Below are 72089 nucleotides of genomic sequence, written 5' to 3' on the forward strand. Positions count from 1 at the left end.
TTCTGTTGTTATGTCACGTGGTTATTATTGATTTTTTTTACGATCAAGTGAATGAGATAATTGTATGCGAAATTATACAAAATACCTCGAGCAAACTCTGTTTCAATGAAACTAGTTACTTCTTTATTTAAAAACGCGTAGTTTCTGTTTTGCATTACACCCTATTTATCGTTATCTTGGCTTTCATGGTTTATTCCCGTATCATAAATAATTATTTTTTCACAATAAATGTTAATGAGTCTGATTAATGAATCTTAAAATAAAAGGTCATTCAATCTCGATTAACAAATCATACTTAACACCTTAAAATTAGAGAGATATATATACTGGCACTAAACCACGACCATTATTATTAACAAAACAATATTTATACTTTTATAAATGATATGATCTTTTTATTCAAACGGAGAAATAATTTTCGCATGCCATTTAAAAAAAGCCTAATACTGACCATAGGTTATTGAGAAGCGTATCCCGCATTTTATAACAATTTATGAATGAGTAGAATCAGCTTTTAAAAGAGCTTTGCACAGACTTAGGCCTTTTTCATTTGCGTCATTTCATGTTTTATATTCCAAAATTCAGAAATATGTTAAGTTTTTTAACAAATGGCTTTCCTACTATTCCTCTCGCATTATATTACGACATGCAGTTTCAACTTTGCGATCAACGAGTTGTCACATAATTTAACAAACATAAACATCACCAACTTTCCAAATAATTAAATCATTTTGCGTTTGTAATGCGTGATCTTTTTATCGACATCAATCATAAAACAATATGGTTTTCCAGTATGTGTCTAATTTATTAGAGGTGTTATTTTGCTCTCTGATGTACAGTATTCTTTAACGTATTGAATCTGAAAAATTAAAACAAATTGTCATATCGCTAATATGTGTCCCTTTAATTTTCCTTCTTTAAAAGCGCTATAAGTGGGTCCAAACATTTCATTTTCTTTTACATATAACTTACAAACAAGCACAAAAAACTACATATGTTGTATCAACTGAATTAATAGGATATTGTTACAAAAAAATAGATAATAGTATTATTATTTACATTTTGAGATTTAACATCGAAGCAATGGCATTGCCGGTTGATCCCAGAAATGAGGACGAATTGGATATGTGTCTTGAAATATTCCGTTTTGTTTCTTTTTTAATATGCCGCTGAACGTGAGAGTGAGCGGATTAAAATTGGCCGGCAACGGATTCTATTTTACTGGACGAGCGGCGATAGTGAGATGTTTTAGCTGCCATAGCTACCACAGTGACTTGCAAACGGACGGCGTCCTATTTCAAATTGGTAATTTTAAGCACGCTGCGGGCTGCGCGTTCATGCTCGGAATGGACAGAAGTAACGTTCCTATTCATCGTCAACTAGATGCTTGACAACACGTTGCAAACACACATCTTCCGCTGGGTCCGATGGTACGTGGCTCACGATATATGGACCAGGAAGTCGCTGGTTTGTTATTTTGTTCGAAATGTTCAATAACCCTACTTCCGCCACTTGCACAGAGGCTTAAAAACACAAGCCGTCCTCAGTACTACTTCTTTATACGGGCACTGTTGCTTGTGATTAACCTTAAAAACACAAAGACCACTATCATAAACAACAATAACTACTGCTTCGTGTGCTTCTACTACCAGTACTTTTACTATTAATACTGCGACTAAGACTACTACAACTTTAACTTCTACTACTTATACTACTACTTGAATATCTGCTTCTACTACAACCACCACTTACATCGCTACTAATGCCACCACCACCATCATCACCATCACCACCACCACAAAAAACACAACCACCACCACCCAACAATAACACAAGATCTAAAGCCGCAACCGCCACTGCCACCGCCATCGCCTCCGCATCCTCCTCCTCTGCTGCGTACTCGCTGCCGCACCGCCGCCTACGCATATATCTTACGCACCGCCTCGTATGCACCGCCTCGTACGCGACGCCTCGCACGGGTTACCTTGTGAGCGCCGTCTTGTGCGCGCCGCCTTGTGCGCGCCGTTTTGTGCGCGCCGCCTTAAGCGCACCGCCGTGTGTCGTCTCCGACACGCCTCCGCGCCGCTTCCGCGCCTCCTCCGCGCCGCCTCAGTGCCGCCTTCACGCAGCCTCCGCACAACCTCTTCGCAACATCTACGCAACATCCGCGAAACCTCCGCGCCACATCCTCTTCCTATTTTCACTACGACTACTACTTCTACTACTACTACTACTACTACTACTACTACTACTACTTCTATTACAACAACTACTAGTTCAACTATTGCTACATCTAACGTTACCACTACAATCATTGGTCTAATAAGATTGACAAATCGACCATTTGCATCACGAGTTACTTTATAAGAACTACAATTGTCTTAAACTAATAATAACAGTTTCTCAATCATTATATTTTTATCGTCAACCATGTATTTATAATATTTGTTTTAACAAAAATCTTAGCTACTATGGAGCCGGGAACGATTACAGTTAGCGAACTGCATTACACTAATATTCATATATTAAAGATGAAATCCACTCTTCCGCTTCCGGAGCTGTGTAATATGACGTCACATTTAATTTGGCGTCGTATCGTCATAGACACCCTTCTGATAGACCATATCACCTACTGTCCGCAAGTCAGGACGAAAGGCTGGCCTCGTTTACATACAGTCCATCCCACATGCAGGCTCGTGCGCAGACACTAACTGAGGCTGGCTTCTTATGCCTAGGTAGGCAATAAGTATATAAATTAAATGTATTATTTATACGCTGTTTAACCATAATCAACCCCAAATATTAAGTTCTGAATCTACCAGGATAGTCGATGTGATATTTTGTTCTATGTAAGGTTTTACTCGTAATGAAAACAAAATAAAAGTACATATATAGTATTTGTTTTCATGGCGTTTTTTAAACACATTAGTTGTATATGTGGAAGCAGTGGTCTAATGGTAGGACGCTGGCTTAGGAATCGAGAGGTCCCGGGTTCGAAATCCGCCCCGACCACCGAAATTTCCTTGAGCAAGAAATTTATCCCACATCTGCTCCTCTCCACCCAGGTGTATAAATAGGTACCTGTGAGGGAAATAAGCCGTGCCGTGGCTGCATTACTGCGCCAAGATAACGGACGACTTATGACCCAGTGATCAGGGCAAACATGTTAAAGTGCCTTTGAACTCAAATCTCGAGTGTGAAAAGGGCGCTTTATAAATGTGGCATATATAAAAACAAATCTTTACTATTCATAAATATGTGTTACAGGTAATCAAGACCGCGTGAGATGCTTTCACTGTAGCTTTGAAGTGACAGTCTGTGAAGAAGACTTTGACCCATGGAATGCGCATGCCATACAGTGCCCCCAATGTCCTTTCGTACTACGCCATTCACACTGAATGGAACATATTTGTACCATAAACGTGTACTTCCAAATTCTTATGTGCTTAATTCCATTCGTCTTTTGCAAATAACTATATGTGTCTGTGTTGGTAGATTAATTGTTCATTCTGTAATTTAATCACGTGTGTATTATTTCTGTATTGTTGCGATCAAGTCAATGAGGCCATTTAATGCGATATAATACAAAATACGCCGCACAAACACTGTTTTAACGATAAAACGTTACGTCTTTATTTAATAACGCGTAGTTTCTGTATTGCATTACACGCAAATAATAGTTATCTTAGCTGTCATGATTTGTCCCGAAATGTTGTATGATTATTTGTTTTCACAATACAAGGTTATACATGTTAATGAGTCTGATTAAGGATTGTTTTAATAAAGGGTAATTAATTGACTGTTTGAACTCGATGAACAAATCGAAAGATATTACTTCCTAAAAGAATAGCTTATCTGCGGGACCGTTTGAAGGGAGAGAAATCTTGTTTCCAGATCCTCAGTTGATTTGTAGTTATCTAAACACCTCGTATACGATTTGATACGTATAACACAAGTGATGGCAAAGTTTTGTCAAGCCATTCCTAAAACAGGAAGTATTGTGTGAAATGAATGCCAGCCGGTTGTATTCTCATATTCTAATTTCTGCATGTCAGTTATGTTGGCTTTATTTATAATGAGTTTATTTGTTAATTAAACTCAACGCCTTGGTTCAGCTATTCATGCTTTTTGTTCTAACTGATTATGTTTTTATATCTGTTATTGTATTATTTGTTTTAATTATTTAAAATGTTCACCCTATTTCAGTTAGCGTTATAATGGAATGACATGCTATACACATTCTCACATTAAAAAACAACAACATTTTATGAACATATATGCTATTATTTATTGTAAAGCAAGAAGAAGAAAACAATATAACGAAATCCAATCTAGAGTAATTTATTTTAATACAAATACGTTCAAAGTAAGATCAATAAATCTTGCTTAGATAAAACAGAGAATCATTTCTTTTTATCTTAATGGAAATAATCATACCTTTATTATGCATTTACATTTGTATCTACTGTCATATAACTATAAGGAATAAATATCATGTGAATATTTAAGACGTGAAATAGTGTCCATCTGATGAATCGACTTTGATATGGGTATTAAAACGTTATCATTTTTTTTTCTATAAAAACATGTTAAATATATTAACATATTACAGATTTATACGACTATATACAGATACAAAATACGGTTATTAAGTGACTTTAAAATGAATGCGAGTGAGCACGAAATGTGGCCTGCGTACTTATGGAATGTCCAAGTCCGTCAGTGTTCATAAAGGCCTAACAATACGTAAACGTCAAACGGACATCGAATTGGACAAATATAATTAATTTGTATCTGCATGTATATAATCATCTTTATGCATTCCAGAACAAGTTTATAATCATCTTCAACAATTAGTGATGAGTTATTTATATAACTTATGCATTTTGGAAATTGAATTATTGCTAATTATTCGTCAGAATCGCCACTAAACGTTATAACCAAAAAAATAGCACTACTATGAATATGACTTATGAAGCAATAATAGGTGTATTATGTGAAGAAGCCCCGAATGTTTTGCAACGAGATGTTTCATTTATATTTTTTCTATTATAGAAACAACCTCAAGCGACTTCGAAATTCATCGTTGTTCGTTTGCTGTAAACCTTTGTATATCACTTCGGCTTGTTTATCACTGGTTGCATGTACTGAATAATAACACTAACCTGTTTTTGCATAGCACTGGTCATGCGCGTCTGGGCCATTATATGAGTTCGACGTAATGTTGAGTTTAATAAATAGGGTACAATTTCCATGAATAAATCTAAACGAGATGCAGTCAGCATTAGTCTGGCAGCGCCATGCGCATTGCAACTTCCGGTCATTGGTCACCGTGAGGAGAAGACTACCACTCGGACAGGAGCCGATCTCCTGGAAGGCCTGGGCATACGTGACGTCACAGGTCACATATAATACTGTAAATGGATATTATATCGCCAGGGATATACATTTTGTTCATAATTCTTGTTTAAAACCAAAGATAAACAACGCAGTTTATATGTTTTAGATACACAGTAATTAAACAACAGAACTAAAACATAAACACTCGGATTCAGAATGGGCTTCAGCGCATAGTTATCTGTATACATGTAAATTATATGAACATTTGTCAAATTGCAAAAGTATACATATTAATGAAAATGTTTATAAGAATAAATATCTTCATAAATAACAGATTACATGTTAAATATTGACCATGAAATTCATACTCTTTAAACAAGTACTGAAATTATCAACCTGTGTTATCATCAGGTTAATATGACTTGAACGATTGCTGGTACAGGTAGAAATAAAGTTAATGCACACATACTACTTACCGATAGCTATAAATAAATTATATATTTCCATTTTTGCCAAACTTCGCTTTCTCTCAAATAGCAACCACATTGGAGTTTCACACTGGAAATTTATGCACAGCTGTTTTCACATCAGTCATTGCTTGTTATCAGAACTATAAAATGAATGTATGGCTTTGTACATACACCCGATAGATTTAACTTACAATATTCCTGTGTTTAAAAAAGACGTCTTGTTCTCCCTTTGGAAATAAACAGTAAACCTGAATACCTAATACAGCGTGACACTAGTTTTCACCAATGTTACATCATTAGCACGTGTGTTGATTCTTAAATCAATGAGTCGGCCTCCCAGAACTGCTAATAAGCCGATATCCTATTGAATAAGCGTCCACAAATATCCATACGAATTCAATAGACACAATAGACACAATAGGAATGCACTAGGAACGTACTAATGAATCGAAATAAAAGCAACACGGTACAAGCAACGTATAGTAAGGGATTACATCCAGCTTATTAAATCAAAATAAACAAATATAAAATAACAATGTCAAACCATATGTATTTGTACTTGACTTGTTTGAAGGACAGCTGCATAGATGATGGTAATTAAAGTGACGAAACTGTTGACAATGAGACAATCAAGATATTTTCAAGGTGTTAGTCAGTTTGGACGACGGAAAAACGATGACATGTGTGATATAACTCGAGTCCCAATAGTGTAAACAACAACCCAGATGACGACATTATACTACATACCGAGGTGTTTGGATCACGTGGACAACGAACTAACTCCGCCAATCCTCTACTCGTAAGTTATGAGGAAATATACATTGAAAATAACGAGGTCAGAAGTGATGAGGACGAAATTAAGATTGCCAATTACGAGGGAAGAATCCTACAGCCTACTACAAGATTAAAGTAAATCTGCAACCGATCAAAAGATGCAACGATGATGCCGACGGCCAAGAGTAACTCATTTTTGCTGGCTAAGTCGCCTTGTTTAAATGAAGTTAAAAGACGGAAAGATAGCTCCTTATGCATAAGAAAACGTTGGTATAATGAATGTCATATAATAATTATTATTATTGTTATTATTATTATTTTAAATATTATTATTATTATTATTATTATTATTATCATTATTATTATCATTATTATTATCATTATTATTTTTATTATTATTATTATTATTATTATTATTATTATTATTATTATTATTATTATTATCATTATTATCATTATTATTATTATTGTTATTATAACAAAATAAATATTAAGTGGTGCTGTTTTTGCTGATGTATTACCTTATAATATATATTTTTGGAAATGTGTCTACAAATTTATATATTATGTAAAAAAAATAATTTTTAAAAGTTTCACTGTCCTTGTTCTGATTTTTTTTTAAATTAGGCAACATGAAATATTGCAATAAAACTGCTCAATTCTAGATTTACTTGTGTCAAAACGAAATATATTAACTGGTTAAGGTTGAAACTAGCACATTTTCGGTAGTTTGTCAGCTTTAGTCCATTGTTTATATTGAATGAAAACAATCATTACACATAAAATGCATTACAATACAAAAATGCTAAGACCCGTTTTTTTAAATATCAGTACGACCGATTTACTATTTCAGCCACATAATTTGGCCAAACTTTCTAAATATTCTTCACGGTAGTTTTTCATAATAAACAATATTTAAAATAAAGGTCACCGTACTAAATTTTGGTATACAAATACAAATTAAACAATACCAACGAGTATTCTATTTTACCAACTATTATAATTTTTCCGCCTCATATGCTAAAATTCGGAAATTAAGTCAGTTTGAGTAAATGCAATTAGCTCGGACTGTATAACAACAGTTTACAGCAACAACTAAAAATAAACTAATATTAATAACAACTATATTTACAAATAAAAATCCTAACATTCTGTTTCGTTTTGCATTATCATAATTTTAGATTAAAAGACTACTATATACTCTTTCGATATAATTCGTCATAGACAATCATAAACCGGAATGCACCCGAAGAAATTTGTTGAAAACGCAAAATAACTTAGTACCGACAATCGGTTTGACACATTCTCGATAAATAATTGTTTCGCATCTGCCAACTCTACCCTTTGTGCAAACATTTGTATATGGGGTATATTTGGATTTAATAAATTCAACGATATTAAACGCATTCACTAACACGTTTGCAAAAGGTTGTTTAATGTTGAAAGCAACACATGCAGTGCAACTTTGTATGGTGAATTAGGTACACACCCACTATAGGTAAATATATATGTTCGTATTATAAAATATTGGCTTAAAGTTGTTATAAGTGAAAATATAATCATACAAACTGTGTATAACCAAGAGATAAGTGATTGTGAAAAAGGGTTTACAAATTGGGTATCGACTGTCAAAAAGTTGTTAAATGATTATGGAGTTTTATATATATTTGAAAATGCAAATTTGATTAATACAAAGTCGTTTATATGTGAATTAAAATGTAGAGTTATAGATTCATTTAAGCAAGAACGGTTTGGCAATATGAATACCAGTTCTTTTTAGATATGTATAGGATATTCAAAACAACTCTTAAATACTAAACGTACTTAGAATAAATGCCAAAAGGTTTGCGTACATACCTTGTTTAACTAAGGGCTTCTGCCCACCCTTTGATAATTCAACTGAAAGATTCACACGTAATCATATTTCTCGTAATGAACGATACTGTCAATGTTGTGATCAAATTGACGTAGATAACGAATTTCACTTTATATTTAAATGTCCGTGTTTCCGTCAAATAAGGAAAAAATACATTCAAATTGTTTTTATGTGAACCCATCATTTTTAAGTTCCATATTTCCTTTAAATCAAGTTGTAAAATTGAAATTGTAAATTTGTGTAAATATGTGAAGGAAGCTCTAGCCGTGGGATATTCTATTACAAATAATACTGTCAACGAATACTCAAGTAGTGCCTTACTAATAGTGAAACGATATTTATTTTATAACGCTGATATAAAGTCGTACTCCTTTGTTAAATATACTTTCTGTAAAATTGTTAGATAACATTTTTTTATAACCCATACGTTGTAATATATAGACACGTGGCAATATTTTGTAATATATTTTGTGTATATAGACGATGTACTTTTGTATAAGTCTAAATAAACTGTTTGTTCTGTTCTGTTCTATATAATTCAAGAAATATGTCTTGAGAATATGAACAAATAAGAAACATTCATTTGGTTATGAATTATTGAAACTGAATATTAAAACATAATCAATTAAAGAGCAGAGGGCAATATTAAGTGCACGCAATGAAAATATTGCAAGATAATGCGATATGTGGTGAAATGTTATTAAATCAAAACGTACACGAAAAAAAAAACAACAAGAAGAAACGAATTATATAAAGGCAAATTTGCATGAAGGTCAATTGGCGAGCGACCCATATACAACCATCATTTCCGACAAATAAACACTTCCGTCGTTAACTTGTATACACATTGTACCATAATTATCCATTAAAATGTTGATATAATCATCGTGAAACAGAATTTAAATCGTGTTACATTTCATTGACCGCTAAAGTAAATAAGTTGTTCCCCATTTGAACTTTATTGTTATTTGCATAATGGGTATCAAACCATTAACCTGCATGCATATAAAACCTTTAACGCATCTTCAATCTGTGACGAACGATCGGATACCAGCATGTTCACGTCCGTAAAACAATCGTTACTTCAAACATAGGTTTCCTTTTCGTTTTAATCAAAGGAGGAACTGTGGGTTCTATAGGGTTAGGTTATATTACATTACCTAAAAAAAGTTCATATTTTCAGTATATTCGGTAATAAAATTTCGCGATGTGAAATCAAAAGTACATCGCGAAAATAGGTGACATAACGATAAACACACTATAAATAACGCAAGTAGATTGATAATTTTATATATAAAATATATACAATCAGTACGCATGCACAATTTGCATTCCTGGGTTTACCACGTGACGATGATGATAAATCTACTTGCGTTATTTATAGTTAACTGGTAGTTACCTGGTATGCATACCCAGTAAAAATAAATAAATACAAAAATAAAGTAAAAATAAAAAATAAAGTAATGTTATATACCAGTCGTGATATTTTAATCAATATAAACTAATAATTGTAAAAAATACGGTATTTTAGAACTTTACTTTTTTCGTCATTCGTGGTTTACAGTCCCTTTAAAGTATGCTTGTACGCCTTTATCTTGCTTTCTATTCTTTAAAACACGTACATCTCGTTACAAGAATCCTACAACAAACTTATAATGTCAACTTCCTTGGAAGTTAAAAAGCAGTATAACCTTTTTTTAATCAATGCCAAATATATTGTTTGTTCGCGTGGACTTAATTTAAATACTTCCTATACGTGTTATCCGTACGTCGTGCGATTTATCTGCTTAGATAGTAACCCTCAAAGAATCAGAAAAGGTCAACCACTAGTAATTAAAAGTTCAATAGCAGCATGTTTAATAGCCATTTACATAATATACATAGTTGTTTGGGAATGTTCCCTTCCAAGTTTGAACTTGAAAGAATTGTTCTTTGCTAAACCCATTAATGCCGAGTGGACTCTCCCATCCTTTAAAATTGGATCAATTTATTACCAAAATTAGAGATGTCTGGTATATTTATTTCTATTTTTAGAATATTTCTCACATAAATTCCTTAATGCTGTTTGCCTGTGCCTTTTTATAGACGCTTTGCATAAATGGGTTAATATAAAATAATGTGGTGCAGGTACTAATATTTGTATATGATTACAAATTAAGGACAGGCAGTTCTATTGATAAGACTACAAGTGTCCTGATTACAATTTCCACATTGGCATTTCGACATCAAATTTGACACAACAGCTCATAGCCACAAGTATTATGTCTGTTGTGCTTATTAATTTGTTTATTGTAAATATTGTTAATATAATAAGTAGTAGCTGTAATATTAGTAACAGGTGTTGTGGACGGTGTTGTTGTATTTGTATAAGAAGTAGTAGTAGTGGTGGTGCTGGTAATGGTAGTGATAATGGTGGTGGTGTTGTTGGTGGAAGAAGTAGTAATAGTTATTGCTGTACATGTTGTTGTAAGTGCGGTTGTTGTTGTTTGTGTTGTATGAGTAATGGTGGTTTTTGTTAGTTTTGCCAACCACAAAATCACTATGACTCACAAAACAAACAGGAACTTGAATCACTGAATGTTAACTATTAAACAACAAAAACGATACCGTAATATTATATTCTGATCGTACGAAGAGGACTATAACTTATCAATTCCAATCTTCTTGTAAAACAGCTCAGTGATTCGCGAGTTGTGATAGAATTGACACGCAATTTAACAACATGGCGACATAATTATGATTATATTGTATTATATTACATTCCGAACTTATCTTATTGCATAAATAAGATGTGTTGCATATTTTAGATGTCTCGGGACTTGGGACTACTAGTGTTCCTCACGTGCTGTCTTGTCACACTGGTCACGTGCGACTTCGCGTGTTTGTGCACGTATGCTGTAGAAACCGAGGTTCACGCAGCGAAAGATTCAGCTTCAACATTACTTGGTATATAGCAAATTAGTTTAAACTTCCTGACCGCATGCGGCCATGTTTTGAAACAAAGCTCAAGTAAAGTATATAATGAATTATTATGACAATGATGTTATTATTGTGTGTTTTTTTAACTTCTGTTCCTTTAATAATGCTAGAAAATTATTCTTATAAAAAGGAACATTCTGTGTTTATAATTTTCTTTGTTACTATCCGCCAGCTTCTATTCATAAATACATTCAGGGCATCTTAACAAGACTTATGTAAAATAAAATGATTAGTTTATTTTTACGCATGTGTTTAATAAAACGAAATAAATGTATCGTTTATTATATTTCGATTTCTTTTTTAAAAAAACAACAACATGTGAATATTATGCCTACGTTGGTTTTCCTGACGAAACAGTCGGAACGATCTTACGAATATTTGTATCTGAGAACAATATTGAATGTTACATATGAGTATTGGATTGATTAAAATAATTATGATTTTCATGTCAAAAGACGTTATTTTGGAAAAATGCGTCGTTAAAACAAAAGGAAGCTACTTATGCAAACAATATGACGTATCAACGGATACTTTGGGAAAAAAGTTCTTTTTCAAACAATTCAACAATATGTGTCATTGCTTAATACATTGTTTATACCTCGTGCAGGACATTTGTAAATAAGAAAGCTAAGAACTCGCTGATGCCGCACATATATCACCTTTCTTGGAATACAAAGTGATGAAGTAGGCATACGCATCAAATTGAATGCGTAAAATGACTGCTATCGACCACTCAATTCTTCAAAATCCTAATAATTATTCAACCCAACCGATGTTATTTAGGTCTTTGGAATGTTAGATGTTAATTTGTGTGTTTGTTAATACAATTTCAGACGGAAGATGGACACTGTGGTCCCAATGGAGCATTTGTTCTGTGACATGCGGCGGGGGATTTTATCAGCGTAGCCGTGAGTGTTCAAATCCGACACCCTCCCCGTATGGACAACAATGCATAGGACAAAGTATGGACGTTAGTGTCTTCCAAACCCAGCTATGCCCACAAACAGGTAATATTATGCTTAGTGAATACAGATTATAAACTTGTTTCGAACAATGCGCATCAGTCATTCAAACGTTTATAATAAACATTATACAAAACAAGCATCTTGATCAATAAAATGGATTTACAAAATAGTTAATAATATGGTTACTTTGCATATGTGTTGATACATAACTCACTAATTAATAGTTTATACGTATTTTTCGTACAATCAATTGATAGTTCGAGGTCCACCATTAAATAAGCTGAAGTATGACACACTTAAACCATATTGCACGTTATGACACACTTACATTATACAAGTATAAAATGCAAAGAAATGTTATATATATAAAGAAAGTTTTGACAGTTTTATGTGTACATTCACGTGCATATGAACTTACATTCGTTATCTCATTATATAGAGAAAAAACGCTCACCAAATAAATGACATTTTATAATACAAACTATAATGCGAATTATTTCTAAACATAAACGACCACTTGTTCTTTGAAAAGATCCTTTGTTTAAATAATAAACGTTTAGACGGTGGCAGGACATATTGGACTGTATGGAGTACCTGCAGCGCCATGTGTGGGGGCGGAAGTCGTCAGCGGTACCGAGAATGCACCAACCTACCGGCAACAAATAACGGGGCGCCCTGTCATTGGTCAAGTGTGGATATTGGCGTGTGCAATGACAATACGTGCGCTTTACAAGGTTTTGTTTTCATCAATATGTGTCTAACTAAAAAATAAACAAGCAATACATTCACGGAAGTCAAAAAACTATATGTGGCAATAGGTTCATATATAGTTCCAACTAAATGCCAAAATAAAGCTTAGGTTATTGTAAACAGTAATTAATTAAGTTCATATGGATATCAACTACATTTGACCGTTGCTCAGTTAGTTGTTATTCTGTTGCTCTGATGCATATACAAATACTGAGTAATAGAATGGCAATTACATATAATTGAGTCTCTCTTTTTTAATTTGAATACCAATGCGTCATTAAACCGGTTTAAACCCAAATGTTTTGCATTGATCGCTCAAAGGCTGTGAGTACAGCTTCAATCAGTGATAGTTTTTATGTTGGCCTGTACAGACAACAGGTCACTGGCTTAAACAAAAATCCAGGTGTTGGTTACAACGAATTAAGCCCCTGCTTATATGTATGGAGTTTCATCATTGCTATATATATATTGTGTGGCAATCGTTATTTCATAGATAGCCACGTTTGATTTGACATCAAAACTGAAATCGATTAAGCAAACAAACACTTATTGTTTGCTGTTGTCATTACATAATCTTTATTTCACATCGGTAGCATCTTCATACATACATAAGTCCATTAATACATGCTTGCATATAGTAAAGGTATATTACAAATACTGTCGGACATTTGCTATCTTAGAATGGTTTTGAAATAAAATTGATTTCCTTTTATTTAGCTCGACTTGTATCTGGTCGCCTTGGGGAACTGTTTGTGATGACAGCTTCGACGTCAATGCAGCTCGTGTTGCCTGTCGGATGCTCGGGTATTCTGTGTAAGTGCAAGAATTGTTTCAATTGGTATAGTAGACCAATGACTGATTGGTGATACGAATGGTCAATCATGAAGCAAAATCGAAATCTCACATAAACACTACATACTGTTTGTTTTTTCCTAGAAAATAGATTTGAAATTATCAATTTCGAAACAAATTACACAATAACGTCTAACAGCCTATGCGTGGGTATATTTAACAAACAAATGGTAACTGTATTTAAACAGATACAACCTTTGAAAAGCCTGATTTTGATATGGATACTCCGATGAATTGTGTTTTTGTGAAGTGTTGTTTTTATAATGTCTACGGATCTATTTACATGGTGGGGAACGGCTTTAGTGTGTCACTGTTCAATGTAAACATTTGTTTGAGTGGAAGTACCGTTATATTATATTTTAGTTATTAGCAAAGCAATGTTTTGTATTGTTTAATGAATTATAATTCCAAATATAATGCCCAAGTGATCAACCCGCCAGATGGACTCAGTTCTATGCCTATTTTGTTAGACGACCTCGTATGCCAGGGGTATGAAAGAACCTTGCTTGAATGCCGCCATTCTGCAGTATCTCAACATACCTGTGGACATTCAGAGGACGTAGGTGTGTCTTGTTGAGACATCTCGCTATTTAAATAGCTTTCACTTTTGGTCTCATGATGTGTATCAATAAACATATTACGTAGCAATTCATTGTATATGTTATTGTCTCAGAAAATAGATATAAGCCAACTAAATAAACCTCATAAGCATTGGTCATGTTGAACAATTTACACTTGCATTTGTTTATTGACAATACATTTATTGCGATATATTAACAAACTGGCGGTACACATCCGTATTATAACCACAGGCTTAATGCCTCAATTAATCACATAAAGGATATTTGTTCATGTCAGTGTAATATCGTTTGTTATTTCACGAGTGATCATAGAAAATATTATTTTTATATGATCACGAGTGAAATAACAAACGATCTTACACTGACATGAACACATTTTCTGTTTCTTTTATGCCTCTTTTTCAAGAAAATAATTAATTATAATTTCCCTTTCGCTGAAAAGTGACCCTCGCTCCCGTGGCGTGCCTCAATACATTGAAATGACGTCATTTTTGACGTCATTTGTTAACGAAATGAAGTCATTATTCCAGGGAAATTATTCAGTAAAACTCTTTTACAATGTAAATAAACGGTAAAAAAAGCATAAAATAAAAAAAAAATGTTGGATTCGGTGGGTGGATAATCGATTTTAATTTACTCGTGGTCATACAAAAAATATAAACAAGGATATAAACAAGGGAAGTACATCTTGATATGATAATCTAAAAATAGAAAAAGAAAATCCGAAAATTTGTTCTTTTCACAGGTAAAAAGAACAATTTTGTCCTTTTCACTGCTGTTAATTCACTGCAGAAATGTCATATTTTATCATTAGGTATAAAATAAATAGCAATTGTGCTTATTGTCCACTACTGGTTTAACCGGAGGGGCCTTATGGTTTGCTCTGTCAGTCTGTCTGTCAGTCTGTCACACTTTTCTGGATCCTGCGAGAACTAAAAGTTCTTCATATTTTTCATGAAAGTTGTAACATGGATAGATAACAATATGGACAGTATGCACGTCATGTCATTTTTTTCCTTCATCAAAACTTCTAGTTTCTATGGCAACAAATATAAAAAATCTGACAATGGTGGAGCCGGAAGGGGACATAATTGCTTGGCAATAGTCTTGTTTATTAAATGTTATTGTTACTTTTAATATATAATTTTACAACCAAATGTTACTGTTCATATAATTTAACCTAAACGAGTTCAATATATGTATAAATGAAAGTCCTATTCTAAGGACAGAAAATATAATAAAGAATGTATCCATGTAAAAAGTGATAATTGTCTTAAGAGTACCGCCTACCTATCCGTTATCCGTTACAAATGCTACTTTGACCGCAGAAATTGCTCTAAATATAGCTCGTATCTGAGAACGTGATATTAAATTAATGTAACGTTCAGATAAGCGGTCAGTGAAAAGCATCATGGTAATGATGACGACCTTAAGTCTAACCTATAATTACATAAAGGACAAAAGCAACGAATACCAGACTTAGTATCACCCGATAAACGAACAATTTAGCAGTTTTATGAATATATTTACTTCTTCATTTATAAAAAAAACATATGCATATGTATACCCCAGGTGCAATACAGAGTTGTGTAAGAGCAAAAAAGGCGACGAATCCCCTTTTGATATCGAAAGTACATAATTGTGTGGTACATAAATATAGTAGACGTATAACTCCGACTCGAAACCCCTTCTAAGGACCACACTGAACTAATAAGCTGTACTTCACAAATTTCGGTACAACGTTTTAGTAGCTTTACAATCTGAGCGTTGTAAGAAGTCATAATACTCCATCCTTTATGCCGTTGTTTGCAGTTGAAAGTTATACATCTACTCACTTAACGTCATATGTTACACCTTACACGCACATGCACTGTTCTAACTTCTTGATTTAATTTAAAAAAAAGAGTGAAGGTCCAGACACAGCAGACACATCATGGTCTATTTTCTATTTTAAGGACAACGCCTTTTTGTCTACAGAAAACAAGCAAATAAGATTAAAGCTGAATCTGCCTTGGAGCGGTCTTTGCAAGGCAGTTGAGGGTTTCAAAAGGTTGAATTGATCCCAAAACTCGGGTTAAATGCTGTTACTAGTATGAGATATATACATGTACAGTTTAGGTTCGGTTTAAGCAAGCAACACACAATGCTGTAAAGTATGCTAGCGGTTGTGTGTATCGTCATACACATTGTTCATGGTCTGTGTTTTTTAAATGTTTGTTTCGTTCTTCACAATACACATACATAACACGTTTATACAAAGCGTCCACATTAAAGATCAATTGTGACCAAGTTCGCCTAACTAGGAACTGAGGACATTCGTGTGTATGACATGATTATTTTTTTAATTATATAGATGAACATGACCCATGCTTTTTAGACTTATGTCGTGTTGACAACTATGCGATTGAAAACAATGTCATTAGCCAACTGAATACCGACAGAAGTAGAATAAAAGTATCGGAGAGGAACTATTTCACTCGAATGTTTTACAATAAAGACGACCTTTGAAACAAAGTATGCATTATGATGATACCATATAGGTAAGGACTTATTTAATTGACAAAAACTTAACATTAATTTCACTGATAAGGTTTTGATGTTACTTTCCTCGAAGTACACACTTATGATTATTGGTGATTTTCGTAATACTGGTATTATAGGCGGTGATCACATTGTAAAAGCGCCAACATCAATTAACAATGACTATTCTTCACACAACCTAACTTGTTGTCAGTAATTTATGCAAATATAATAAACAAAAGAGATTGAATCCGATGGGGAATTCAATCTTGGGATCAGTAAATTTACTGAGACCTTTTTATGAGATTATTATGGCCTTTATTATCCTATTATATTAGTCAGTCACTAGTGCTTTTATTCATAGGAACTTCAATGAAAGTAAACGTAACATATAGTGTACTGATTCGAAACCACATTACTTTGAAGTTTGATATTGAAATATCGTACGAGTTTATAAGATTCATCGGCAAATGCCCATTAATTTGATAGGCATAAACGACTCATGTCTCTTCTAAAGATGGGCATTTTAACAGTTTTACGTCTCCTCAATATTCTTGAATTTAGAATGATAAATTTGCATAATTATGGGCCAGAAGATTTTTTACTGTAAATTTTTTATATCAATTTGAAAACAAATACTTAATTCTTTGTTTGTAAATACAGTTAATGTCCAACGCAATACCTCTGACTGCCGGTTACTTTTTGTCTTTTTTTGTAAATACTAAACAAAAAAAACCAAAACGTGCACGATCTTGCATTAGTCGTGACCAGCAAGATCAGTTGATAATACATATTACGTTCTATTCGTTTCAAAGACGAGCATTTAAAGTGTTTTGTTGTTGTTGCCCTTGGTGTGAGTATACAATATGAGCATCGCTCTGTGAAAATTGAGTATAAGTCATGTGCGTAAAGTGTCGCCCTCATATCACATTCCGTAACAGGAAAAGCATCTAATTCAAAATTAGATGCCAAACCACAGTTTGACCGAAGGCTGTATAACATTTTTCTGTCGGTCATCAAAAGCAAGTTTGGGTCAATAAAAGATGTGACGGCTAAAGTGCACGCCGTACAAAAATTTATACAAAAACATTATACAAAGTAAAACATTTTAGCAAAAGAAAATTGTGTTTGCACTCCTGTAATTGACATGCTTATCAGTGTGAGCGTTGCTAGTATCATCTTCAATCATCAACTTGTATCTTAAATGAAAATATTGCATGTTTTGTGATTAATTCAAACGCTCATATTTTATTATGTATCACCTTTAAATATCTGTTGCATTTTTTAATGATAACAAGCTCTTAAGCAGTTTTAGAACCTTTTTAATGAAGTACATTGTTGTAACTCACTTAACTTCAACAGAATTGAATAATATTAATTTTTATGTTTTTGTTAGCAGCACCTATATCCTTCACAATTTTTATAATGTTTACAAATTGTTGAAGAAGTTGTATTGGTGAAGTAGCCCCTGAAGGTGATCGCACTGTCAGTTTGTCTGAAATTCTGTCACACTTTGCGTTAAGGTTTCGAAAAATGGTCATAACTTTTGCAATATTGATCATAGCAACTTGATATTTGGCATGCATGTGTATCTCATGGAGCTGCACATTTTGAGTGGTTAAAGGTTAAGGTCATCCTTCAAGGTCAAATAAAAAACAAAGCGGCGCAGTATTTGTGTTTCTGTCACAAACACACCTCTTGTTCACATTGCATTTTCAGTTATTTGGTATTTCCAGTGTGTGCATCAAATTTTATTTGATATAACTTGTACTAGTGTGGAAATTATTTGGAATGGAATGTAAAAGAGTTAAGGGCATGTCATGTTTAACTTAAGGACCTAGAAGTAAAGACCTATTCAAGTTTAAAATAGCCTGTAAATGACTGCAACTGAGGAACTCTAAAAGCAAAAGCGAACATGTTACCACCATAACATGCAGCCTTTTGAATTAAGCATGATTTCATCCAATTATGGATGAAAAGTGTTTCAGTTACAAAGGCTATTTATTATTTTTGCTTATTCAAGTGATGATTATGATGAAAAAAAGTATAGTTTTAACATTTTTCCAAGTCAGGTGTGTTAATTTGCCAATTTGAACATGATGCACATTCCTATTTGATAATGTTCTTTTGTCGAACTATAAACAAATCGCTGTATTCAAGCCCTATTATAAATTTGTCTGGATGAAAAACTGTGCAGTGTCTAGTTTTGGTAGTGCAACTAATGTGTTTACTTACAAATGCTGAAGTTTGCTGCTTTTTAGAGGTACATTATAGAATGCATGAAATGTAGAGGTGAAATACCCCCCAAAAAAGAATAAGGTGCTCATGGTTGACTTGAAAACAAATTTCAATACAATAATGCGATTATTCACCCAAAATAATGATCAAAACAGTTTTCCCACTTGTAATAACTATTATTTGATAATAAATGTAAATGTCACTTTCTCATAAATGTTCAACAAAGAACTGCATTTTGTTGTGACAAAACTATTTCAGTGCATTTGTAACAATCATGCAGATTTGTATGGAGACAATTTCTGTAGATGACGATAAATATTTGATAGAGATGATAGCTGGAGCATTTTGAATAATTGTGGGACAAAATGACAATAATTTGGAGCTGTTGACGCTTAACGGCAAAACCAAACACAATTTTGATGGCTTTGTGAGAATGAAACTTGTTGTTTGTTTCTATATTTGATATCTTGTTTAGTCATGACTTGTATATTTTCTTTAAAGTTCAGTTATGTTAGGAGATTTCATTACATGTTTCTTTAACATGTTTACTACATTAAATTGCAATTGTTGTCAGTGGTGATAAATTTTGTATAATGTGTGTACTAGTGTTTTGTAAAGTAAACTGCTCTGTTTGACAGCACAATAAAGTTATTTGGATCAGTGAGGTGATGGGTACGCATTTATAATCTATGTATAGCATGCAATCTGAAACTTTTTTTTGCTGAGCCACTCTGAACCACTGGTTCTGCAGTTTATCTCACTTACTTAGCATGTTTTTATATTGAAAAACATTTATGAAAATGTTATACTGGGGCATTTTCAGATATGCTTGATTGACTTATTATGTACATATGTTATGGCTTCCCTCTTGATCATGAATATAACCTTATCTTAATAATAAACCCATTTATGCCTAGTGAACTCTCCCATCCTTCTTAATTGGATCAATTTATTTCCAAAATTAGGGATGATAAGTATATTTATTTCTATATTTAGAATATTTCTTACAGAAATTCCTTTAGGCAAACAGCGCAGACCCTGATGAGACGCCGCATCATACAGCGTCTCATCTGGGTCTACGCTGTTTGCCAAGGCCTTTTTTCCTAGACCCTAGGAATAAATGGGTTAAACCATCTATGTTTTAATTCAAATGATTGATAAACATAAGCTAATTTAATTAAAGTCTTTACAGAAAGACCTATCTAACTGACTTTTTTAATCTCTCAATCTTTTATGAATTTATTAGATTGATCGCAGGGTCATCCACCAATCCAGCGCATTCTACACAGCCCAATTCAGACAATTATTACTGCATGTGTTACCATATAATAGAACTGTACTATGTACGTTTGTCAACTTGTTTCACTCCCTTTTGATGTGGCTGGAGTTTTTGGATTTGATTTATCTTTGAGATATGGGAAAAAGCACTAGTTGGTTGTGCATAACATTATTTTACTTGCCCCACCTTCAACTTCAATCTAAAATTCAAGTGGAGGCGTGGTTATTTTAATGTGTGAATAAGTTGCAAATATTAACTTTGCACTGAACAATTTATGACTGTACATAAAGCATTGTTACGAAGAATAAATTAGTTTCAGAACCGGAGGCGATTTTTTTACCTTGCTAAATACACTGTTATAGTCAAATGAAACTTGTGATAAAATGTGCACAAACAAAAATGAAAGCAAATAAACAAAATATTGCAAACCTATAATTTATAGTAATGGAGTTCACAATTGCCAGTTAAAATTGTTGAGCTATTAGCAGAGTCTGGAATGCATTTACTGTGACTTCTGAAAATCATGATAAGTTATTGCGAAATGAAGGCCATATGACCATGGTATACCATGGTTGTCAACCATGGTAGACCATGGCCAACCACGTTTTGTTAAATGGCACCACGGTCTTTGACCATGGTCATCATGACCATGGTCGACCATGTTATTTGACCATGGTCAACCATGTTATTTGACCATGGTCAACCATGGTATTTGACCATGGTTGACCATGGTCATGATGACCATGGTCAAAGACCGTGGTGCCATTTTACAAAACGTGGTCTACCATGGTCGACCATGGTCATATGACCATGGTCGACCATGGTTTAACCATGGTCTACCATGGTAGACCATGGTCATATGGCCTTCATTTCGCCTGGGTAGGGCTTGGCTGCCGGGGCTCCGGGCTAGGGCTTGGCTGCCGGGACTCCGGGCTAGAGCTTGCCTGCCGGGGCTGGATGGAACTATCTGCCCTCCTCATCTTGGCCGGCTGGCCCTTCGCAGGCTGCTTTCCTCGAGGCGACCTTTCCTGATACACAATTATGCTCATTGTTATGCTGTTATTTAATAACAAAATATAATATAACAAATGTTATAGGATTAGGTGGACGGACAGACCGATCGACGGACCGACATATTCCAAACATTATACACCTTCTTTAAAGTTATGTTTAACAAGTACAAAATCGCTTAGATGCACTTTACATACTCTTGCAAGTATAATATGTAATACTCTAAATTAACTGGAACATCAACGTAATGTCAAGCATTGTCACAGGATAGCCTGTGCAGTCCGCATTGGCTGACTACACACGCTAATTACTCTAATACTTAACTGAACCTACTAAACAATGTAGCTAACCATAAAACCCTGAATGAGCCAATGAAATAAAAGGTTATATTTATTTACAATTAACCAGCCAGTGTATCCCGCAATGGCTGACTACACAGGCTAATTTCTTTAAATATTATTTAATATTAAACAAACACTTATATAAAAAAGCAACAATAACAAAACTGAAAGGGTAGATAGGGTACCGTGGCTACCCAGGGTACCCTGGTATTATAGGGTACTTTGAGTAGCCCTCACTGGTTAACTACACAGGCTAATTTCTTTATACATATATTTATTCAATAGTAAACAAACACTAATATAACACAAAAAACTGAAAGGGTATATAGGGTACCCTGGCTACCCATTGTACCCTGGTATTATAGGGTACTCTGGGAAGCCCGCACCCTCTGACTACACAGGCTAATTTTTGTATATATAATTTAATATAAAACAAACACTAATATAAATAAACATAAAAAAGAAACCCTGAAAGAGCCAATTAAATCAAATGTTAAATTTAGTTATAATAACAGATTTATCTCATAATTGCTAATAGCAGACGCATATTTTTAATTCTATTTCATTACTTTTTGCATATATCTTATTAAAAATGGCTTTGTTTGAACCTTTAGTCATGGTGCTAGCAATATTTAACCTCAATATGCATTCATCTATTATTTTATGGGCACATATATTGTTTCCATGTGAGCACCCTACATACAAATGCTGATATTTGTCTTATTTGATAGTATGCGACACACATTTTCAAGTCTATTTCTTTTTATATGGCATATATAACAATACAAATGGCTTTGTATGAACCTGTACTCATTGTGTTAGCAACATTTAAGCTTAATATGCATTCATCTATTATTAATTTGGCACAGAGATTTTGTTCATTTGAGTACCCTACATAAAAATGCAGATTTTTCACATATTTGGTAATAGCAGACACACATTTTAAGTCTATTTCTTTAAATTGTGCATATATCTTATTAAAAATGGCTTTGTTTGAACCTGTAGTCATTGTGTTAGCAACATCTAAACTTAATATGCATTCATCTATTATTTTATGGGCACAGACATTGTTTCCATGTGAGCACCATACATACAAATGCTGATATTTGTCCTATTTGGTAGTATGCGACACACATTTTCAAGTCTATTTCTTTATATACGGCATATATAATAATAATAAAGGCTTTGGATGAACCTGAACTCATTGTGTTAGCAACATTTAAGCTTAATATGCATTCATCTATTATTGTTTTGGCACAGAGATTTATTTCATGTGAGAACCCTACATAAAAATGCAGATTTTTCTCATATTTGGTAATAACAGACGCACATTTTTAAGTCTATTTCTTTAAATATTGCATATATCTTATTAAAAATGGCTTTGTTTGACCCTGTAGTCGTTGTGTTAGCAACATCTAACATTAACATTATTCATCTATTATTTTATGGGCACAGAGTTGGTTTCCATGTGAGCACCGTACATAAAAATGCTTATATTTGTCTTATTTGGTAGTATGCGACACACATTTTGAAGTCTATTTCTTTATATATGGCATTTATAATAATAAAAATGGCTTTGGATGAACCTGTACTATTTGTGTTAGTTTCATTTAAGCTTAATATGCATTCATCTATTATTGTTTTGGCACAGAGATTTTTTCATGTGAGGACCCTACAATTAAAAGTGCAGATTTTCTCATATTTGGTTATAGCAGACACACATTTTTAAATCTATTTCTTTAAATTTTGCATATATCTTATTTAAAATGGCTTTGTTTGAACCTGTAGTCATTGTGTAAGTAACATTTAACCTTAATATGCATTCATCTATTATTTTATTGGCACAGAGATTGTTTCCGTGTGAGCACCGTACATAAAAATGCTGATATTTGTCTTATTTGGTACTATTCGACAAACATTTTCAAGTCTATTTCTTTATATATGGCATATATAATAATAATTCAAATGTCTTTGAATGAACCTGTACTCATTGTTTTAGCAACATTTAAGCTTAATATATATTCATCTATTATTGTTTTGGCACAGAGATTTTTTTCATGTGAGTACCCCACATTTTTAAGTCTATTTATTTAAATTAAGCATATATCGTATTAAAAATAACTTTGCTTGAACATGTAGTCATTGTGTTAGCAACATTTAACCTTAGTATGCATTCATCTATTATTTTATGGGCACAGACATTGTTTCCATGTGAGCACCCTACATAAAAATGCTGATATTTGACATATTTGGTACTATGTGACAAACATTTTTAAGTCTATTTCTTTATATATGGCATATATAATAATAAAAATGGCTTTGAATGAACCTGTAATCATAGAATAAGCAACATTGAAGCATAATATGCATTTCATTATTTACAATTAATCTGGTAGCCAGGGTACCCTGGGCAGATAGGTAGATAGGTAGATAGACACTAATATTAATATTAAATGAAAACAAAATGAAACCCTGAATGAGCCAATTAAATCATATGATATATTTATTAACAATTAATCTGGGTAGCCAGGGTACCCTGGGTAGATAGGTTGATAGGTAGATAGACACGAATATTAAAAATAAATTAAAACAAATTGAAACCCAGAATCAGCCAATGAAATCAAATGATATATTTATTAACAATTAATCTGGGTAGCCAGGGTACCCTGGGTAGATAGGTAGATAGATAGATAGACACTTATATTTATATTTAATGAAAATGAAATTAAACCCTGAAACCCTGAATGAGCCAATGAAATCAAATGTTATATTTATTTACAATTAACCAGCCAGGATATCCCGCACTTGCTAACTACACAGACTTATTTTTTTATAAATATATTTAATAATAAACAAGTACTAATATATAAAAGACATGAACAATGCTGACACCCTGAAATTCTGAATGAGCCAATGATATCATATGTTATATTTATTTACAATTAACCAGCCAGGATATCCCCCACTGGCTAACTACACAGGCGAATTTCTTTATAAATATATTTAATAATAAACAAGCACTAATATTAAAAAGAAATGAACAATACTGACACCCTGAAACCTGAATGAGCCAATGATATCATATAATATATTTATTTACAATTAACCAGCCAGTATATCCCGCACTGGCTAACTACACAGGCTTATTTCTTTATAAATATATTTAATAATAAACAAGCACTAATATTAAAAAGAAATGAACAATGCTGACACCCTGAAATCCTGAATGAGCCAATGATATCATATGAGATATTTATTTACAATTAACCAGCCAGGATATCCCCACTGGCTAACTACACAGGCTAATTTCTTTATAAATATATTTAATAATAAACAAGCACTAATATTTAAGAGAAATGAACACTACTGACACCCTGAAACCCTGAATGTGCCAATTAAATCATGTTATATTTATTTACAATTAACCAGCCAATATATCCAGCACTGGCTAACTACACAGGCTAATTTTTTTATAAATATATTAAATAATAAGCAAGCACTAATATTTAAAAGAAATGAACACTACTGACACCCTGAAACCCTGAATGTGCCAATTAAATCATATGTTATATTTATTTACAATTAAAAAGCCAGGATATCTAGCACTGGCTAACTACACAGGCTAATTTCTTTATAAATATATTTAAAAATAAACAAGCACTAATATTAAAAAGAAATGAACACTACTGACACCCTGAATGTGCCAATTAAATCATATGTTATATTTATTTACAATTAACCAGCCAAGATATCCAGCACTGGCTAACTACACAGGCTTATTTTTTTTAACATTTAATAACAAACAAGCACTAATATTAAAAAGAAATGAACAATACTGACACCCTGAAACCTTGAATGAGCCAATGAAATCAGATGTTATATTTATTTACAATTAACCAGCCAAGATATCCCGCACTGATTAGCTACACAGGCTAATTTCTTTATAAATATATTTAATAATAAACAAGCACTAATATTAAAAAGAAATGAACACTACTGACACCCTGAAACCACGAATGTGCCAATTAAATCATCTGTTATATTTATTTACAATTAACCAGCCAGGATATCCAGCACTGGCTAACTACACAGGCTAGTTTCTTTATAAATGTATTTAATAATAAACAAGCACTAATATTAAAAAGAAATGAACAATAGTGACACCCTGAAACCACGAATAAGCAAATGAAATCATATGATATATTTATTTACAATTAACCGGCCAGTGTATCCCGCCATGGCTGACTAAAAGTTAAATAAAATTATTGTTTAATCTTAAATTAACGGATTGAATGGCTCAAGATATTAAAAAAATTCTAACGGATTCTGGATCAGGGTGTTCAGTTCTATTGGAAAATATTTTTTAATTGAAGATATGTCCATGTTTAAACAATTTATAACACAAAAGTAATTAACCAGTGACCACGCAATATCGTCTTTTCTGTAACTTGTGAACGGCTCAAGATAATTTATTTGAAAAATTCAAACGGATTCTGGACCAGCGTGTTGAGTTCCATTGGACAATATGTTTTACTTTCAAATTATGTCCATGTTTAAACAATTTATATTAGAAAGAAATTAATTTACCATTGACAAGGCAATCTCGTCTTTTCTGTAATTTGTGAACGGCTAAGATATTTGAAAAATTCAAACGGATTCTGGACCAGCGTGTTGAGTTTGATACACTTTTGATAGATACACTTTTCGCATAATTATAAAAAAGATAGCAAAATAGCATCGGATACATTAAGCCCTTAAGTAATATTGTTTGTTGGTTCGCTTTTTTGTGTTTGACAAACCTGTTCGCATAGCTCAAGGAACTTTTGTGCTTGAAAAATCTGTAAAATATTAGATTTTTTATATATTTTTTTTATTTTGTATCTATTTATATGAAAATCTATATGCTGTCGTGTGGCTGACCACGAATGCGTTTACATGTTTGAATGAAAAAAAATTAAGAAATAAAAAAGTTATAATCACTATTGGATTATCACTATTGCATTAAGCCTCCGTTTCTCAGAGCCGCTATATTTGAAAATGGAAAGTCACGGCGGTCACCTTAAAGTACATGGAAATTAAACAATAACATAATGAAATCCATAGGAAACAATGTCGCTGATTGTGAATCAGTTGCTCTTTTTTCAATATCTTAAGCCGTTAAGGAAATATAGATTGTATTGTATAAAAATTATAAAAACATCAACAACAATTTATATACAAACTCGCACGAAGCCACGGACACCTTAAATTGCATGGAAATAATATAATAAAATAGTCCAATCTACGTGATTTGGGGTCGCTGAATGCGAATATGCTACTATATTTGATATATCTTGACCCCTTCAATAATTATTGATATTTGTTACGAAATCTGCAATGCGAATTGATAATATAATTCATGAAAGCATTACGCATTTTATATACTAATGCTGGAATTCTCAAATGATAACTCTATACACATGATTGAAATGATTGAAAGAGCAATTTGTTTTCTTCGTGCAAGCGAGTTATGGAAAAACTATAATATTATGGTAATCTTTTAATATATAATTACAATGACAATGTTACTTGATATATACAACTTACCTTCTTTCCTGTGTCCTTATCCATTTTAAAGATCGAACACAACAATACACCCAATACACTTAAAAATATTCGCATGAACTTCTCCGTGTTCGTCTTTCTTTGTTCTGATGAAAAGCGGGTCTGACGTTAACGTAGCACGGAGCGTCCGTACGGAAATCTCGTGGCAAAAGCCCGCCTAAATGTTTCCTTTGTGTTAAGCTAACCGTTGAAGGGAGACAAATGCTACACGTTTACAATAACACAATGAACTCCCTTGCTAACTTTACATCGTTTCATTTCCATGTGACAGTGCGCACAGGCTGAATGCACAGGTTTTTTTTTTAATTTAAATAAAACGTGAGTGTTATTCATAATATAGCGTGAAAAATCGTCCAGGATTAGCCAGTGCAGTTTGTACAGGCTAGTTTGTTTTTTTTTAACTTTTTTTGTATGCCGTCATCAAGTTATGCACGAATCAGTTTTAATATTTGGGATATCTTTATCCGTTCAAAAGTTATTGATATGCAAAGTCAAATTTTCCAATATGTATTATATAAGGAAACATATTTTTTGTTTTCGCCAAATGAAACAATTTAATATGATAATCTATGTGAAATCACTCCGCTGAACAAGAATCCGCTCGAAATTCTGAGATATCTTAAGCCGTTCAAAAGTTATATAGGGTTATATAAGGTGTCACTGCGGCTGAGGATGGTCTGTAAAACAACACATGTCAAACGCCTATTTAAAATTGTAAAATGTGGCACTAATAAACATCAATAGCTTAACAATTTGGCTAAACTGAAGTTATATTAAAACACAAATGCTATCTAATATAACAGCAACTTACGTTATCACTGTGGTAGGAGGCAGGGGCTCCGGGCTAGGGCTTGGCTGCCGGGGCTCCGCGCTAGGGCTTGGCTGCCGGGACTCCGGGCTAGGGCTTGGCTGCCGAGGCTCCGGGCTAGGGCTTGGCTGCCGGGACTCCGGGCTAGAGCTTGCCTGCCGGGGCTGGATGGAGCTATCTGCCCCCCTCATCTTGGCCGGCTGGCCCTTCGCAGGCTGCTTTCCTCTAGGCGACCTTTCCTGAAACATAATTATGCTCATTGTTATGCTGTTATTTAATAACACAATATAATATAACAAATGTTATAGGATTAGGTGGACGGACAGACCGATCGACGGACCGACATATGCCAAACTTTATACACCCTCTTTAAAGTTATGTTTAACAAGTTCAAAACCACTTAGATGCACTTTACATACTCTTGCAAGTATAATATATAATACTCTAAATTAACCCGAACATCAACGTAATGTCAAGCATTGTCACGGGATAGCCTGTGCAGTCCGCATTGGCTGACTACACACGCTAATTACTCTAATACTTAACTGAACCTACTAAACAATGTAGCTAACCATAAAACCCTGAATGAGCCAATGAAATAAAAGGTTATATTTATTTACAATTAACCAGCCAGTGTATCCCGCAATGGCTGACTACACAGGCTAATTTCTTTAAATATAATTTAATATTAAACAAACACTAATATAAAAAAGCAACAATAACAAAACTGAAAGGGTAAATAGGGTACCGTGGCTACCCAGGGTACCCTGGTATTATAGGGTACTTTGAGTAGCCCTCACTGGTTAACTACACAGGCTAATTTCTTTATACATATATTTATTCAATAGTAAACAAACACTAATATAACACAAAAAAACTGAAAGGGTATATAGGGTACCCTGGCTGCCCATTGTAGCCTGGTATTATAGGGTACTCTGGAAAGCCTGCACTGGCTACCTACACAGGCTAATTTCTGTATATATAATTAAATATTAAACAAACACTAATATAAATAAAACATAAAAAAGAAACCCTGAAAGAGCCAATGAAATCAAATGTAAAATTTAGTTACAATAACAGATTTATCTCATAATTGCTAATAGCAGACACATATTTTTAATTCTATTTCATAACTTTTTGCATATATCTTATTAAAAATGGCTTTGTTTGAACCTTTAGTCATTGTGCTAGCAACATTTAACCTCAATATGCATTTTTCTATTATTTAATGGGCACATATATTGTTTCCATGTGAGCACCCTACATACAAATGCTGATATTTGTCTTATTTGGTAGTATGCGACACACATATTCAAGTCTATTTCTTTATATATGGCATATATAATAATAAAAATGGCTTTGTATGAACCTGTACTCATTGTGTTAGCAACATTTAAGCTTAATATACATTCATCTATTATTGTTTTGGCACAGAGATTTATTTCATGTGAGTACCCTACATAAAAATGCAGATTGTTCACATATTTGGTAATCGCAGACACACATTTTAAAGTCTATTTCTTTAAATTGTGCATATATCTTATAAAAAATGGCTTTGTATGAACCTGTAGTCATTGTGTTAGCAATATCTAACCTTAATATGCATTCATCTATTATTTTATGGGCACAGACATTGTTTCCATGTGAGCACCGTACATACAAATGCTGATATTTGTCTTATTTGGTAGTATGCGACACACATTTTCAAGTCTATTTCTTTATATATGGCATATATAATAATAAAAAAGGCTTTGGATGAACGTGTACTAATTGTGTAAGCAACATTTAAGCTTAATATGCATTCATCTATTATTGTTTATGCACAGAGATTATTTTCATGTGAGTACCCCACATAAAAATGCAGATTTTTCTCATATTTGGTAATAACAGACACACATTGTTAAGTCTATTTCTTTAAATATAGCATAAATCGTATTAAAAATGGCTTTGTTTGAACCTGTAGTCATTGTGTTAGCAACATTTAACCTTAGTATGCATTCAGCTATTATTTTATGGTCACAGACATTGTTTCCATGTGAGCACCGTACATAAAAATGCTGATATTTGTCATATTTGGTACTATGTGACAAACATTTTCAAGTCTATTTCTTTATATATGGCATATATAATAAAAATGGCTTTGAATGAACCTGTAATCATAGAATAAGCAACATTGAATCATAATATGCATTTCATTATTTACAATTAATCTGGGTAGCCAGGGTACCCTGGGCAGATAGGTAGATATATAGATAGACACTTATATTAATATTAAATGAAAACAAAATGAAACCCTGAATGAGCCAATGAAATCAAATGTTATATTAATTTACAATTAACCAGCCAGGATATCCTGCACTGATTAACTACACAGGCTAATTTCTTTATAAATATATTTAATAATAAACAAGCACTATTATTAAAAAGAAATGAACACTACTGACACCCTGAAACCACGAATATGCCAATTGAATCATATTTTATATTTATTTACAATTAACCAGCCAGGATATCCAGCACTGGCTAGCTACACAGGCTAATTTCTTTATATATTTATTTAATAATAAGCAAGCACTAATATTAAAAAGAAATGAACAATACTGACACCCTGAAACCACGAATGAGCAAATGAAATCATATGATAAATTTATTTACAATTAACCGGCCAGTGTATCCCGCAATGGCTGACTAAAAGTTCTATGTAAAATTAAATATAATAAAATTATTGTTAAATCTTAAATTAACGGCTTGAACGGCTCAAGATATTAAAATATTCTAACGGATTCTGGATCAGCGTGTTCATTCTATTGGAAAATATTTTTTACTTGAAGATATGTCCATGTTTAAACCATTTATAACACAAAAGTAATTAACCAGTGACCACGCAATATCGTCTTTTCTGTAACTTGTGAACGGCTCAAGATATTTGAAAAATTCAAACGGATTCTTGACCAGCGTGTTGAGTTCCATTGGACAATATGTTTTACTTTCAAATTATGTCCATGTTTAAACAATTTATAATAAAAAGAAATTCATTTACCATTGACAAGGCAATCTCGTCTTTTCTGTAACTTGTGAACGGCTAAGATATTTGTAAAATTCAAACGGATTCTGGACCAGTGTGTTGAGTTTGATACACTTTTGATAGATACACTTTTTGCATAATTATAAAAAAAGATAACAAAATAGCATCGGATACATTAAGTCCTTAAGTTATAATGTTTGTTGGTTCGCATTTTTGTGTTTGAAAAACCTGTTCGCATAGCTCAAGGAACTTTTGTGCTTGAAAAATCTGTAAAATATATGATTTTTATTTTATTTTATCAGAATCAGTTGCTCTTTTTTCAATATCTTGAGCCGTTAAGGAAATATAGATTGTATTGTATAATTTTTTTTAAAAACATCAACAACAATTTATATACAAACTCGCACGAAGCTACGGACACCTTAAATTGCATGGAAATAAAATAATAAGATAGTCCAATCTACGTGATTTGGGGTCGCTGAATGCGAATATGCTACTTTATTTAATATATCTTGACCCCTTAAATAATTATTGATATTTGTTACGAAATCTGCAATGCGAATTGATAATAAAATTCATGAAAGCATTACGCATTTTATTTTATTTATATACTAATGCTGGAATTCTCAAATGATAACTCTATACACATGATTGAAATGATGGAAAGAGCAATTTGTTTTCTTCGTGCAAGCGAGTTATGGAAAAACTTAGCGATCTTTATAATATTATGGTAATCTTTTAATATATAATTACAATGACAATGTTACTTGATATATACAACTTACCTTCTTTCCTGTGTCCTTATCCATTGTAAAGATCCAACACAACAATACACCCAATACACTTAAAAATATTCGCACGTACTTCTCCGTGTTCGTCCTTCTTTGTTCTGATGAAAAGCGGGTCTGACGTTAACGTAGCACGGGGCGTCCGCACGGAAATCTCGTGGCAAAAGCCCGCTTAAATGTTTCCTTTGTGTTAAGCTAACCGTTGAAGGGAGACAAATGCTACACGTTTACAATAACACAATGAACTCCCTTGCTAACTTTACATCGTTTCATTCTCATGTGACAGTGCGCACAGGCTGAATGCACAGGCTTTTTTATTTAAATAAAACGTGAGTGTTATTTATAATTTAGCGTGAAAAATCGTCCAGGATTAGCCAGTGCAGTTTGCACAGGCTAGTTTTTTTTTTTTTTATGCCGTCATCAAGTTGTGCGCGGATCAGTTTAAATTTTTGGGATATCTTCATCCGTTCAAAAGTTATTGATCTGCAAAATCACGTTTTCCAATATGTATTATATAAGGAAACATATTTTTTGTTTGCGCCAAATGAAACAATGCTTATCTATGTGAAATCACTCCGCTGAACAAGAATCCGCTCGAATGAGCCGTTCAAAAGTTATATATACAAAGCTAAAAAAAGCCAGCATCATTTACGGGGGTGGCACGCTTTGACACACCCTATTTCGACCCCCGGGGCACAGCTATACCCCCAATGCGCACATCAATATGTCCGTGGGACTTTAAACTACCGGAAAAATATAGGTTTGATGCACGTATGACTATCCAAACAGAATTTATGAATCAATGAACTTTTTTTACTATTATTACAGATGATGGTTAGGCATAATTATGCGTAAAAGTGTCTTTGAAAATCTATATGCTGACATTTGGCTGACCACAGATGCGTTGAAATTTTTGAAAAAAGTTAAGAAATAAACAAGTTATAATCACTATTACATTAAAGAGTCTTTCTGCACAGAATCTCGTGCAAAATAAGGTAGATATATGTTACAAGTTTACAATAACACAATCAACTCCCTTGCTACCTTTACATCGTTTCATTCTTAATTATCCCATGTGACAGTGCGCACAGGCTTAATGCACAGGCTTTTTATATATTATTTTTATTACACATGATGGTAAGGCATATTTATGCATAATGTGTCTGCTCGGATTAGCCTTTGCAGTGCGCACAGGCTAACTGCACAGGCTTGTGTAAAGTGTCTTCTCGGATTAGCCTTTGCAGAGAGCACAGGCTGCACAGGCTGATGTTGTTTTTTTTAAATTATTATTACACATGATGGCTCGGCATGATTATGCGCAAAGTGTCTTCTCGGATTAGCCTTTTCAGAGCGCACAGGCTAACTGCACAGGCTTGCGTAAAGTGTCTTCTCGGATAAGCCTATGCAATGCGCACAGGCTGCACAGGCTGATTTTTGTTAAACTTATTATTACACTTGATGGATAGGGTATAATAATATAATAATGCGTAGTGTCTTCTCGGATTAGCCTTTTCAGTGCACACAGGCTAACTGCACAGGCTAATATATATATGAAAATCTATATGCTGTCAAATGGCTGACCACAAATGCGTGGAAATTTTTGAAAAAAGTAAAGAAATAAAAAAGTTATTCTCATTTTTACATTTAACGGGTCCTTGTGCACGGAATCTCGTGCAAAACGTGTTCTTCGTTTTCTTTCATAACTTTTGAACGGCAGTTTTGTTTTCAAAACGGATTTCAGATTCGTGATCAGCGAGAAAAACTTATCAGATTGTCGCTATTTCATTGTTACATTTTGAGAAAAAGTGGTTCACTCAATCACTCACTCAGTCACTCAATCCCTCACTCAGTCACTCAATCACTCATTCACTAACTTAAATAGTTCGCACTTTTGGGTTTGAAAAGTCTTTTCGCTTAGCTCAAGCCCTAGATTATGCTCAAAGTGTCTTATCGGATTAGCCTTTGAAGAGCGCACAGGCTTTCTGCACAGGCTTGCGTAAAGTGTCTTCTCGGATAAGCCTTTGCAGTGCGCACAGGCTGCAGAGGCTGATTTCTTTTAAAATTATTATTACAAATAATGGATAGGCATAATAATGCGTAGTGTCTTTTCGGATTAGCCTTTGCAGTGTGCACAGGCTAACTTCACAGGCTTATATATATATATATATATATATATATATATATATATATATATATATATATATATATATATATATATATATATATATATATATATATATAGCACAGGCTAATATATATATATATATATATATATATATATATATATATATATATATATATATATATATATATATATATATATATATATATATATATATATATATATATATATATATATGTATGTATTTGAAAATCTATATGCTGTCATATGGCTGACCACAAATGCGTTGAAATTTTTGAAAAAAGTTAAGAAATAAAAAAGTTATTCTCATTATTACATTTAACGGGTCCTTGTGCACGGAATCTCGTGCACAACGTGTTCTTTGTATTCTTTCATAACTTTTGAACGGCAGCTTTGTTTTCAAAACGGATTTCAGATTCGTGATCAGCGAGAAAAACTTATCAAATTGTCGCTATTTAATTGTTACATTTTGAGAAAAAGTGGTTCACTCAATCACTCACTCTGTCACTCAATCCCTCACGCAGTCACTCGATCACTCACTCACTAACTTAAATAGTTCACATTTTTGAGTTTTAAAAGTCTTTTCGCTTAGCTAAATGCACTTATGTGTATGTAAAATCGTTTCGCTTAGCTCAAGGCGATATTGATAACAACAAGTGATCGTCTTTCTTATATTGCACCACCTGGTGCAATACTTTTTTTTTAAGAAAGACAAAATCCTTGGTAGTAAATATAACCAGTACTAATAAAAAATGCATTAAAAATCAACAAGAAAAGTATACCTATAGATATAAATGTGAAAGAAAATTAACAAAACAGCATAAAAGAACAATATATTATATTGGTGGTTTATAGTATTATATCCTGAATCTAAAAATTTATATATTGTTATCATATAAATAACAAGTGTAAAGTTCCAACTTTAAGCAAAAATTCAAAATGCCATTAGTGTCCACTAACATCAAAATAGGAATAAGAGTACGTAGGTCGGCTATTAACTTTTTCTTGAACTTTTATTTTTTATGATTTTCCACTTAAATAAGAATATGTAAGAAATGCAAAAATATCATCAAACTCTATTTGACAGTATTTATTAGTTATTTGTTGGTAATATAAAGTAAATTTAGTGAATATGATCGAATATACCAATTATAAACGTACAGTTTATAGTTGATTTGGTGAATATAATTAAATTTAGCAAACATGATCGAAAACTTAACATTGGATACCCAAAAAGTTAAGGGTCGGCGCAAACAAATTGGTTCTGCCGGGTTAGGGGAAACGGGTTAGGGGAAACAAAGAACTGTTTTACGCCTTATTTAAATGTTACTTCAAATATACCAGCGTATTTGTTTTGCAAAAAATGCCGTTTTGACGCAGTTGTTTGATAATACGATAACAAACAACAAACCAACTAAATAAGTGTCTACCGGATCGGTTGATCTTTGTCCGGGTAAGAAATCATTACTCATTTGCTTTTAAAGGATATTCGAATATAAAACGGGCAAGGTCAGAACCTACGCATTCAATAAGTTATACGGGATGTAGACATTTGACCGAATTACCGATATTTTAAGAAAATCCTGTACAATTTGTAAACAAATATTGACGTACATCTTTTTAAACCACACACTTAAAGCTTTTATTAAATTCAAAATGGCTATACATTATATTCATCATCATCCTCATCATCCTCATCACCATCATCCTCATCATCATCATCATCATCATCATCACCATCATCATCATCATCATCATCAACAACATCATCATCATCATCATCATCATCATCATCATCATCATCATCATCATCATAATCATCATCTAATAGGTCAGCACCTTCAAGATGAGAAACAAAATACCGAAAGAGTATAGTGTCACGATAAGAGGGAAATCGTTTAATTATCTAAACACAAAATGTTTGCCGTACTTGGTTAGCCCGTCTGGAAATCGTTCCTAAACGCCTGAATAGGCTACCCTTATTTGCCAGTTTGCTTTGAATTACACAGTTTAGATTCAATTTTATATTGAGAAGCATTGTGCTTAAATGTGTCATTTCCAATACGCAATGAGATTTTTTTTAAAGATCCTCGTCATGCGAAAATGGGTCTTATGCCATATGCGCCCCAGCATAGCAATAGCCCAGCCTTCGCATCTGGCTGTCTGGTCAGGAGATGAATAATGAGACCATTAAACCTTGCGTGATTATATAGCGGACAGCATCGCCTCTGACCAGAGGCGATGCCCAATTGCCCAATTGCACAGGCTGGGCTTGAGCTACGCCGGCCGAAACGCCTTAAGACCCATTTTCGCATGACGAGGCTATGAATGTGTATTCTATTCAACGTAGTCACCGCCACCCCAAATGCTCCCCAGAGAGTCTGTTGGTGAGATCTTGGAGGTCACTGATGGTTACACATTGAGGTCAATGTCATTATCAAATCTCAAATTAGAGATAGGTCTGCCAGCGATGGAGATGGAGTTGTGGTGGTCTTGAAGGTCTCCTGCATAATATTCGCAAGGAACATGTTATCCATCGATGTCCTGACGAAGTGTCCCATCTGTGCATTAAGAAGTAATGCGCTGCTGTCGTTTCCGTAGAGTTCTTTGAGGACTTGAACCAGCCCTTAGTGTGTGCATATAATGACAACCGGTCGAGAAGTGTCGTAAAGCCGCATTTTAAGTAGGAAATATTATCGAAATTAATTGCTTGTGATTTTAATGTAGTGCACCGGGATTATTGCATATGACTATACCCCCCCCCCCCGAACCCAGAAGACGTGTGAGTTGGGTTACCAAGGACAGTGTGTGTTCAGAAGAAGCGTGTTCCAGCGACAACCCGAGGTCGTTTGTGTCTTGTGTGAAGCACCTATTGGATATATTTACATGGGCCTATTAATTAGTGGATTGCCTATTAGTTTTTGATAAAGTAATGTTTAACATCATCCCTGAAAAGGGAGATAATACATATATGTAGTTTGTATCCCTTGAAATTGGCGGCATTATCATTTTCATATTTATTACAAGCACAGTGTTATGTTACTGAGTATCGTTAGATAAAAACAAATGGGCCATATGAAGATTGATTTCAATCAATGACATTTATATGCGCGGTTATCTCATGAGATAGCATAATTATAAATAATATGCATCATCTACAATGATGTTATGCATTGCACCCCACAAACCAGCTGGCTTCTTGAGTATTAGTATAAAGTGTCATTTTGGTCATTTTGTTCAATGAAAATTATGAGAAAACGTATCTTTTAAATGCAACAACAAGACAAATACTTTTTTAGAACATTTAGAACGTGGTTCTAAAGTTATATTGAGTTCATATTATTGAGCTTCGTGTCTTAAAAGAAACGTGTTCCCGAGACAATAGCCTGTTGATTTGCTGTTGTAAACAAATTTGCAAACACGATATTGCGTCAGAGGGCGGACTTTGTTTGAAAGAACGGTCGCATTTGAAAATAGTAATATCAACTTAAAGATATGTTTGTTTTTTTCTTCTAATATTTATTAACAAAGAACAAACAGATACTAAAATGTATGTGCACGTACCTTGCTGCGCTGTTAACTGGTACTCTTAAGTGTTTCCTTTCTTGGTCGTGAAATTCTTTTTCGCTATTGGCATTTTCTTCCAGCTGCGCTACTCTAGCCTCAGGAATTCAATCTCGCTTTCCTGTCGTTTCAACGCTCTGATGATGTCACTTGTGGCGTTACAAAATGTCTTCTGCAGACATAATGCAAACACGCACAAGACGATGATTGTACAAGTTTGCTTGTTCAAATCTGAAATTAAAGTGAAACTGGTGCTAAATGGCGCCCGCATCAACAGAAATTTGGATTTCTTATTACAGTTATTAGTAACGATCGCTTACGTCCGTTATCATGTATTATCAAGTACAACATGAAGCGATGTTTATTATATATGTATACCATTTCTTACATAAATTGCTTGAATATCACTTTTATACTGCTCACGGGATATCAATTATGTATTAATATATCCTTATAAGGTAATATCTTTGGATAAAACGTTTGACTGAATTCTACTATTTATATGAGCCAAGCGCTGTGAGAAGGTGGTTAAATGCATGTACGCAAAGTGTCGTCACATATTAGCCTGTAGAGTCAACACAGGCTTATGAGTGACGACTCTTTCCGCCTAACCTAGATTTTTGCTAAGAAAAGACTTTATTAAAACGAAAAATATTATAAAAGCGAAAAGTGTAGCCCCTGATAAGCCTGTGCGAAGTGCACAGGCTAATACGGGACGACACTTTACGCACATGCATTAAACCCCCTTTTCTCAGAGCGCGAATGTATGCACACAACTCTAAAATACCGTGTTCTTTACTTATTTTAAATCTGTTTTCAAAGTTAAATTATGGCAAGCTTAATAAACGTTTAAACATGTACAAGAGTTTAAAACAACATTTGCATATAACAAGTCAAAAATACGTCTCTGGAAATAGCGTAGAGCAAATAAAGCCTGTCTGATATTAACCACTGTGTCAATCGCCCATCATGGTTTAATTAGGCGTATCTACAGGCCAGTGTTGATTTTTGGGTCAAATCAGATGACCGTATTATAGCGTTTGCGTACTGCATTTATATTGGATTCATACAGGGACCTGTTCACAAATTGGAAATAGGTTTTTTTCAGTAACACATTTTACAAAAATAAATCACACCCTTTATTATATGCTTTCAGTAAAATATATTTAATAACAATAATGTTTTAACCGCTCGTTTAATAGAATTCGACCATTCACAAAAAAGCAACAGATACCGTTAGTTACTTTAAGTTTTCGTACACCCTCTTTTTTAGCCCAAACAATTGTTATTCCTGACTATTTTTTCGGACACCGAGATTTTCCGCTATTTTTAATGACTCTTAATTTTCGGACAGTCACATTTAATCCAAATTTTTCTTACCTGTTATTGCGTTAATCCCGTGATATTTCACACCTGTATTATTTAAAACCGGATGACGGTACTGAAACCTGGCAGATGAATACAAGAAGTCTGACTGATTGGTTTGTTTACCCTCGGAGCTTCGGTTATAAAAACCATTGTCCGAGCACGCTGCTTAACATCAATTCTCTGCTGTAAAAAGGCAGTGGTCAGCCCGATTTTACTGGGCTGAGCCATATCTACATAGGGACTTTGCAGAGTGGGTGCGGTGCTTTAATAAAAAGCTAATAATTTAAAAATATCTCTACATAGGACTATACTGTTTGAAAACGCGCTAAAAACGCTAAGAAGAAGAAACAAACTCAACAGTGAAAAATCTCTGCATGCCTAACTTCGCAGAATAAGAAGCTTTACCATTGGCTAAACGCAGTTTTAAAACATGGCTCCGATTGGCCGAAATTGCTTAATTAAAAAGACAAGTAGGTCAATCCGTTTTCTGATACAAAACTCAATTTCGCAGCAGAAAACGGTTTAACTCGGTCAGCAGCTGGAGCGTGCTCGTCGCGACCGAGGCAAGGAGCCGCCTGCAGAAAATCTATACTCGCGGCTGGAGCTTCTGCGGATGGCTCAGCAAATCCAGCTGGCGGGACAGCAAGACCACCAGTGGAAGGAAATACGGGACGGACTCGGGGTTTCTTCTGCGGGGAGGGAACCCATGAACATCGAGGGGGTGGTTTTGAAGAGGGACCCCGGGGCGGCGGTACTCAGTGCGCTCAATGCACTGGGAAAACCGTCTCGGGGATGAAGACGACAGCCGGTGACGGCGAGAGGGGCCATAAAGGCAGAGCGGTGCTTGCACTCCCTTGGCGGAGGCAATCAGACAGGATTGTCTTGTAATTGTCAATTTTTTTTATTTTTTTGACCAGTGCACATTAAGGTCTCATTGGCCACCGTGCACTGGTATATTTGGATATAAATTATATCTTTTGCGAATACCCGGGCAGCCGGAGTAAATTTGACCTACTTTGGCTCAAAATTAACTCTTTTCTCCTGAAAGGTCACAGGGGCAGTTCCAGCTAAAATGACTCCGTGAAGGGGCGCGCATGGACCTGTAAATAAACTCTGAAATAGTAGTAGTAGAAAACGGCTTGACCTACATAGAAGGGCGTTGACAACATAAGCCGACGCCAATTTGTCTAATATAAATATCCACCAATCAGCGTCAACTCATATTGTCAACGCCCTTCTATGTAAGGACAATGGAAAGAAACACATGTCATATACTATTCTTATAAAATTGTATTATTATTATTATTATTGTTATTATTATTATATTTATTATTATAATTATTATTATTATTATTATTATTATTATTACTAATATTATTATGATTTTGAGTATTATGTATATGTTACTATTCTATTTCTTATTTTGAGTATTTTGCTGTGGGGGGAATCAAACATTTTGACGAGTAAAGATGAAGCATACAACAAACATGATGTAAAATAATTATTTTTAAAAGATTTGGGTATATTTGATGCAGATTTGAGTGAATTTGGAACGATTTATGAAGATCAAATAGTAAGTGATGTGTAACCTATATTTGATTTAAAATATTTCATATGGGAAATTAAACATTGTGACGAGTAAAGATGAAGCATTACACAAACAAGATGTAAAATTATTATTTTTAAACGATTTGGGTATATTTGATGTAGATTTGGCTACATTTGAGAGAGATCAAATAGTAAGTGGTGTGTAACCTATATTTGATTTTAAGTATTTTTATTGGTATACTAAACATTGTGACGAGTAAAGATGAAGCATTACACAAACATGATGTAAAATAATTATTTTTAAAAGATTTGGGTATATTTGATGCCGATTTGGGTAGATTTGGGAAGATCAAATATTAAGTGGTGTGTAACCTATATTTAATTTAAAGTATTTCATTGGGAAATTAAACATTGTGACGATTTAAGAAGAAGCATTACACAAACATGATGTAAAATAATTATTTTTAAAAGATATGGGTATATATGATGCCGATTTGGGTAGACTAGGGAAGATCAAATATTAAGTGGTGTGTAACCTACATTTGATTTAAAATATTTCATATGGAAAATTAAACATTGTGACGAGTAAAGATGAAGCATTACACAAACAAGAGTTAAAATAATTATTTTTAAACGATTTGGGTATATTTGATGTAGATTTGGCTACATTTGGGGGAGATCAAATAGTAAGTGGTGTGTAACCTATATTTGATTTAAAGTATTTTTTCTTGGGAAATTAAACATTGTGACCAGTAAAGATGAAGCATTACACAAACATGATGTAAATTAATTTTTTTTTAAAGATTGGGTATATTTTATGTAGATTTGGGTAGATTTGGGTAATTCGTATCGCCCCAAGTTATGGACATAATTGTTTTACAAACATCTCTTGTTGTAGACAAGGTTTCCAAGACCTGACAACCTAAAAGTGAAGGAAAGAAATGTTACGTTAAAATCTGAGTGTTAATAAGATCTTGACAATGATCTCCAAGCGATATGACCATCTCCTGCGCTTGCTCCTGGTGGGAGAGACAGGGGTTGAGTTATGCAGGTTTTCTTCGGATGATTTCAACTCTTCACATATTTCAACAATAGGTAAACCAAGAAATGAGAATGAGGACATTACTGCGTTCCATTTATATTGCAAGTTACCGTTACAAAAAAGTGATAGTTGCAAAGATTCTGTGAGAAAAATCGTAATACTAGGAAACAAATGTTTTCTTTACCAGAAATATTGAAACCATGACCAAAATCTTAGTATCTTATCCTGCAATAGGTATTTTATTAAAATAATTAACAATTATTCACTTAATAATATTAATCTTATACTATATTTCAGAGTGTCAGGGCAACAGATAAGGTTCGTTTTATCGTTTTTACTATTTGTATTTGACAGAAAACGAATTGAAATTAAAAATCCATCGTACAGAAAACGATTATGAAAATGGAAAACGAATTGAAATCGAGTCTTCGTCGTTTTAGTTGTTCCGTTTTCAGCCGTACCGCGTTTTATTATAATTAGTGTATTGTAACTTTTAGTGCGGCCTTAATATTTTCAGTTATTTCATATAGACACCGTTTTGGGCCGGTGTCAATATAAAAAGTTACTTCCTCCGAAATAAGCTCGGGCAAAGGTTCTCTGTCAAACGCGGTCGGGTAAGGAAACTTTCATAAACGGCATGCGCCAAATATTTTACAATTCGTTACGAGACCCAATTCGTCGGGAAAAGACATTATGAAGAGTATACTATCACATTTTATAGCGCAGGTGGTGACAGATTCTGAAATATTCGGCTCAAAAGACCGCTGCGGATTCCGTGTCTCAAAATCTAACAACATCGTGATTTCCACTGGCTTGTCATTGGCAATGTGAGTATGATCTGAGACTGAAAGGCAGGAGTGTTGAAACTGGATTAAACAAAATGACTCCATCATCCATTTGTCAATATACAATTCGTACTATAATATTTACAAACAACCATTGTCAATGTGAATTTATAATGACTTAATTGGAATCAGAATTGCTGAGAATAATCAACATCAAAAAATGAAGCGCTTATCTGATCCAGAAATATATGTATGTTTTGATCAAATTGTAAAAAAAAAATAATTGACAAATAGTGTTGAGGGAAAAAACTAATTGTTACAAAAAGCTTGCAGTGAAAACTAATTAACCCAAAATCTTATCTATTGCCCTGGAGTGCGTTAATATTAGTGATAAAATTAGTGTAAAACTTGAAAAAGAGCAACCACAAGTCTTTACTACACGACCACACATGAAATCATTTTATAGCATTCATCTTTAAGTTTTACTACACGGTTTTATGCATTGCCAAGTTTCATATTAAAACAAGTGTTTTGTATATAAAACGCACACTATAGTACTGTTTTTGAGTGACCACAGTTGTGCCTATTTTATGCACTGTACTCTGTAGGTATTGACTTCAAGATGAAGATGATTGATATTGATGGTCAGACTGTGAAGGTGCAAGTTTGGTAAGAAAAGAAAGTGTGTTGCAATTGTCTTAGTTCTTATTCATTTAAGAACATGAAAAACAGTTAAAGGTTGTCTAACCATGTAGCTGTCAGTAAAGTGAGCAGTTTGGCTAAGCTAGTAAAATTTCATATGATTACAGGTACTTGAAAGCAAAAACTCTACAAAGCTATAATCTGGCCTGTTAAAAACGGATAATCTGTGTAGCAGTCTTTCAAAATTAACAAGATTCGTTTCAAATTATCGTAAAAATGAACCAGAATATGTACACTGGCTTTTTCTTGTCTAAGTTACTGCTTTGTTTTATAAAAAAAGGATTTTATGAAAAGGTGCTTAAGGATTAAAAACACAGTATTACAATGTTTTTTGTGATTTTTAATGTAAGTTAAGCTTTCTAAATTTTGTGCATTTTCAGGGAAACTGCAGGTCAGGAGAGATTTGGGGCAATAACCAAGCAGTTCTATAGACGTGCACAGGTAGGGGGATTTAACTATCTAGTTATGCTGTTATGCAATGATTTCAATTGAAACAGAATCCTGGTTTTTGTTGCAAGCATTTTGCAATATTGTCACTTTTGACCCCTCCATATTATCTGCCTTGCATCATTTAATGCAAATGTTACCACGAAACTTACACAAAAATGCACTTTACAGTTTACATTACACAAATTGTTAATTTTTGTTAATACATTAAAAGTTTTACAAAGCAACATTTGCAGAGCAATCAACAAATATTCAGAGAAAATATCTAGACTTTAGTATTTTGAACCCCTAAACAATTTCATTTGACTCCTGAACATTTAAAATTTCGGGTCATTTAACTCCTGATTTTCAAAAGCTATTGAAATCACTGGTTTTGTTTTTTTAAGACTTTACATGTTTCAGTGGTGTAGTGGATATGTTGTCCACTTGAGTGACCTTGCAGTCAAGCGTTTGATCACCACCCAGGGAAAGTTAACTAAATCTTTCAAAAGACACAGGCAATGGCTTTTGATTCAATCTTGCTTAAAACAATTTGTTCAAAGTTTTAAGAATGACTGTTAATGAATATGGTTGCATTTGCAATCGGTATGATGCAAAGAGTGATAACCTTCCATTACTCTATCAGCAGCCAAACATATCAATGTGCTTCTGAAGGCTATTTCAATTTCAAATTATGTTTGCAAATACAAGTGTTTTTAATTATTCTGAGGGAGCTATTTCTAAATAACTGTAGGAATGCCTTTAATTTACAGAAAAGATAGAAGTGAGATTTCTAAGGGTCCAAACAAGTTAATTGAATAGTTAAAAATTCAAAAGCCCAAACTTGTTTCCCATTTTATCAAAATTGTATGATGTTCTTTACTGATATGTTGCTCTTGAAAATGACAGAAAGTGTAACTAGACTATTTTATTTGCAGGGTAAACTACTTGTATTTGACGTTTCCAGTAGAAAATCGTATGAATATGTTCCAAGATGGTTAAAGCTGATAAATGAGGTATAACTTTGTCATTCTACATGTGCATGCACTTTATATTCATTAATTATGCCCCCCTTCGAAGAAGAGGGAACATATTGTTTTGCTGGATGAAGGTCGGTCTGTCGGTCGTTCCGTGTGTCTGTCGGTAGACCAGTTCGTTTCCGATCAATAACTTGTAAAGGGATTGACCGATTGGCTTGATAGTTTTCATGTGCATTAACCTTGGACAGTAGATGACCCTTATTGAAATTGGGTTTACTCGGTTAAAGGTCAAGGTCACTATCACATTAAGTGTGAAAATCGTATCCAATCAAGAACGCATCAACGAATTGAACGATTGGCTTGATACTTCACATGTGCATTGGCCTTGGACAGGAGATGACCACTATTGACATTGGGGTCACTAGTTCAAAAGTCAAGGTCAATGTCACAATTAGTGTGAAAATCGTTCCAGATCAATTACTCGTCAACCAATTGACAGATTGAGTGTATACTTCACATGTGCATTCGCCTTGGACAGTAGATGACCCCTATTGAAATAGGGGTCACTATGTCAAAGGTCAAAGTCACTTTCACAATAAGTGTGAAAATCAAGGCCCAGTTTTGGGGGCATATGTCTCCGACCGCAGAACTCTTTTTTTAATTATTTTGCAATAAAAAAATCATGTTGATAAAATTGACTCTGTAAAAAGGAAAACTTTGTATTATTTGAAAAAACATATACTTTGCACCATATATCTAATTGAATGAATTATGGAATACAATGCCATTTGTATAAAAGCATCAATGCACATTCATCATGTGTAAATGCACACTCACGAGGTTTCAAGATACACAAAAAAAAATTCAAGGCACACTCATAATGTGTTGGGGCACACTCTAAATGTTTATTTTTTTTTAAGGCTCTCTGCAATTCTTAAAAGCACTCACATAATGTTTCAAGGTACACTCATAATATTTAACGGCACCCTCATAATGTTTCAAGACACACCCATGATGCATTAAGGATCAATCATAATGCTTCCAGGTACACTAGTTATTTTCTAAGGAATGCTAATAATGCCTTTAGGCACAATCATAATGTTTCAAGGCACACTCATCGTGCCATAAGGCACCATCATGACACTTCAAGGCACTTTCTTAAAGTTTCAAGGCTCACACATTAGGTTTATTGCCTCAAAATATTTTAAGGTACGCGCTCTTTTTTTCAAATCACATTCCTATTATTTCAAGGCATATATACTCAGGATGTTTCAAAGTACACTAACAATGTTTAAAGGCCTACACATTATGTTTCAAGGCACACTCAATATGTTTCAAGGCACTCTCATAATGTTTGAGGCACACTCAACATCCATCAAGGCTCAATCATATTGTATCAAGGTTCACTGAGAATATTTTGAAGGCACACTCATCATGCCCCATGGTTCAATCATAAAGTTTCAAGGCACACTCGTAACGTTTCAGGGTACTTAACTATTAATCAAGGAACTTGCATAATGATTCATGGCACCCTTATAATGTTTCAAGTCATAATGTTTCAAGTCACATTCATTTTGTTTCAGAACACATTAACATTATTTTAGTGCATACTGATACTGTTTCAAGGCACACTCAACAGCCATCACAGGTCAATCATACTGTTTCATGGCACCCTAATAATATTTCAAGACATTTTCATGTTGTTTGAGAGCACAATCCTATAATTTCAAGGCACACTGATAATGTTTCAAGGCACACTCATAGTTTTTAGCTCGACTATATATATATTTATTTATTTATATATATATAGTCGAGCTATCCTACTCACCCCGGCGTCGGCGTGAATGTTCAAGTTTGTGTACCACCTCAAATATTTTTTATGTCGCTTTACATATTGCTTTTATATTTTGCATACTTCTTTACCAAAATGTCCCCAATCTATAAACAAGAGCAGACAACTGTTACAAGCATTTTGTGAGAATTGTGGCCCCTTTTTCCACTTAGAATATGCATATTATTGATAAATCTTTGTTATAGTTTGCGTACCACCTAAAATATTTTCTTTGTCCCTTGACATTTTGCTTTCATATTTTGCATACCTCTTTACCAACATGACCCCAATCTATAAACAAGAGCAGACAACTGTAACAAGCATTTTGTAAGAATTATGGCCCTTTTTCCACTTAGTAACTTTGAATATTTTGTTAAATTTTGTGTTAACATCCACTTTACTTATATTGTATCAAAGCTGTTGTTTCAAACTTCAAATACGTTCTTACTGTCATGAGGGTACTGTACCTGGCAAGTTGAATTTGACCTTGACCTTTGACCTTGAATCTCAAGGTCAAATTAAAAAGTTTTGATTGAATTGCCATAACTTCTTTTTTATGATCAGATTTGATTCATACTTTGACAAAACAACACTCACCTGACATACCATAATGGACTTTACCCAAACCATCCCACATGTCCCACCCCCATAAAAAAGCAACATTTTTTTTCCCTTTTTTCTTTCTTATTCTCATTATTCCCCTCTCCCCCACTCCCCCCCCCCATTTTTTTAAACATGGTAAAAAAATAATTTAAGACCGTCCAACCATCCCTATACAGTGCCCCATATAGCGCAGATAAGATGCGTATCGGCGTTTTTCACCCTATTAAACTGTTTAAAAACGCAAAGAAATTCAATATAATGCATATTGAAAACGCAATCAATTTGTCTTTTACGCTTATTCTTTAAATTTGATGCGTATGATACAAATCTCAACCGAAAATGCTTTGCTCAACTTCGGTAATTTGTCATTGGAATAATTATCGTACGGCGGCGAAGATTTTATTCATTCGAAAGTTAGCAAGCGCCTAGATGATGGATGAGCAAAACAGTCGAAGTTATTCAAACACTATGCGTACTAAATTTCATAGCAAATTAAGTTTGACCAAAATATTTACGACGTGCATGTATTTGTATAGCGTCTGAACTTCCAGTTCTATAAAGGTGCGTAATAAAAATGTCTTAGCGAGGTCGAAAGACGTCCGGTTTGTTGCGCTTAATATATGTTTTCCAACCAAGTAGGCAAGCGCGAATATGTGCCGAATCATTCGTGTTATCGATTTGTTAAAAACTGTGTATGCAGCAGTTTAAAGAAGCGAATTGACATCCAAAAACATAACGGAAAGTCCGTGATTGAAAAAACCTGTCAAAAGTAGAAAAATTCATATCCCTGGTTACAAATAGTTGCCGTTGATGGGACAGAAAAAAGTTGAAATGTGCATTCTGCACCCAGTCTGTGGAACATTTATTAAAGCAGCAATGATTTTGAGGAATAAATATAAATAACTTATTTTACCCTATTTAAAAACTGAAATTACAATATTTTTCAAAATCAAGTGTAAAAACCCTATTACCCAAATAATTATCTGGGGCACTGCCTATAGCTATTGCTATCACACTTGAAATATAATCTTATTAGTTTGTTTTATGTCTTTACAAATGTTAAATAGTTGTGGAAAATATACCTGAACTCAGAATCATATATAATGTACCACTTCTTTAAACATAAGCGATCAATATGTTTCAATTATGGTCCTCTTCCAGTTAGAATATGACTATACTACCTTGACCTTATTGAATATGAACAATTTCCCCATGATGGCTTACTTCATACTGTCAAGCACTTGAATAGTCGAGCGCGCTGTCTTCTGGCAGCTCTTGTTTAAGGCCCTCTCATAAGGTTTCAGGGCACACTCATAATTTAATTGTAAGAGATAAAAATCCCTGCAGTACATGTAAATGTTGTGCCTATTGTGCACAGAACTGCAAGGAACACACGGTGGTGACACTGATAGGGTACAAGAGTGACAAGCTGGACACTCGATGGGTGACATTCCTTGAGGCACAGACAGTGAGTGGGTTGTGAGATATTTGGGATCATTATTGATTTAATTTGTTGTTTTTGTATCTTTATGTCTTACTTAACTCTTTCCCACTCAAAAGCAAATTGAAAATGGCTGTATGCAAACAGCATAAAACCAGAACAGCATGTGAGTAACTAGCAGTATGTTCAAGCTTTATGCTGTTTGCTGCTCAAAAGAATTTTAGGGTTGAGGATGAAGCCTTTAAAACTTATATCTAGTTAGAAAGGTCTTATAATTAATTTGATTTTCTAAGGAACTACAAACGCATCAAAGTGCTTATCTGGGAGGGAAAGGGCTAAGTATTATTTTCATAATTGTTAAATGTCATTTAAAATTAACTCCAACATACAGCTTCATTTGTTTGTTGTTTCTTTTCAATAACAGCGTTTAAAACCTCAAATTTCAGTTGTGGTTTAGTTTGATGTTTCTTGAAAGTTAATTGTTTGACAATATGTACAAGCTCTTGCAAAAAAAACATTACATTTTGTGCATTTTTCACTTTGCAGATCAGAACAGTTTAAATTTTTATGAAGTCAGTGATAAGGACAGACATAATGTTGAAAAGGTAAGCATTAACATTCCTCGTATTTTGCATCATACATTGCAATTGATTTTGTGTCCATCCCATGTCCTATTTAAAAAAATAATAATTACAATTTCCGACAATTTTGTTAGTATACATTGGAAATATATATCAAAACTTTAATACTAAATCTTTAAGATATAGTTCATAGTGCGGAAATATTTTGAAGATTGAATGTTGAGCTATAACACTTTGTTATCGACTTTAAAAGTAGAAGTAATAAAAAAAATTCACACTCAACCATGGGTTGAAATGTTTTGAACATACACCAATGTTAGCCGTTTTCATGTTATGCTTTCCTGTTGTTTATAGAGAAATAAAAGTGATTAAAAACTGGCAATAAACTGTGTAAACAGTAAAAATAATGAAAAATAGTTCTCACTTTTTAAAAAAATGAATGACTTTGTTATTATGACATTATGACATTATAATTCTTGCAAAATAATACAGTTTAGCCCTTTGAAAATGTAAAAAAAGGAAAAGGATTTAATAAATATAACATTTTATTGTTTCTGTAGATTTGAATTTTAATTAATTTTAGATCATAGAAAATAAAAAAAATAAAGCAGCCGCTAATTACTTGTGAATTTAAATCAATTATCAGCCAAAACCAAGCATTGTCCTCTAAGTAACAATCGTAGGTTAATTGTTCAGAACCATTGCAACAAAAAGCAGAACCAACATAGCAGAAAAGTCATGCATCCCTTATGATGCAAGTATTTGAGACACATTCTTGGAAAACAGGGCTTGATGCATGTGTGTAAAGTATCATATTAGATAGGCCAGTGCGGACTGCAAAGGCTAATCAGGGATGATTCTCATATTATGGTATTTTTTGTTTAAATGAAGTCTCTTTTAGCAAAAATCCAGTTTAGGCGGAAAGTGTCATCTCAGAATAGCCTGTGCAGACTGCACTGGCTAATCTGGGACAATACTTTATGCACATGCACTAAACCCAGTTATCTCTGAATGAGTGCTGTTTGAAGTCCTGAAAATCCCTGAAAAAGCAGTTAATTAAACACTCACTCTATTTCATACGTGCACAGCCATTTCGAGATGTTTGTCGGGCAGTACTTCAGAACGAGTCACTCACAGAACCGGAGCAAGAGAACACGAACATTACGATCGACACGCAGGTACAGACTGAGGGCTCGACACGAGATGAACCCAGGACCAGTGTAGTTGACACGAGTTATACACGGGGAAACTGGTGCTGCTCTGTCTCTTAGCGGAACTTGACAGTTCTAATATTAATTACATGACGTAAAGGCAGTTTTTGGTATTGCTATTAGTGTTATTTTGTATTTTAATGGATTTGGTTTAATAACTATTAGTGTTACTATGTTAGTTCAACAAACAGGGTATGATTTGATCTTAATACAATCTTAGCGTAGAAAAAATCAATATTTATTTAACTAGATTAAAATATTCTTTGCTACGTATGTTTTTGTCTGGAGCATTACTTTGATAGGTATCCACTTAAAACTTAGTGAGTTGATAGGTCTCATTTAGGAGATGTTCAGATCACAAGAGCAAAAAATCTTGCTTCTATGTATTCAAGTAATTGCCCTTGGTTTACTTTTATATTTAAAGTTTTTCTGGTGTATGCTTTTTACACTAAAAGGGTTATAAGCTTAAAGCTTAATTGAGAGATACATCTCATTTAGTGGTCGTGCACAAGAACCTTAACTCTTTCTTCCATTTTTTTGTAAAAGGTTGTTGCCCTTTGTTACTTTTTATACTAACATTTTGTAGAAATGTCTAGGAGGTACCAACTGTTAAGTGAATATGAAGGATGCTCTCATTGAAGGGATGTGTTGTGCACAAGAGCCATAACTCTTGCTTCAACGTTTTTTAGAGTAATTGCTCTTTGTTTATTTATTAAGTTTTAAGGGTGTATGGGGCATATCATGCAAACTATACGATGTATCAACCTGAAACTTACAGATCACAATGAAGGGATTGTAGTGCACACAATACATAATACCTGCTTTCATGATTTTACAGTTATTGTCTTTGTAATTCTCTGGCTCAGCTTTTCCAATGTGTGGTATAAAGATGAAATTTCATTGGTTGGAAGCTTGAATTGTTGGATAACCAGTGCTGTAAACTTCTGACAAAGTTGCATGCAGGGGGTATTTCAGGCACGACAGTGACAGTTGTAGTTTTCATAGGAACAGTTTACATTTATTTTCAATTTATAAAGGTGTAATTTTTCAATATGTTTAAAAACAGTAGTTGTATTGCCATTCGCTTGAACCTGTGTGATTTGATCATTCCTTTCAATGTACATGTATACGATGATTTATTTTTTATTATTTTTTATTTGTGTTTGCTCTGAATGTCTTCGAACATAAAATGTGCTTTACTTTGTAGTAAGTTGTTGTGATATGCATCTGCCTGGTATACACAAATGTGTATTGAAATGTAATATTTGTAAAAGCATACAGTAGGTCATTTTTGTAAATGTTTTGTTCCCCTTGAAAATGAAATCAAGGAACATGTTTAGTGGAACTAGTGCTGACAACTGAACTTTGCCTGTAAGATTGCAAAATACGAAAACAAAAAAATGAAAGTTTTTTGTTTGCCCATTTGTTGCATTGAAATTTTATTCTAGGGGAATGTTTGTCTTGACTGTGCCAAATTTATTGAATAGAAAAGTTATTAAATAGTGGAAAACATTTTAACCCATGTTTGCCTAGCGTCTAGAAAAAAGGCCTTGGCAAACAGCGTAGACCCAGATGAGACGCCGCATGATGCGGTGTCTCATCAGAGTCTGCGCTGTTTGCTTAAAGGAATATTCTGTAAAACATTCTGTAAAAAATATTCTAAATAAAAAAATAAATATTCTAGACATCCCTAATTTTGGAAATAAATTGATCCAGTTTAAGAGGATGGGAGAGTCCACTAGGTATAAATGGGTTAATATGTAGGTCCTAGTGGTAATACACTTATTTTCATTTGCCAATAATGTGTATGCTATATATTTGTGGAAAGTGTGTGGAGAATTGATGTAAACAATTTAAAAAGCATGCAAGTCTTAAATTCATAACAAAAACTGTATCCGAACACATATATTTGAAACTGTAATATTTTGTCAGCAATGGGTTTACTAGTTTTCTATGTATGCTTCTATGTGCATAAAGCACTACTTATATAATTGTTGAGTGATGTTTTAATAATATTTGAAATGGTAGAAACAGAGATGTTCTGTTTTATGCTACATGTTAAAAAGGTAGCTTTTGTGTTAATACATGTATTTACGTACATAAATAAATGCTTATATTCATACTTGATTCAGTCATGAACAATTTGACCAATGCCAAAATGACCAAGCAAGTCCAATTTTTCAATTATTAATAGTTACCAGGATTCTGAGCCGGGTTCAAAGTTTCATTGTGCGGTGCATGCAAGCTTGTGTTAATTTAAATCACTGCCATAATTCTTAAGAATATATTATAATTGAAATTAGCAATTTTGAAGTCACATTCAGTATTTTATAAATGCATTTTTACTTGACATTTTCCAATTTCATTTGAAAATGGTGCCTGCACACTTTTGTTAAATACATTTTAAATATCAAATATGCTTTAATTTTATAATGCAAATTGTTATTTTATCTAATTTGTCAAAAATCTCTCATTAAGTTAATGTCTGTTTGAATAAATTGTGTGTTTGAATAAATCGTGTATTTCCTCCATATATTTTTTATATCTTGTTGCTTTTGGGAATAATTATGCATGTGCTTGTGATTAATATACAATCCGGTTTTTGAATTATTATAACCAATTTGTGTGCAATTTGTATTTGTAAAAAACATTCTCAAAAAACAGATCTTTACAATCTGTGGCGCTCTGTAATTCTCAGACAAGCTTTTAAAGGAACAAGGGCATATGTTATGGTATTGTTTCAAAAATACCGAGAGCTTTTTTTACTTTTGAAGTATACAGAATTATCATTTTAGTCCAATCTTCATGACACTTGGTAGGAACATTTATTCTAATTATATACTGACCAAGTTTGAAAGTGGTTGAGTTCCGTTAAAAAAATTGGCCTTCAGTAGGCGGGGCAGTTTTGCTTATATGGCTATAGTAAATCACTGTTAAGTGAACACTCAAAAAGTAAATGTATGGCCCAATCTTCATGAAACTTGGGAGGAACATATGGTCTAATTATTTCTGGGCCCAGTTCCAGAAATGGTTCCGGTTGGTGGAAAAACATGGCCACCAGGGGACGTGGTAGTTTTCATTATATGGCTATAGTAAAACATTGTTAAGTTAACACTCAAGAAGTCAAATTTATGGCCAAATTATCATGAAACTTGGGAGGAACATATGGTCTAATTATATCTGAGCCCAGTTCCAAAAATAGTTCCGATTGGTGGAAAAACATGGCCACAAGGGGACGGGGCAGTGTTCCTTATATGGCTATAGTAAAACATTCTTAATACTCTGGAAGTCACATTTTTAGTGCAATCTAAATGAAACTTAGTCAAAACACTTGTTATAATGACTTCTCAGAGTTAAAACATTCTTCTGGTTTGTTGAAAAGCATGGCCGCCGGGGGTAGGGGTGGGGCAGTTTTTCTTATATCACTTTTAGTCGGATCGTTATAATATTGCTACATAAGGCATTGTAACCGATTTCACTGATCCTGGTAGGGCTGGGGGTCCTTTATAACATATCAAAAGTTTATCAAAATAGGACCTCCTGACAGTTTAAGATGGCCGCCAAACATACTTATGATAATAACTATGTACGTATCCACTCAAATTGATGATTTTGCTGTTGTATATACATAGATTTCAGTGGGCAAAGAACTCAATCAAATAATTAAACATTATGTTCTTATTTTACGCCACATAGTAATTCAACATGGCGTCCAATAGCCGCAAACACATCTTGGTGAGGTTGATCATTGGCAACGCGTTATTCACTTGTATCTCCGTATACGCACCACAGTTTGGACTCCCTGAGGCTGAGAAAGACCGCTTATACGACCAGCTTCAGAGTGTTGTTACCAAAATCCCAGCTTAAGAAATTCTTGTACCTATTTGGGACTGGATTGGCCACGTCAGTGCCAAGAGTGATGGTTTTGGTGACATATACGGTGGTCGAGGCTTCGGTGTCCGCAACAAGGAGGGAGAAAGAGTATTAGAATTTGCTCTAGCCAACGATCTGGCCGTAGGCAATACCTGGTTTGTAAAGAAGGAGAGCCATCTTGTTACCTACTGCTCGAGAAATCATTGAACGCACATTGACTATATCCTCTTCCCAAAGAGGTATCGCAGAGCAATCACCGATGTGAAGGTAATTCCAATTGAGGAGTGCGTCCAACAACATAATCTTGTTGTTTCTTGATATCACTATTTTCATTCCCAAAGTTAACAAACGCAAATTCACACCTCGCATTCGCACTTGAAAGCTGAGGGATAAGGCTGTGACAGATATGTTTCGTGATGCCTTCACTGAAAAAGTTGTTACTGGCGATGTCAACCCTGCCGACACTATTGGAGAGGTTAGGGTGAGGTTAAAGAACCCCCTGCTTGAAAAAGCAAGTAAAGTTTGTGGTCCCTCTAAAAACTACCAGTGGAAGAGAGAACCCTGGTGGTGGGACAGTGATGTTGAAGTTGCGGTGAAGTTGAAGTCATCCCGCTACAAAACCTTCAAAGCTCTGAATAAAGCTGGCCGTACCATTGAGGCAAACGTTGTCAAAGCTGCCTATTGCGGGGCTGAACGTGTCCCTAAGCAAGCTGTCTGGTTAGCCAAGTCCAAGGCTGAGAAAGATAAATTCGTCATTCTCTCTCCATACGATGAAGGCATCTTCAAGCTGGCCAAGCAAATGGACAGGACAAACCAGGATGTTGTTGGTGAGAAATGTGTTAGAAATGATGCGGTGAACTGTCTGTCCGTGATGAAGACAAAATGAAAGCCGAACACTATTCAAAGCCACTGAATGTTGAGTTTGAGTGGCCCAGTGAGCTACTTCCTGAAGTTGCTCCTGTGGAAGGGCCTACCCATCAGTCACAGAAGAAAGAATCCGCAACGCCTTTGGCAAGATGAAGTGCGGCAAAGCCCCATACCGTCAGGTGTGATTGCTGAGATGTTGAAAGCAGCTGGTTAGGATGGAACAGAAATGCTGAGACAGCTGACTGAGGTCGTCTTCAGCAATGGTGTGATACCCAGTGACTGGAAGGAGAGCCAAATCCTTAACCTTTACAAAGATAAAGGAGAGGCTCTAGACAGAGGTAATTACCGTGGGTTAAAGCTTACGGACCACACGATAAAACTGATTGAGCGTGTACTGGACAACCACATACGCGAGATGGTCGATATCGATGGTATGCAGTTTGGTTTTGTTCCTGGTAGAGGTACGACTGATGCAATCTTCATCATACGCCAGCTACAGGAAAATACATTGCAGCAAACAAGCCACTATATATTGCCTCTTTCGATCTTGAGAAAGCATTTCATAGCGTACAATGAAAGTTCCTCTGGTGGGCTGTGAGGAGTCTTGGGGTTCAGGAATGTACAGTACGTGTCATACATGGTATGCACACAGGCGCCAGGAGCCGAGTGCGTGTCAACGGGCAGTATAGCAAGGAATTAAGAGTTGGAATGGGGGGCATCAGAGTTCTGTTCTCAGTCCCCTGCTTTTCATCCTGGTGCTTGAGGCTCTGTCGAGGGAATTTCGCGCCGTGGTCCCATGGGCGCTCCTCTTCGCTGATGATCTTACTGTGATCGCTGACTCACTGGAGGAGTGTCTCTCTAGTCTCAAAGATTGAAAAGATGGAATGGAAAGCAAGGGGCTGAGGGTCAGTATGAAGAATAAAAAGCTCTTGGTCACCGGCGCTGGACTGAATCTGCTACGTGACGCGGAAGCATATCCCTGTGCGGTATGTAGTAATGGAGTGGGAGTGAACTCGATTGAGTGTACCCAGTGCAAACTTGAGGTGCACTAAAAGTGCAGTGGCATCATGGGAAGAATCACCAACATCACGGACTATGTATGTTCGAGATGCCTGGACCAGGTACGTCCAATTGATGGAAGACCCGTTACCCAGGTGGTCGTTGATGGCTGACAGCTTGATGTTGAGGCCAGCTTCTGCTATCTGGGTGATACACTATGTGCTGGGGGAGGCTGAGAACTTGCAATCATCACCAGATGCTGCACTGCCTGGGGAAAGTTTAAGAAGCTCCTACCAATACTGACGTCGAAGCATGTATCCCTTTAAATCCGTGGCACAGTGTTCAATGCTTGTGTACGGTCTGCCATGATTCGCGGTAGTGAAGCGTGGGCACCATCCGCTTCTGATCTACAACGACTTCGTAGAAACGACAGAACAATGGCCCGCTAGATCTGCGGCGTCAAACCTGACGACGGAGTCGACACTGACACGCTGTATAGTAAATAAGGGATACCATAAGTCACGGCATCACTGAGAGCCAGGCGTCTGAGGTGGTATGGGCATGCCGAGCGTGCCACTTCTTCCATAAATTCAATCAAAAAGATGGCCATCACTGGACGCTCTAGCCGCCTGCTGCCTATCCGAGCTACTGGGACTAATCCCGCAGCAGATGACAAATAAACTCAGGATCATGTCAAGACAAAGACCAAACGTGCATATTTACTGACTCAACCGTAATGATAAAGAATGTTGGCCATTGTAAGATAAGTCCAATATGTTTTACTGTCCAAAAAAAGACTACCAAGCGACACACGTTTTTGTGTAATTTGACTAAACATGAGTATAGACCTTTAACCTGATTTTAGTCGGCTGAAGATGCCCATAAGCCTTATTGATAAAGCATTTCAATAACCCTCTTAAAGCACATGTTGAACTGGTACAAAATCACTTTTTCAGACAGCACATATTGTTAAAGCTTTGTTAGATTCATACTGAATTGCTCTATTTGTGTCTAAGCATACGTATCCTGTTTGATACCTAGCCTGTGCCTTATAAAAATAAAAATAAACATTTTGAAAAGTCACCTCCCTTGATGATAAGAACACCATTCGGTGCATTGAAAATAGCATACACACGATGCCTTTACCACGTGAATTTTTAAGTTCTGTGTTGGGAGAATAAAGCTCGACCTAAATAACATTTTTAAAGATGTCTTTTTTAATATTTCTCCATTTTTAATGGCATAAAGTTGAGAGCCCGCTCATTTGTGAGAGTTTTCTATAGGTATCATGATTTTTTTTCTTTAAAAAAATTGTATTTTTTCAGTAAATTGCAACCGCGCGTTTGAACGGTTAGAAAAATGTCTGATCAGTGTGGGGATCGACTTCATGTAACAAATGCGCGATTGCACTTTACAGAGAAAAACAAATGCTATCGACAAAGCTGATTGTATATCAGTTGATAGTGGGCAGGTGAATGTCATAAATCGGATTTCATGATTATTCAACTTTTTAGTGATACCAGCAATTCAATAAATGTGTTCCTTGTAATCGAAACTATGGTATTTGACTTAACAATCACTACGCTTCAGTCAAAAGACTTGTTTTGTTGTGTAATTTAATACACCTACACTCTGTCCAATGATGTTAATGTGTTCTTCCCCCCCCCCTGAATATAGGTATAGACACCAGAATCATCAAATTTGAGTGGATCATAGTTATGATCATAAATAGGTTTTGGTGGTCATCTTGGCGGCCATCTTGAAAAAACTACTTTCCGGAAGACCGATTTCGGTAAACTTTTTGATGTGTTAAAAAGTAACTTCTATCGTACCAAGAATCATTTAAAATACATTTTGAAGCAATGTTTTGGGGGAACAGTATATATTGACCCTACGTGTCGGGTCATTATATGACAAATACCCTATCAAATGTCGTTCGACATTTATATAAACATGGTCAGCAACTAGGTTTAAGCCGCACACAGCAGGATATTTAAATGTGTGTTTTTGTTCTCAAGTTTATCTGGTTGATCACGGACCTTCTTTGATATCTTGTACTTGTAAATGTCGCCGGTTCAATGCATGATACAGATGATTTGCGGATACACTCACGGATGACGTTGACATGCAATAAATTCGGTGGATAGTTGCAGGCTGTATATGATGTTGAAATCTATTTATATTCAAACGGACACGCTTAGATCGAGCTATTCTTGATGAATATACATGTATATACCAACTGTTTTTAAATTAAAATAGCAGTTTATATCTCCAACAATGTGAAACATCAGCAATTCAGGTTTTTTTTGCTTAATTATTTTCTGTCTGTTTGAAATAATAAAAAAAATGTATTTTTTGTATCTGAAAATTTGCATTATAATTAGTATTTGCTTTCAATAAAAGCAAGTTATTTACTTTATGCAATATATTGCTGCATTAAAGTATTGTAACGTACACGTAGCATATCGCGCTTTAAGACATGCATGCAAATATGCATTTTATGGAACAATAAAGTAGTATTTCCAAGTCTAAGCCAATAACTGCCCAATATATATGATAATATAATAATAAAAAATATGTTGTCTTTCGTCACATGTCATGTGAAGCAAATCATGTGTAATGAAAGGACATGTATATGTCTTCTATTGTTTTTGAGCCTCGCTCTGTAAAAACGGATCTTAATGCATGCACGTAAAGTGTCGACCCATATAAACATGTGCAGTCCGCAGCCTGTGCAGTCAGCAGCGGGTAATCAGTAACAACTCTTTCCGCTTTTATATTTATTTTGTTGAAAGTATCTTCTAGACTAAAATCCAGTCGATGCGAAGTGTCGTCCCTGATTAGAATGTGCGGTCATTTTAAGGTTTTCCAAGAGCGCGTCATATATGATATATTACGTCCGTTTTTAAGGCGTTGTTTAAGGTCACTTTGGGAGGTGCTCGTTCGACATTTATACAAACTTGGTCAGAAACTAGTTTAAAGACACACAAAGCAGGATATCTAACTGATTTTGTTTCAAGTGTGTCTGGTTGATCACGGACTTTTTGCTAGCTTGTACTGGGTAATGTCGCCGGGTTAATTCATGATGCAGATGATTTGCGGATACACTCGAGGATGACCTGGCCATTCAATTATCTCGGCGCGGAGTTGCAATATTTGATGTTGAAATCTATTTATATTGAAACGGACACGCTAAGATCACGCTATTCTTGATAAATATATACCAAGTATTTTAATTAAAATAGCAGTCTATTTCTCCAACAATGTGAAACATCAACAATTCATTTTATTTTTTTGCTTAATTATTTTCTGTACGTTTGAAATAATTGAAAAAATTATTATTTTATCTGAAATTTTGCATTATAAATATTATGTGCTTTCAATAAAAGCAAGTTATTTAGTATATGCAATAGATTGATGCATTTAAGTATTGTTAAGTACACGTAGCATATGGTCATCAATACATAAGCAAACTAACGCTGAGAGACTGTCCCGTGCAACCACTGCATAAGCAAACTTAACGTATTCGTGTTTTATGTGCGATGCGTTTACTTACTTTGTTTACGATATTCGTTGATGTCGCTTTACTTTGTTGTTGTCTCGTTAGGTTGGCAAGACATAAAATATACGCTTTTCAATATATAGACAATAATTTTATAATCATAATAAATCTTAAATGTATCTGTATATGCAAACCTGCTGATTATAAGCCTTCAGAGTCGAGTAGGCAAAACCGAATTTGCAGGGAATGATACATAAATGGCATCAGTTAAGCGCGTACCCTGAGCAGTCGTCAGTCATATTCTTGACTTTGAATAATAAAAACTCTGTGTGCTAATCTAACATTTTGTCAACATAAGACCATGTTTGCAACCTTGTCATTAAGCACAATCGTTTCACCTAAAATTGTGATGAACAAATAGATATGTTAGTGGAAAAATGTATGAAAGCATCATAGTCCCGATTTATAAGTCTGTATCTTAATTTATATTACATTCCTGATTAACAAAATGTTAAGAAGAAAGCTCATCATAGTATATTTGTTACTAAACAAATACCGGAGTGCAGAAATTGTTATTAATTTCCAAAACCAAACCATCTTTTTCGCGCTTTAAGATATACATGCAAATATGCATTTAATGGAACAATAAATTGGTATTTCCAAGTCTGAGCCAATTATTGCTCAATATATATGATAATAATACTATAATAATAACAACTATGAGCCTCTCTCTGTGAAAACGGATCTTAATGCATGCACGTAAAGTGTCGACCCATATAAACATGTACAGTCCGCAGCCTGTGCAGTCGGTAGAGGGTTATCAGTAACAACTCTTTCCTCTTGTATATTTTTTGTTGTTGAAAAAGTCTTCTAAACGAATATCCAGTCTATGCGAAGTGTCGTCCCTTATTAGAATGTGCGGTCATGTTACGGTTTTCCAAGAGCGCGTCTCATATATGAGATGTTAAGTCCGTTTTGTTAAGGCGTTTTTTTAAGGTCACTTTGGGAGGTGCTCGTTCGACATTTATATAAATATGGTCAGAAACTAGTTTAAATCCGCACACAACAGGATATTAAACTTTTTGCTATAAGTGTGTCTGGTTGATCCCGGATCTGTTTTGCTAGCTTGTCCTTGTACATGTCGCCGGTAAAAGGCTTGATGCAGATGATTTGCGGATACACTCGAGGATGACCTTGACTTTCAATTATCTCGGTGGGTAGTTGCAGGCTGTATATGATGTTGAAATCTATTTATATTGAAACGGACACGCTAAGATCACGCTTTTCTTGATGAATAGATACCAAGTGTTTTTAAATTAAATAGCATTCTTTATCTCCAACAATGTGAAACATCAGCAATTCAGTTTAAAGCCCCATGAACACTCAAACTCAACGAATATTTCGTAAAATATTTCATTAAATAAAGTTAAACCATAAAACAATCAGTGTTTCTTATAGCAATTGCCAAAATGTCAACGCTAGATGTGGTCTGGAAACATAGATTTAACAAGATACAACATGCTTTTTTAATTGTGTGTGGTACAATACGTTTAACACATGTTCATGTACCAATTGAGTGTCCGTTTGTCGTATGAAAATAGATATCGTTGCGGGCAATTAAAATGGAATATATTGTGCCACAACAAAATAACATAAAAAGCATTTTGTATCTCGTTAAATCTATGTTACCAGACCACATCTAGCGTTGCAATTTTGGCATACTTTGTTACGAAATTTTTTAGGAAATATTCGTTGACATTGAGTGTTAATGTGGCTTTAAAAACGTATTCGTAAACGCTGATAAGAGGTCGTTTTAAAGCAATGACGTTTCAGCCGGTAAATTTCGTTCTGGTGTGAGCTTGCGATATCGAAGTAAAGCCCAAAACTTATGCAATTAAAATAGAAAAATAATATAGGATTAAACATATTCCTTTAATTTGTTTTGACCAAATGTGCTACGAAAATTTAAATATATAATTTTCTAATAAATTATTTTGCTTTATTATTTTCTGTGGGTTTGAAATAATTAAAAAGTTGTATTGTTTTATCTAAAATATTGCATAATTATTATTATTTTTTATGTCAATAAAAGCAATTTATTTAGTATATGCATTAGGTTGCTGCATTGAAAGTACATTGTATTGTTACGTAAGCGTAGCATACGGTTATTAATACATAAGCAAACTAACGCTGTAAAGACTATCGCGTCCGACTTCTGCATAAGTTAACTTAACATATTGGTTTGTTTGTATGTGCGATGCGTTTAATTAATTTGTTAACGTGATATTCGTTGATGCCGGTTTACTTTGTTGTTGTCTTGTAAGGTTGACAAGACAAAAAAATATAAGCTTTTCAATTTATTGACAATCATTTTATAATCATTATACTCTTAAATGTATATGTAGATGCAAACATGCTTATTATTATATACATGTACACGAAACTATTGATTATTGTTTAATTGATAGCAATAGTATATTTCTTTGCAAGATCGTTCAATCTAAGATACAAATACGATATAATTAAATACCAATGTGAATGATTTATTTTGCAAATTTTACATATTTTAGTATAACCTCTTATAGAGATAGTATATATTTAACGAGCCTTCATCTACCCCTTTGCTCATATGGAAAGAAATAAACGCACAATCCATGTCACAGCGAACGAAAGTCGCATGCATAGAAGCGAGTTTTAAAACACGGAAAAACATGCGAGCACATCTTTAATATTTGCGTATTATAAATATGTATCGCAAAACAATATTCGTCGGAAGAATTGTGTTCATGACTTTGAAGGTTTGGCAAGCATGCGAAGTGCATGATGACCTCGTGAACACTTAGGTTACATCCTTGTTTTGAAAATGTTGTTGGTTTAAAAAAAATTGCACTGTACTGCATAAAACACACGCGACTCTGCTAAATTGATACTAGTTTACAGCTTTTATATCTTATACATCGTTCTCAACACAAGGATGTCTGCGTCCGTCAAAGCCTATTGAAACGATATGCCTAAGTCACGAGCAAAGATGAGGACAAAGATAAATTTGAACAGACGTTATTATGTCCTGTTCGATATAATTTAATACCGGTCAAGTATTGCCCGGGCATTTATTTTCCAACGCTATATAAGACCGAAGACCACGTCCTCACCTCTTATACGTCTCTAACGACCACCAAGAATACAGCAGCAATGATGTTGATGTTGATCGCGGCAGTGTTCGTGCAAGTCTTCCTGACCACCGGGCATGCAATGTCAGTTACAGGATTGGATGACAATGTATCGGCTATGGAGCAACTTCTGACCATGGTTCCTGAAAGGACAACCGATGTAAGTTATTACATACATGTACTTAGCTAAATCTAAAATTGGTATACATGAATATTGCAATGATGTTATTTATTTACTTAATATTTATTGCTTTGCGCTAGTAAAATAATTTGGCTGAGTAAAACGGGATGCACATATTAAATAGTCATATTTTATTTTATACCTAATGATAAAATCACAGGTACTTGAAAACATTTTTGTCATAATATATATAATAAAAGAAAAGGTATCCAACGATGATTTCACGGGTGTATTTAATAACGCTATTCAACAGCATGAAAGATCGAATAATGCACACAAATGTCGTTGTGGTTGCCAGCAGGAAGTACCAATCTATGATTTAACACCGTTAATTGATGAAAATCCATCAAGTATGTCCAAAACAGCTTAACGTTTCACAAATATGTCCCCAAAATCGCAGTGTGTTATTCTCGACGTCCAACTGTCAGTTAAAACAGACCGCGAATTTCGGTCGTTTTTTCACAATTGAACAAGAACTTTGTTATAAACTCCACATACGTTTTTCATTTACTAAGTTTTCATTCGAACTTGTGAAAAGAACAAATTTTCGGAATTTCTTTTTGTATTTTTAGATTATCATATCAAGATGTACTTTCCTTGTTTATATCCTTAATTATATGTTTTTCTATGATCACGAGTAAAATAAAATCGATTATCCACCGAATCCAACATATTTTCTTTTAATTTTATGTTTATTTTACCGTTTATTTATATTGTAAAAGAGTTTAACTTAAGAATTTCCATGGAATAATGACTTCATTTCGTCAACAAATGACGTCAAAAATGACGTCATTTTAATGTTTTGAGGCACGCCACGGGAGAGAGGGTCACTTTTCAGCGGAAGGGAAAGTATAATTAATTATTTTATTGAAAAAGGGGCATAAAAGAAACAGAAAATTTGTTCATGTCAGTGTAAGATCGTTTGTTATTTCACTCGTGATCATAGAACAATAATATGTTCTATGATCACTCGTGAAATAACAAACGATCTTACACTGACATGAACAAATATCCTGTATTTATTTTATTTTATTTTTTATCGAAGAACTTTCCTTTGAAGGAAATGTACCAACAACTGCAGAAGCAATTGAAGATTCTTGAAGTCGTGTACCAACAGCAGCAGAAGCAATTGAAGATTCTTGAAGACATGAACCAACAGCAGCAGAAGCAATTGAAGACTCTTGAATACATGAACCAACAGCAACAGAAGCAATTGAAGCTTCTTGAAGAACGAATAGAACGAAAAGAACAACGCAATGGACCCAGTGATTATGCCACTACTGTCAACGTCAATACATCGGAAGTCGTTGTTGGCTGTAAGTAGTGTTTTTGGTATGCATATGCTTAAACATTCTGAGTTTATTACATTAATAACACAGTGTTATAGGCAAGAAATTCGCAAGCATGATCTACATTTTAAATATTCCACAAATATTTAATTTTAAAAGTATTATGATTGGGCCATTTTTAAATTTAATATTAAGAGATTATCAGTCAAAATGCCATTTAAAATACAATGGTCTTTAATTGCAGCGCAAGCATACTCTAAACTTGGCAGCGTGGTCTTTACGGCATTGAAAGTAGCTGGTGTAGCCCACATTGGTGAGAATCAAAGGATAACGTTTGAAAAAGTCATCCTGAACGTAGGGAATGCCTATAGCGCATATAGCGGGATTTTCATCGCACCAACCTGCGGGGTCTACATGTTTTCGGTTACACTGGCAGTTGGCACTAACAGTTTTTATGCGGCACTCGTTTCTACCAAGGGGGCGATAGCGTGGATCTATACTAATCAAGCATACTCAACTGCCTCCAATACGGTCTTCGTCAACCTCGCTGCAAATGATCACGTGTGGGTGCAGAACATGAAGTACAACAATCGCGTAGTGTATGGTGAATTGATCAGCTCGTTTACTGGCATTTTGGTTGCCTAGAACTGGTACAGGAAGAAAACACAACTAAGGACCCGTTTTCATAAAGCAATCTTTACTTCTATACACGATTTAATATTTCTGTTTCTTCTTCAGTGCTACCAAATTTTACATCTTGCAACGCGCCTAGAGAAGCTTATAAATTCAATCAAATTATTTGTGGCGAATCAATACGTTATAAGTTTTGTCTTTGCCGCTTTAATAGGCTACTGATTTATGTTTGTTTAATGGTCCAGACATTTAAGTAACATTAACATGTGTCAACCGATCTGAAATTAAAAAATCCTGTATACCTTACAAACAAACTTAAGAATTTGAATTCCTGCTTGTCTAAATGCTTAAGTTGCTTAAGTTGCCCCTGAGGAGCTTTGTGAATACGGATCATGTGTTTGGTTTGATGATAGCTTCTATAACGCATCTAATACATGATAAACTTATGTACTTTACTGCTTTATATAAAATACATACAATTATAGTATAGTGTATGCTAACTTATTGGTGTTTACTAGGGAATGGTAAAGGAAAACGACTGTTCAAATTATGGCGTCATGGCATGAGTACATAAAGGCAGTTGCACGGTTTTCAAAAAGTCACTTTTTGCTGGTCAAAATTTATTGTATTGTTCAATTCTTGAAGAAATCTGTATTTCTGTATTTCACTGTGTAATTTGTCTTTTTTATAACCATTTATATATGAAAAAATAAAACAAACATTCTTTACATGTTCTAATATTTTGTTTTTATTAAGAAAAAAAAAATATGCTAAAATAAAAAAAATCATTGGAAATCACAAATAATATCCATAATAAAACAAATATATTCTTCATAGTCTTAATCGTGAGCTTTTAATTGACTGCATAAAGTGTTAAGAGGATCGGTAAATCTATTGCAAATGTATTCAGATTAAGTGTTTTGTCTGAAATGGGGTTTTATACCATACCGCTGTCGCTTTCGTCAATAGACGGGTAATAATGCATATCTATCTTCATATTGGATATCCATTGGTTTAGTGCCCAAGTATATGAAAAAAAGAAACGTGGGTGTCTTGTGTGTTTTATTTTGTTTTTAATAGCTGACATGCGTCATGGCATTTTCCTTAAAATGAAAATAATTGTGTCGTGTTCTGAAAAAACTGGGCATAATGCATGTGCATAAAGTGTCGCAGTTCGCACAGGCTTATTATGGACGACAATTTCCGCTTTGATGGAATTTTTCGTTTACATGATGTCTCTTCTAAGCAAAAATCCAGTTTAGGCGATAAGTGTCGTCCCTGATGAGCCTGTGCAGACTGCACAGGCTTATCTGGGATGACACTTAACGCACATGCAATTTGTCCAGTTTCCTCAGAACGCGACACAAATAATTATTCATGAATTTAAACTGTATTGCTGTATGTCAATTAAACAATACAGCAGAAAATGTATAAGTTACATAATTATAACGTTTGCGAGAAATGCATGAAATGATGTTTATGCTTTAAACCGCTTGTGTACCAAAATATCGATAATCGGTGCATAAAAGCATGTTAATTAAATCACCATATACAATTTGAAATATATATTAAAATATAAAAATAACCATGAATACATTAGCTGAACACTTCACATTTAATATTTATAAAAAATATATATAAGCGATATTGCAATCGTTTAATAAAATGAAATTTCACATATAAAAGAATTTTCGTTTCGCCGATGCTGATGTTTTCATACCGCGAGTTCCAAGTGCATGTCCAAAACCATCGAGAAAGAAACGCTCTTAGAGTGTATACATGTACATACTGACTACGCTGAACAAAAAACAAGTAACGTTTTATACAATACAAATAAAATATATGTAAAGATTCATGCGGAACATGTATGATCACATTCAAAGTACTTCGAATAATATAATCAAATTCAATACAATATTAGATAGTACATATGTTAAAGGCTCATAAAGGTGAAGATCCGTAATTATTTACCAATTTTTAAATATTTTTTTTCATATTTTATTTATAAAGGTTATCAAAAAACAATATATATGTGCTATTGGACATTACAATAACAAATAAGTAAAACAACTTGTTTTGAGCTCAAAATAAAGTGTCCTCCAAGTCAATTGTGTTTACAAACAATCTGTCTATTTACATCGCTGTTTACTCGGAAAAGAGAAAGTGAAAGTGACTCAGGTCACCAAAAATATAACGATGATTTTTAACGTTTTCCGATATCACCCACAAAGTAGGTCTCTTCTTAATGGTTAAAACGTTTGTAGCAATCTAATAAGTTACTTTCTGCTGGTTAAAAGTTGTTTAAAATAGAATTAAAATTGAATTTTCTTTCGGCTATTTTTAGCATATGTCACCGCTCTGAGGCTACACATCACGTTAGTTGCAAAAATGTAAACATTTCTTCCAATTATGAAACGGGTTTATCTTCCATAATTCTTGACAACGTTGTACCTAAGCTGTTTTATTAGCAGTTTTTATGCAAGAATAACTGAAATCCGGTAAAAATCAGACCAGTTGATATGCATAATAATTGGATTTGTCACCTTTATAGAGCCTTTAAAGCTAAAACAAATAATTTAAAGTTAATGCAAAACCATATGTACCGATAAGCTGTACCATGTGTATTTCGGTAGTGACAATTTTAGAGCTTTATTCGTCGGAACAAAATCGAACTAAGGCAGTCTTTCATAAACACCCTAAGTCATGTCATATCACATCACATTAAAATCTTTATATTTATTTAACGTATTTATCCATTGTGAATATGTAATTGTGATTAATATTTGTTTACTGTAAGCTTTATTATTTACGCATTTTAGTTACGTGAAAAGTTTTTTCAAAATTAAATTTGTTTGTTGTTTCCAAATAATACCGGTTTATATAGAAAGGACTACTGGTACAAAATCCAGTCACATAATTTATCCTTAAACAAAGGACCTTTTAAACTTCGAAATACTAACACGCGATTAAACAGTTTCGAAAAAAATGATATTTCAGATTTTCGACCTCCAAATTCGATATCAGCAATCAAATTGTTAAAAACGGAAAACATGTATATGTTTTGGACACGAATTTAACAATAACCGTTCCGCAATTTTAAGTAGTTTCAATTGGAATCTTTAATATGAAAGAGACCACATTTACGTTAACGCTAGAGTTGTCGTTTTGACGTACTTTGGGGGCGTCGTCGTTGATAAATTCTACATTAACGACTTAGCGGCGTCCGACATGAAGTCCCCGTTCAATGTTCGGGCGACGTTCTGCTGAAAGTTAATGAGCCTAACTATTGGAAAATTAATGCTAGTGTGTAAACCTTGCTTGTACATCTCGCACAGGCTAATCATGGAAGACCGTTTCCGCTTTTATTTTATTTTTCGTTCAAAAGGAAGGCTCTTTTTAGCGAAAATCCACTTAAGGCGGAAAGTATTGTCCATGATTAGCCTGTGCGGAATGAAGGATTAATCTAGGACGACACGTCATGCATTAAACCCCGTTATCCCAGAGCTAGTCTTAAATGCTTAACCCATACCGTTTCCCAGCCCCCAGATTCTAATGCCGTCGTCAATTGTAAATGACGACGGAAGTGTGACTTTTTGCAGTAAATGTGCACATTCACGGTAACATTTCTAAGCCACGTCTCCTCTTTAATGTGAGTATTGAGTTACGCGATGGTACGTCACCGAACAAGAGCTTCTCCGACATTCTCGTTGGCCACGTTCACAGAGATCGCCTTCATTCACGACGAAACTTTTGTCGGCACTTCGGCTTCGATGCTATCATCGCTTCTCTTGATACGCTCAGCGCATATACGACACCTATAGTTGGTACCAATGGATCGTTGCGGCGTCGGTGAATATTCTGCTTCCGGTATTGATGTCAGCTGCAATCTTGTTCATTTGAATCTGGTTCTTTTACCACCACTATCCATTCATTTGTGTACATTTCGATACCACCAACAAAGATTTTCTTGTAATCTAATGAACATTGAATATTTTTGTTTGTCTCTTTTCAAAGCAGCAATTGGAAATTTCCTCTGAATAGAAACTTTGGTAGCTGTGTGCTCTAAACGCGCATTATTTCCGGTTAAACTTGTTTTTGGTTGCTTTTGAATTGAGCATAACTTTAAATATGGGTTTCGCAATTATGTTCGCAATATTTATTTTGCTTTAAGAATATTGTTAAACGCAAAACGAAATCTTGAATGAAGACTCTGAAAGAGTTTCGCGTCTTATATATTATTGCCGTAATTATTATCAATTTTTTTATGTTTTCCGGTGTTTAGCTACGTGTACCCATTTAACATGTAATAATAACAATAAAGGCAATATAATTTTTTTTTACATTTTCTAAACTTATTATCCACTACCTCTGGGTAAGGAGCTTTACATTTTATTTACATGAAATTCGTTTTACCTTACAGTGTGCATATGTTTATTTATTACCCAATCCTACTTCACAAAGCTCAAATCACACATATATATATATACCAAACATATGTGGTAAATTAAAATTTATCTGGAGTATGTGATGTTTATATGTTGTAATACATTTAGAAAGCATTTCCTTCCAGTGACTAAGTTCATGCTTGGCATACATGTAGCTCAAATCTCACTCAGTTTGCAACATTACATAAATGTGCCTCAATCTATCAGGATTGAACCTGATATTGCAGCGCTAGACTGTCTGGTGAAGTATCCACACATCTGTGGGGGCACAATACATTAGGACTGTTAATATTTAAATATCTTTTTTTGGCTTGAAACTATGATTTTATACTTCAGGAGTATGATGTAAATATCCAATAGCCATTTATTGAAGAAGTGCTGTTAATATGTTATAACTATGTACCTGAAAAAAACTTAGTGCATTATGACTTTTTATATCGAGGTGTAGTAAAATATTGTTATTCATTTAAGTGACAAAATGAAAATGGTGCTTTATAACGATGCATTTTCTTCCGAAGACCACCATATACTTTTCTTTATTGCAATGCTTGAAAATAATGATCTCTCTAAGTCAAAGGCATATGATTTAAATATCTTTATTTTTTATTTTTATAAATATGACAATGGTAATAATTGTGTTTTTTTACTAAATGCAAATAATGTCTTAAATTCAAATGTGAAATGGATTTTTTTTTCTTTTTGCAATAAAAAACGTTTTAACTGGTGAAAGATTAAGGAAAATAGTTTTGAAATTTTGAAGTTCTAAATAGATCATTTTACTAATTAGCAAAAAAACTTAAGCTAAATTAATTGATTTTAACTATAATAATATCTTACTGATCTAGATATATCAGCTATATAATCTGCATGTATCTAATTAAAATATGAATGTTTTCAAGCTGTTAACAATCATAGTTTTGTTGTACATTTTATATATCTTGTTGCTATTCACTGTTCTTGTTCATTAATAAATTTGACCAATGTGACTTGCTTTATTGTTTAATTTTCTAACTTTGTTACTTATCGAGTTTTAAACCACCAATAAGGAAAGATGATTTTAGCTAACCCCAGGGTACCGTTTTACAAAGCTATTGACCCACTTCGTAGACTTAGGCACATATTTTAAATTCAGTATAGTTCCTTCAAATTCTTGCTAAATTAAAATTTGGCATGTTTGAAATGAAATTCATAAAATAATGTTACATTCTAAGTAAAAAAATTAATTTGCCTCAATCTGAAATAAATGAAATTAAATTATTTTAAAATATGTGCGTAAGTCTTAGACTTGCGAAAGGACACAAACTAGTGAAATTCAGTTCAGCAAATTTATTTTAATATATATACATGCATTATGAAACAGAACTTCCATTTACAGAACTTCCATTTTGCAAAAATATGGAATATGCATTAAAACCCACTTGTTCACATTAATTCTGTTCAAGTATATGTGTCGTGTTTTGAGAAAACTGGGCATAATGCATGTGCGTAAAGTGTCGTCCCAGATTAGCCTGTGCAGTCCGCGCAGGCTACTCCGGGACAACACTTTCCGCCTAAACTGGATTTTCACTAAGAAGAGACATCATTTAAACGAAAAATTCCATCAAAGCTGAAATTGTCGTCCCTGATTAGCCTATGCGGACTGCACAGGCTAATCTTGGATGACACTTTATAATTCAAGCATTATGCCCAGTTTCATAGAGCACGACACATATACTGTAAATAATACGGAAAGCATTCAATGACAAGTAATGGTATTAATTAAAGAATACATTGATGATTTATATTAACAATGGTATAATGTCCATGTATTTTATAATAGTTTTCAATTTCAAAATACTTATGTAGGCTTTAAAAAAACAAATCTCAAAACAATAAAAAAAGTACTATTCAATTATCTAGGCAAGCTTGTTTAACAATATAAAGCTGCACTATACAAGTGATAGTTGTATCTTGTGTGGTATTTGAGCCATCCCGTCACAGGGGTGTGATTTTTTCCTCCTTTAAGCTGATTTCCTCCCTTACACCCCTGCGTCTTCATCAAGAACAAGAGGTGGCGGTAAGTTTGAAAGTCCTCCACAAAGTGTTTAGTTTTTGCCTAGTCGTTTTGATAAAGTTATTGGAATTACTTCTTGCAAAATCCTGAAAGTCTTTATGCGTGCCATAGCCATTTCAACATATATTCGCAGATTTGCAATTCTTCGCATTTCCTCTACTTGTATTTTTGTAAATCGCTTCAATTTAAGTGGCGGGATAATTAAATGCATACCTCTCTTGTTAGTTAAGTCAGCAATGAGGAAACCTTTGTCAGCCATAATAGCGTCACCTCTATCACACAAATCAAGGATTCCACAGGACCGTGTAAGTTGTTTGTCACTAATACTACCTGCCCACAAATCTGACACAAATGTAATAACACCAGATTGGCTTATACCAACTAATGTTTTATTTGTCATGTGTGATTTGTAATGAGAGTTCATTAGAGATTTGTTTATTAAAGACTGTGGATTTTCAGTTCAGATCTCAGTACAGTCAATAATTACTCGTGCACGTGGATAAACAGTACGAAACTTTGCAGGCATTGTCATGTCTATAACATTTCTTGTAGGCCATGGCAGCAAAAATTCTAATTTAATACTAAGGTAATCTATCTATTTATTGATAATGACAGAGCAGGTTGATGTTGACACTTGAAATCTGAAAGCTA

The 72089-nt window shown here is 34.2% G+C and overlaps 4 protein-coding genes across 7 annotated transcripts; 3 read left to right on the plus strand and 1 right to left on the minus strand.

The window, feature by feature from the left end:
• Nucleotides 1–10676: 10676 nt before the first annotated feature.
• Nucleotides 10677–14641, plus strand: LOC127859838 (A disintegrin and metalloproteinase with thrombospondin motifs adt-1-like). Its single transcript, XM_052397361.1, has 6 exons — nucleotides 10677–10716; nucleotides 11268–11406; nucleotides 12273–12446; nucleotides 12965–13138; nucleotides 13872–13967; nucleotides 14477–14641. The coding sequence occupies exons 2-6, from the start codon at nucleotides 11268–11270 to the stop codon at nucleotides 14581–14583; spliced, it is 690 nt and encodes a 229-aa protein (XP_052253321.1). The 5' UTR covers nucleotides 10677–10716; the 3' UTR covers nucleotides 14584–14641.
• Nucleotides 14642–21490: 6849 nt separating this feature from the next.
• LOC127859636 (uncharacterized) lies at nucleotides 21491–32222 on the minus strand. The gene is made up of 3 exons (XM_052397142.1): nucleotides 32199–32222; nucleotides 28400–28627; nucleotides 21491–21652 (listed from the first exon to the last, which is right to left on the minus strand). The coding sequence occupies exons 1-3, from the start codon at nucleotides 32220–32222 to the stop codon at nucleotides 21491–21493; spliced, it is 414 nt and encodes a 137-aa protein (XP_052253102.1).
• A 9582-nt stretch (nucleotides 32223–41804) lies between these two features.
• LOC127859637 (ras-related protein Rab-15-like) lies at nucleotides 41805–54506 on the plus strand. Its single transcript, XM_052397143.1, has 6 exons — nucleotides 41805–41919; nucleotides 43260–43320; nucleotides 43734–43794; nucleotides 48572–48661; nucleotides 50304–50467; nucleotides 54335–54506. The coding sequence occupies exons 1-6, from the start codon at nucleotides 41805–41807 to the stop codon at nucleotides 54504–54506; spliced, it is 663 nt and encodes a 220-aa protein (XP_052253103.1).
• Nucleotides 54507–62768: 8262 nt separating this feature from the next.
• LOC127860950 (heavy metal-binding protein HIP-like) lies at nucleotides 62769–65668 on the plus strand. Of its 4 annotated transcripts, none has more exons than XM_052399274.1 (4): nucleotides 62769–62997; nucleotides 64064–64138; nucleotides 64223–64334; nucleotides 64552–65668. In XM_052399274.1, exons 1-4 carry the CDS (start codon nucleotides 62860–62862, stop codon nucleotides 64950–64952), a joined length of 726 nt encoding a protein of 241 aa, XP_052255234.1. In that variant the 5' UTR covers nucleotides 62769–62859; the 3' UTR covers nucleotides 64953–65668. The 4 variants fall into 4 exon arrangements, with proteins under 4 accessions (XP_052255234.1, XP_052255232.1, XP_052255235.1 ...); XM_052399275.1 differs by having other exon boundaries at nucleotides 62776–62997; nucleotides 64079–64138; XM_052399272.1 differs by having other exon boundaries at nucleotides 62772–62997; nucleotides 64064–64334.
• Nucleotides 65669–72089: the final 6421 nt, after the last annotated feature.

The sequence above is a fragment of the Dreissena polymorpha genome, chromosome 15 (genome assembly GCF_020536995.1).
Source record: "Dreissena polymorpha isolate Duluth1 chromosome 15, UMN_Dpol_1.0, whole genome shotgun sequence".
NCBI classification, from domain to species: domain Eukaryota; kingdom Metazoa; phylum Mollusca; class Bivalvia; order Myida; family Dreissenidae; genus Dreissena; species Dreissena polymorpha.

Coding starts and splice junctions, on each gene's coding strand:
- LOC127859838 (XM_052397361.1), top strand. CDS start 11,268: ATGTCTCGGGACTTGGGACTACTAGTGTTCCTCACGTGCTGTCTTGTC. Junction 12,447..12,964: donor CCAGCTATGCCCACAAACAG/GTAATATTATGC, acceptor ATAAACGTTTAG/ACGGTGGCAGGACATATTGG. Junction 13,968..14,476: donor CGGATGCTCGGGTATTCTGT/GTAAGTGCAAGA, acceptor CTATTTTGTTAG/ACGACCTCGTATGCCAGGGG.
- LOC127859636 (XM_052397142.1), bottom strand. CDS start 32,222: ATGGATAAGGACACAGGAAAGAAG. Junction 28,628..32,198: donor ATAAGGACACAGGAAAGAAG/GTAAGTTGTATA, acceptor ATTATGTTTCAG/GAAAGGTCGCCTAGAGGAAA. Junction 21,653..28,399: donor AGCCCCTGCCTCCTACCACA/GTGATAACGTAA, acceptor ATTGTGTATCAG/GAAAGGTCGCCTCGAGGAAA.
- LOC127859637 (XM_052397143.1), top strand. CDS start 41,805: ATGATCTCCAAGCGATATGACCATCTCCTGCGCTTGCTCCTGGTGGGA. Junction 43,321..43,733: donor ACTGTGAAGGTGCAAGTTTG/GTAAGAAAAGAA, acceptor GTGCATTTTCAG/GGAAACTGCAGGTCAGGAGA. Junction 50,468..54,334: donor AGTTATACACGGGGAAACTG/GTGCTGCTCTGT, acceptor TGGCCACGTCAG/TGCCAAGAGTGATGGTTTTG.
- LOC127860950 (XM_052399272.1), top strand. CDS start 62,860: ATGATGTTGATGTTGATCGCGGCAGTGTTCGTGCAAGTCTTCCTGACC. Junction 62,998..64,063: donor TTCCTGAAAGGACAACCGAT/GTAAGTTATTAC, acceptor TTTTTATCGAAG/AACTTTCCTTTGAAGGAAAT. Junction 64,335..64,551: donor ATCGGAAGTCGTTGTTGGCT/GTAAGTAGTGTT, acceptor CTTTAATTGCAG/CGCAAGCATACTCTAAACTT.